This window comes from Gossypium hirsutum, chromosome A04 (assembly GCF_007990345.1).
Source record: "Gossypium hirsutum isolate 1008001.06 chromosome A04, Gossypium_hirsutum_v2.1, whole genome shotgun sequence".
NCBI classification, from domain to species: Eukaryota; Viridiplantae; Streptophyta; class Magnoliopsida; order Malvales; family Malvaceae; genus Gossypium; species Gossypium hirsutum.
Window position 1 is genome coordinate 54,900,837 of NC_053427.1, and position 72,089 is coordinate 54,972,925.

Genomic DNA, 72,089 nt, shown 5'->3' on the forward strand with positions numbered 1-72,089 from the left:
GGTTCATGGGAACGGTATGTACCTTTGATTGAATTCGCTTACAACAATAGTTTTCAATCAAGTATTAAGATGGCACCTTACGAGGCTTTGTACGGTCGTAAATGCCGTACACCATTGTTTTGGACCGAGCTCGGTGAAAGTAAAATTTTCGGAGTTGATTTAATTAAAGATGCCGAACAGAAAGTAAAGGTAATCCGTGAAAGTCTGAAGGTAGCCACGGATCGTCAGAAATCGTATGCGGATCTGAAACGGAAGGACATTGAATATCAGGTGGGAGATAAAGTGTTCCTTAAAGTTTCGTCTTGGAAAAAGGTACTCAGATTTGGCCGTAAAGGCAAGTTGAGCCCGAGATTCATTGGGCCGTACGAAATTTCTGAACGAGTGGGGCCGGTTGCATATAGATTGATTTTGCCTCCTGAACTTGAAAGGATACACGATGTCTTTCATGTTTCGATGCTTCGACGCTATAGGTCTGATCCTTCACACCTAATTAGTCCGTCGGAGGTTGAAATTCGAGCCGATATGAGTTATGAAGAAGAGCCGATGTGTATCCTAGCTCGTGAAGTGAAGGAGTTGCGGAACAAAAGGGTTCCGTTAGTAAAGGTGTTATGGCTCAAACACGGGATCGAGGAAGCTACTTGGGAAACCGAGAGTTCGATGAAAGAACGATACCCAAACCTATTTACCGGTAAGCTTTTCGGGGACGAAAATTTCTTAAGGGGGGGAGAGTTGTGACAGCCCAAAATTGACCCTAGTCGGGAAGTGGTTTCGGGACCACAAGACCGAGTCGTAAAAATAATTACTTGCTATATTCTATGCTTATTATGTGTGAACATGAGTATGTGGAAGTTTCACTCCCTAATTTTTACCAATTGCATGAGAAATTATTAATTGGGATCAATTTGAGACGTTGTAAAAGTATGATAGTCTAATTCAAATGGTCTATTAGTGCATGTATCAAAAAAAGTGGTTTTGCATGTCAAATTGCCCAAAAGATGATGGGTGGCCGGCCAAGGAGTGATAATGCTCCACTCATTCTAATTTAAAATGTTTCTTTGGTGAACAAATGATGGGATTAATAATAGAAAAGGGAACAAAAAAAAATGGGTGTCATACTTGCCATCACCTAGCCGAAAAACCAAGAAAAAGAAGGGGAGAAAAGAACTAGGGAGGGATTCGGCCATTGCTTGCTTAGGGAGAGTGTTTGATGTTGTGGCATGAAAAATGAGGGAGTTTGAATGCTTAATAAGGAGGGAAGAAGGAGTGTTCATATTTTCTTTCTTTTGCAATTGTTCTAACTAGAGGAAGAAGAGGAAGCAAGATTCGGCCAAGGTGGTCCTTTAGACCAAGGTATGTTTAATGTTGTCTTAGAGATGCATGCATGTTTTAAATAGCCCATGTTCAAATCTTGAATCTTGTTGATCACATGAGCAATCGGTCATGAGAAAGTGTTCAAGGAATGGTTGTTGTTCATGTTATTTGGATGAGAAATGGTGAGTTTGGTTGTTTCATGTTAAAGTTAGGTGAATGATGATAGAGGAGTGTTTGAACTATAAAAAAAAAAGGGAGAATCGGCTACCTTGTTATGAGCTAGGGCCGAATGTGAGTTTGGTTCTGTTTGAATATTACATGCTTGGTAGAATGGTGGATGAAGGTGCCGAATGTATGTTGGATTGATAGAGTCTCCAAATTGATTTTTATGTGTGTATGCATGACCGAATATACGTGGTCACATGAGTAAGGAAATGAGTTATTTGATATGTGGTAAAGGTTAAGTACTAAATCGAAGGTTGCTAAAATTGCCATTCCTTTGGCCGAATATATGCTTGACCAATGATGGAATTGTTGAATGATTAGTTGGGTAGCAAAAGAGGCATTCGGCCATCTCTTGAGAGCTTGTGTGATGTTGGGTTTAAAATTAGCAAAGGTAACTTACCTAATGCATGTGCATGTGTGATTAGATTTTTGATGACATGGTAGTTGCATGAGGTTATTAGCCGAATATACTAACATACATATACATGTGAAATTGGATTGTAAATATTTAGTAAAGTGGTTAAACTAGTTAAATTATTGATTTAGCTCAAGGAGCTAAAGGAGGTGAATCGAGCAAAGGCAAAGAAAAGGTTATCGAGTAGCCGAGTTGGAACCATCTTACCCAACACGAGGTAAGTCATTAAGCATGTAGTTGGTATTATTTCAATGGTCATAATGTTTATGTATTGATGCTGAATGGAATGAATAAATATACATATATATATATGTGCATGTACGTATGTGATGATGAAATTGTTGAATGAAAGAAAAGAGGTAAGATGTACTGAGTTGTTGATCTCGGCACTAAACGTGCGGGATAACCATTTATGACCATGAGATTGGCGCTAAGTGCGCGGGATTAAATTGTACAGCACTAAGTGTGCGATTTGACTATGTTGCACTAAGTGTGCGAAATGAATATGATGCACTAAGTGTGCGAATTGACCATGCGGCACTAAGTGTGCGAGTTTAACTATGTAGCACTAAGTGTGCGATTTGATTATGTGGCACTAAGTGTGCGAGTTGATTTTATAGCACTGAGTGTGCGGGCTCGATATACATTCGTGAATCATTATGGACACTATGTGTGCGACACTATTGAGTCGATCGCGGACAGCGGATCGGGTAAGTGTCTTGAGTACATGGCTAATATGTGCTATGCTTATACTTGGTGTTGAGCTCGGTAAGTTGAACCTATGTGACAACTATACTTGAAGTCATGTACATAAAAATTTATCGTATGATGGGTGAAAGGCAGTTTCGTTGTTTGATTGTAACGAAAATAAATTGATTTATGAAAATGCTTCAATGTCCTATTGACGAGCATATAGAATGTGAATGCATGAATTGATATGAAATTGAATTGGTGGGTTGGAGGAACTATGGTATGGTTCGGTATGGATGGAGTAAATTGTCTCGTTCCATTTTGTTTCCTCTTGTGATAATGTTGTTGATAGATGGTAGTGCATTGCTTATGACTTACTGAGTTATAAACTCACTCGATGTTTCCTTGTCACCCATTATAGGTTGCTTGGACTCATCTATTATTACGGGGTCGGGCCGTCATCGAAGTCATCACACCGGATAGCAAGTTTTGGTACTTTCTTCTTAGTGTGTTTAGAAGATCATTTTGGCATGTATAAGCTAGTACGTTGTGTTTGAATTATGGCATGTAAACTTTAAGCCATGTGAAAATGGCACGAATGTTCGATTGAATTGGATCAAGGGTAGGCATGAAATGGACCTAGTTACTTTCGTAACAGATGCTGGCAGCAGCAGTGTCATGAGATTGAAAAATCACTAAAAATAGTAGGAGTGGAATTAATTGATGAATAAATTATGTAATCAAAGCTCGATGAGTCTGCTTTCATGAGGAAGTAACGAAAAGATCATATGGGCAGTATATTAAGAGATAATCAGATTTTAGTGGGACAGGGCCAGAACGGTTTCTGGATTCCCTGCTCCGACTTTGGAAATTCATTATAAATTAACCAGAGATAATTAGGGGTCGTACCATATATGTACAGATTCCTCTCTGAGTCTAGTTTTCATAGAAACAAACGGCAACAGTATTGAAGCCCCGTGCAGAGAGATATCCAAGTCGTAATGGGAAAAGGTCAGTGTAGTCGACCCCTGCAACTTGGGGGACTTTGACTAATAAACTGTACTAATTGGCCCAACCAAAAATTCTAGAAAAAAATACATAGATGGGCACATGAGTCTAGTTTCTGGGAAAAATTACGAAACTGATTTTTGAGTTACGAAACTCAAGATATGATTTTTAAAACGACTAGTACGCAGATTGGGCAGTGTCTGGAAAATAAATTTTGTAAGAGGTTAAAGCCAGTTAACACCTCGTGTTCGACCCCGATGTCGGTTTCGGGTTCGGGGTGTTACAACGAATCTTTAAGAAGATAGGATTCGGCTAGGGAAGTAAACGTAAACACTTACCCAAAAACCTCAGAATTTTGACAGTACCTCAGCAAGAAACGACCAAAAAAGAAAGAAGGGTATTCGGCTAACAAAACAGAGAAACTTAGAAAAAAATGAACCAGAAAAGAGGGAGGAAGAACAAGAATGTTTAAGAAAAGGCTTATGAGTGAGACAAGGGAATGCTCGGTCAAGGAGAGGAACGACTGAGAGGCAAAAGAGAGAAGAAAGGTATTCAGTTAGTGTTCGAAGAAGAAAAGAGAAGAAATTATGCCAAAGGTCAATTCAGTCGAAACTTGAAAATGCAAAGAAAGACTTAGAAAAATTGACGAAAGGAGAGCAAAACCCCAAAACCAATTTCGGCACTTCCCTTCCTATAACCGAATTGGCACCAAAAAGACTCCCACTTTCGGCCACTACTACCTCTCCCCCCTCTCCTTGATCCACTCCCCTTATCTCTCCATAAATCTCTCCTCTTTTCCCTCACTTTACCGATTCAATTTCCCTCAACAACTCCTCTGTCGTCCCACCACTAAAGTCTTAATGCCATCCAACCTCCCACACAGCCATTTGTAAAAAGGAACTCACTTGCGTGCAACTGGACTCGAACTCCAATCCTTTGGCATAGGAACACACCACTTACCACTAGACCAACAGGCCATTTACGACATGATCTCCCCTCAACTATTTAAAAGTCAAGTAATAGGAAACAAGGGCTAATTCAAATAAAACAACAAATTTTTCTCAGGCCGAAGCTTGAACGCACGACTTCCCAGATACCCATAGAGCACTAAATTACTAAGCCAGACATAATTTCACATCACAAACACAAAATAATTTTAACAGGGTTTTTGGGATTTGGGGCGTTACATTAATCTATTTATTTTGGGGATCAATTTGTAAAGATACCAAAGTATATAAATTTTTTCAAGGATGTGAATGCTGAAAATTTGAAATTTATGGTAGAAAATGAAAGGTTGTTGATAGATAAACAACTTTTGTAAAGTGAATTTTCATGAAATTATGATTTACGGACTAAATGTAAAGATGTAAAATTTATGAAAAATTTCTTATTTTTATGAAATATATGTGCTGTAAATGTTATATGTACAAATCAATTAGGCTTCTAATAAGGATTAAATTGTATGAATTTCATTTTTCGAGCCTAGAGACAAAATCGTCATTTATGAAAACATAGGGGTAAAATGGTAATTTTGCCTAGGATGTGAATAGAATTAAATTGAGTATGAAATGGATTAAATTGATGTTAAACTCATTTATATAGATCGAGAAATACCTAATACTGAGTTGGATCGAGGAAAACAAAAAGTATCAGATTAGTAGATCCTTGTATACAAATATTTATCAATGTAATTTCTTGTAACTAAATTATGTATATTTATATGCTTGAATTGAATGTATTTATGTGAATCGTATAAATGTTATAAATATATGAAATGAACATATCCGATAATGCCCGAAAAATGTCAAATTCTGTTTGAATAAATGAAAATCGATGGATACATGATTTCCTGTATTGGTTGTGGTTTTGCATATGTTGCAGACATACCATAGCTCGAAAGAGTATCCTGTTATTAGCCCTCTTGAGCTTCCCATATAAGGTTTTTGCGAGCTTCTTGTTATAACTCTTCGGAGCATCACGATAGGATGTGATCCTACATTTTTTGTGGACACAACTTAGCTCTTATGAGCATCCCAATTATAGGCTCTTCATGAGCTTCCTGTTAAATTGGCTCTTTGTGAGCTTCTCGATAGTGGTCGCTTGAACTTCTTGATATATGGCTATACGAAGCTTCCCATTACATGGCTCTTTGTGAGATTTTCGATAGGCTTTTTTTGAGCTTCCTAATATGGTTCTTTGTGAACTTCCTGATTATGGCTCTTATGAGTTTCCCGTTATATAGTGTGGATAAGCTTCCTGATAGGCTCTTTGTGGGCTTCCTAAAATGGCTCTGTGTGAGCTTCCTGTTACAAGGTTCTAGAGTGTGCTTCCTGATTATGTGCTCTAAAGAGAAGCCCCCGTATATGAATGGACGGATCATTGATAAGTACATCTTGTGTGTACTACCCACGTATCCATTAATATTTCAATGATTTAATGGACAAAACTTCTGATATGAAGAAATATGATAATTAAATGAATTATATCTTTAATATCCCTGAATTACCTGGAATTGGTTTAATGATGAGCTCATCTCTGTTTTCTTGATAATTATATAAAATTTCATAACTAACTTGTTTGGTGAGAGCATGTGTCTAGGTAATTAGCTACATAGTTGGATGTATATATGTATGCTTGCTTTAATTGAATATGATTGGTAAGTTAATTTCTTGTAATACTAACTTACTAAGCATATGAAATGCTTACTCGGTTTTCTTTCTTTTGTTTTGTAGTGCTCGAAATCTCGTAAAGGATAGAATTGGTCAGAGCAAAATCACACTATCCTCAACCTCGTTTTGGTATAAGTAGGAGACTTACTTTTGTATAATGGCATTTATAGGTTAATGGTAACAAGTAAGAGTATATAAATGTTTTGGTTGTAATTAGCCATTGAAATGGCTAGTTATAACATAGTTAATAAATTTATGCATGAAGTTATATTATGTTTGGTATGTGAGTATGCATAAATTAGTAACTTAGATATAATTACACTTGAGTATGTATATGATCGGAAAAGAGAAAGATGAATACTTGAAAGTATGAGCAAACACGTCATGTATAAAACTTAAATAATAGCTTGATTTATATGTCTTGGATTGATTGGTAAACATATATAAATGTTATTGTAGGTTGAAGGCAAATTTGGGTGAGAAATAAGGTTTAGGAAATGGCTTTATTTTGTCCACACGAGTAGACACACGGGCATGCATCTTGACCGTGTATGACACACGGCCATGTGCACGGGTGTGTGGTTTGGCCGTGTGTCTCCTGCATCCTTAAAATTTAGAAATAGAATACTCAAAATTGATCACACTGGTGGAGACATGTGCGTGCGTCTCAGCCATGTATGACACATGGCCTAGCACACGGGTGTGTGTCATGGCCGTGTGAAACCTGCACTTAATTTTCAAAAATTAAATTAACCACACGACCCAACACATGGGCGCATGGCTAACCGTGTGACCTAAGTCAGAGAGTAACACAGGTATGGAAATGGGCTGGGACACAATCGTGTGCTTCATATTAAATGCCAACACAGCCTGAGACACGGTCATATCATTGGCTGTGTGAGCCACACAGGCCTATATCCCCTCTACCTAAGAAAAATTTTGAGATTTCGCGAAATTTTTTTTATGATTCATATTTTGTCCCGACTCGATTCTAATATGTATTTTGGGCCTCGAGGACCTATATGAGGGACATTATGAATAATTGTAATTGTCTTTTGGAAAAGAGTAGTAAATAAAATGAATTATCTGAAATTGAACTGTAAACTTTGGTAATGCTCCGTAACCCTATTTTGGCAACAGATACGGTTAAGGGTGTTACAAACAAAGTAATGACAATGAGAGGATAACATTTACCAATGTCTTAGGCCATGAATTCCACTGTTTTGAATGATACTACATATTGTAGAAGTTTTACACCCAACGCACCAGCTTTCGGGTCCTTATCTATCGGAACTCATGCTTTTACTTACATAAAAGTGTACGAGTCACGCATACATAGCCTGCCATCCACTCAAGATTTAAGTATGATATGTTATGAAGTCACGAAAGAATAAATCCATAAATTGATTTAGGTTCTATTCTGCTTGCGTCCTATCCAATGTACTGTTGTCCAGTTAGTCACATCTATGTCTCTATCTTCTGTGATTCATCCACTCCGATACCTAAGACAAGGCATCTCCCCATTTGGACTTGATAGATGACATACTAATCTTTCAATTGGTTTGCTCATTTCCAGTTAAATTAAGGACATGTTTAGGTTCCTCTACTAATACAAGTTTTCTTTTCGTATTATGATATGACCACGTAATACCGCTTAGTATTAGTTAAACATTACACAACCAATGAACATCATTTGCTTACTTTTTGTTTTGTGTGCAAAAACCATTTGAGAACAATTTATACAAAGTATATTGATTTAATTAATGAATTTATTTTATTAACTAATTTGTTCAAAAAAATAACAAGTGTATATAGACAAAAATACTACACTCAAGGCACTAGATCCAGCAAGTTTAAGCCTATAGAATTAACTTACTAATTTCATTGAGGCAAAATCATGGGAGGCATGGTAATTTGACAATGATTTGGGCAAATTTTTGTTCAAATGTTTGAGCCTTTCAAGCCAACCTTAGGAAATAGTTATACTTGGAAACCCTACTTTAAGCTATATGGCCTGGTTTTCTTTTGAACATTACATTAATGAGCCATCCCTTCATTAATATTTATTTCTACTTGTCCCAAATCTTAGACTCAGTTCATCTAGAATATTTTTGTGATTAAGTTTGGGGAAGTTAGAGGGAAGTACTTGAATGCTCAAGAAAAAAATGTTGTGTTGTATGCTCAAGAAAACATCTTGGTATGCTAAAAAAATTTCAGTTTTTGAAAAAAGATGTACAGATAACATTTGTACTCAAACTCAGAAGATTTGGTGTTCTTAGGGTAATTGTATTTGGAATGTCCAAGGTCAGTTGAGTATAAAGTTTTTGCCTAAAAATTATATATCTTTTTCCTACCTTGAACCAAGCCACGTTACAACCATATTAAAGACTTATTGATTTAGATTTTTGTGCCGACTACATTCGTAGAGAGGAATTACTGAGTTCAACTTATGAAGGCATAATTAAATTTAGGATTGCTATTTAGTTTAATAAAGGGAAATAAAATTTGATTGGGAAAAACTTAGTCCACATTTGTTAAGGGAAGGTATTTAGTACATATTTTTGTTAACATATTGATATTTGAAAATAATCGAGTGTTATATGTCCTTAAGTTGCATGTTTCTAATTTTTTTTATTTTTGAGCATAATTTTGCTAAACTCATGACTATGGCAAGGATTGATTTTGTTTGTAGGGATTTTTGCAAAAGTGACTCCTTAAGTTCTAATGGAAGTTAGCATTACTCGAGATGAGTAATGAATTAAGTTTGGGGGTGTGATAACTCAGAATTATATAGACTTTTCTTGCACGTTTTGACTAATAATTCATGCAAATTATGAATATTTTAACAACAAATTTTTAGTTTTATTACAAATTTGTAAAGTAGGACATAATTAAAGATAAATTTGTAATCTTACTTATTTACATTCTAATTTGACATATTTTTTCCAATTTGACATTGTTTGGTGCAATAGGAGAAAAGTTAGTCTTGAAGCTCACCTATTCAATGTTCGATGTTGTGCAGCAAAGGCCATGCAGACATGGGTTGATTGTTGATCAGCATGGGACATTGTAAAATTATTTATTGGACTTGCAAATTCAATTTGACCCAGCTCGTAATTAGATCACTAAAATGGACAAGCCTACTATTTAATTTGAAGCCCAAATCATCCCCTAAAAGAGGAAAGAACCCAATTTGGCTATGGAATCCCAAACGTCCATAAATAATTAAACTAGACACCCAAGACTAGTTGAAAAATAAAAAATCAGCCACAAAAACTTCCCCATATGACTGTTCATCTACTTCCCATGAATCAAGCTTAGACTAGCTAAATTTAGCAAAGTAATACACCTTCCTTTCTCAACTCAAGGGGACAACCATGAATGAGAGTAAAAGGGAGGATTGACATGTTATTTTTAGTAGACTCAAGGGGATCCTCACATGTATAAATACCCCTAGCCACTCACTCATTTCATTCATCCCTCACTCACTTCTCTTCTCTCTTTTTTGTCTTTTCACTTCCTATTTTCCATTTTCTTCAAAAGAATTTTGCAAGGCTTTGGGAACAACCCTATTCGACCTTATTAAGAGCTTTTCAGCTTGGTTTTCATGGCATGAAGTGAAGAATGCAGGAGGACCAAAGTGAGTTGTGCCTCAGAGAACCACTAGAAATGACTTAGCATTTCTTTACCCTTGAATCTCTTATTTGTGTTCAATTAAGGAAACATGATTACAACTTAGCTTTTTGGTTTTAATATAATCATGGTTGCTTAATTTTTTTAGTGTTAGAATGATTTAAATTTCATAGTTTAGATTATTTAATTTTGTTAATGATGTTATGTGCCTTGGTTGCTTATTCATTCAAATAAAATCATGAACATATTATTCGTTCATTATAAATGTAGGGCTGTAATTGAATTAATTATTAAATCAAAATTATATTGTAATTAACTGACACAATACCTGAATCGTGCATCTTTGATCTATTTATGATGAAATTAGGTCAGGTTAGTAATAAAATTGAAAGAACTTTATTACCTTGCATAATTCTAGGATTAATGTGATTAAACTATTTCAGTATAGAAATATTACTATTACCTAACATAATATGTTTTCTACTTATTAAAACTACTAAGTTGTTTGACATGGACATATGATAGACTTAGTAATGTAATAAATATGAGTCCTTAGACTATGCTTGAAAAGGTAACCTTGAAGTCGAAATAGACATAGAAATATACAGACTAAAGAGTTAAGCAAAACACTCACAATTAAAACAAGGTTAATAAATAGCCGAGTTTCCATGGATTTTTTATTACATCATTACCATTACTTAAATATTTCTCAGTTAGGAAGGAAAATTATTCTAACACATGCATGCTATTGTAATTACTCTTAAAACTTGCGTACTTATGTCCCTATTTGTTTAATTTAAATTTAAGCATACTTAAGTTAGTTTAATATAATTAAAAATCCATCACTTTAATTTATTTTCATCACTAACTAATTTGCTTAGTAATTAATTTTGCAATATTTGATTTGCACAAACAATCCCTATGGAGACAATAACTCTTACTCACTACTTTATTACTTGTCAATGATTGTGTATACTTGCACATCAATCAAAATATTTTTTGAGATAATTGTGATATAGGTTTATCCTAGACGGTTAACCTGATAAATGTACATACTCAGCTCGAACGAGCAACTGGTGTGGTGTAGTTTTGTGTATCTGAGTCCATTTACTAGGGTTCTTCAGGCAAAATGGCATAAATGAAATCTAAAATTTGAATTGTGGTGGAACAAACTTGAAATCAAAATTGAAAAGTCATTGAATGGATTGAATTTTGAATGATATATCTTTTTGATTGCTAATAGCAAAGGTGATCAAATTGAACCATGTATACTTGTTGAAATCTTATGCTTGTTGATTGAATACACAATATTGATAAGTTATATGAAAGTAACATGAATTGGTATGTTAAGTTACTTGTAGCATCTAACGGTCTTGGTTATAAATAGTTGCTCACCTTGTTGATGTTTTGAGTATCATGTTCTAGCCAAAGTTACGTCAAACTAAACTAGCTTTAAATGTTTAGGTAAAAACAAGGCAAACATAGTATTTTTGTAACACCCCTAACCCGTATTCGTCGCTGGAATAGGGTTACAAGGCATTACCGATCAATTACAGCCTACAACATACATTTCTCATACATGAATCCATTATCACATAAACATTAATCATATTGTCCCTTATAAGGCTCTATGAGATCTTAAAACATGCTTAAAAGAGATTCAGGACTAAACCGATATCATTTGAAAACTTTGGGAAACTCATAAAATTTTCATGCATATAGGAATCACACGCCCGTGTGAACAGGCTGTGTGTGCAACACCCAAAATCCGGCCTAGACATTATGGCCAAATCTGGCGTGTCACATTAGAGTGTTCTTCAAAAATTGATCCTTTCGGTAAAAATTCGTTATTGAATTCAAATCATTTTATTATTAATTAACGAAAGTTCTCGTCAAAACGTTTACCTTACTAACCATCAATGTTATAATAAATTGATTTAAAAACGCAGAAGCTTTTTAAATCGATGAAGTTTAAAACGCGTGTCTTAGAAAATAGTAATTGTTTTAAAAAACTCATCTTTACCTAGACTAGCAATTTAAAAATATATAATCTAAAGCCCAATTAAAAATTAAAACCCACGAACGACCTAATTACAAAATTAAAAATCCAAAACTGAAATATAAATTAAACAAAGTCAAATGCAAGACTCAGCAGTCGTGTGGCCACCTCTAAGTCCCTCGCAGTACGAAATCGTCTAAAGCTGGGGATTACCTGTACAGTTGAAAAGAAATGGTGAGTTTATGAAAACTCAGTGTGTAATCCCAATAACAAACAAACAGTGAATAACACAATATGGGCCTAAGCCCAGATTGGTAATAGTCTAGCCCTTAGCCGTATATAGTAACAATGTGGGCCTAAGCCCAATGCAGTATCAGTACAGTGTAATGCAATTATGCATCCCACCCAAATCCAGCCAGCACACCACCCGTACCAACCAACATATCATGTGGGGATATAAATCGACCCACCCAGCCAGCACACCGATATCGCAGCAAAGTTGCCAGTAATAATAATGCAACATAGCTGCCAAAAACAGTAAATGTAACAAAGCCACCAGTATCAGTAATTGTAGCATAACCACCTGTAACAGTGAATGTGACAGTCACTAGAACAGTACTTCCTCCATGTCAAAATCCCAACCCCATGAAGTATGTCATGTCATAAATATTACGTGTATACAAAGTCATACTCAGTATAATCATATATGTAAATCATAAGCACATCAGTCATACGGAACATAAGGACATAATTGTCATTTTACCATACAAGGGTATTACATTCATTTTACCCTACAGGGGCATTATGATCATTTTACCCTTCAGCGGTATTACGGTCATTTTACCCTACAGGGGCATTACGGTCATTTTACCCTTCAAATAACGACCTCACCGAAGGTCTACAATCGCGTCGAATGACACAGATAACCTAAATGATCATAACGGTGAAAATGGGCCCAAGGCCCATTGCTCGGCCCAAGTAGGCCCACACACTCGTGTGGCCCATTTAGCCCAGAAACATCTACAGCTATGCAAGCGTCACAGTCCAAACAACACTTACCACATCACATACATTTTATCCATGTGGGCCCACAAGCCTATTGAGCCCACACGGCCCATTTTGGCCCGAGGCCCAGAACAGCCCAAGACCAGTAGAACGCTCGTGGTGGCCTTTACAGTCTAACGCTCATTTTCGTGGGCTCAGTTCACCACATGTGCGATCGCTTGCTCGTGTGGCATCATACGCCATATTTTTGGCTTTTAAACGATTATCGAAAATCGCACACAAATACACACTTTCGGCTTTTCTGCCGATAATCAAACACAACATACGGTTACACACGTGATTATGAAAGCGAACTGTGCTCAAAGTAACCTTGTACCTAAATTAATCCAAAAATATCCGGTTAGAAACTTAACTCATAGCACTAACGAAATCTAACGGAATTCTAAATCAAATACAATACCCTTACCAACAACAGAAGCGATCACCTCTTCAGTTCACAAGCAAAGCACCAATCACCCTTGGCCACAACCTACACAAGAACCCCCTTCTTTAGATTCACATAAGCCATAGATATCATTACAACAAGAATTTTATACCTTATTCTCCACCACTTACCAGAACGCAGAACCAAATACCAATAAAAAAAAGTAGCATACACGAGTCGAGAGTCTGTTTAATCCGAAGAGTATACCAAAATAATATAGTTGGTGTGAAAAGGAGAAAGAATAGATAGAGATGAGAACAAGAGAGGTTCGACTAAGGAAAACCGAAAGAGGGAATAAGGAGAGAAAAGAGATCAAATCAGCAAAAGATGAGGAAGGATGAGAAGATAGTAGAGGGAATAGAGAAATGGTCACAGTTGAAAAGGGAGAGAAGCAATGTTTAGTAGAAAAGAATAAGACCCATTGAAAAGAATACCTGTTCGGCCAAAAAAACCAAGAAAGGCAAACAACAAAAAAAGAATTAATAGCACGAGAGAACGCAACCTCGAAAAAATAGAGTACCTAAATTGAATTGGGAGAATTCGGCCACCTGCACACTACACAAAACGTCCCAACCTTTTTCCCAACCAAAACCAAGAGAGCCTTAGTGTTCCATTCAGCCATAACCTCCTACCATCATCGCATCCCTTGATTTTCTCCAAAAATCTCTCCCCTTATCCCTCCACTATTTACTCCAGAAATCGCTCCAAAACCACATTCAAATTCCTCATAACAAATTCAAACTTAGAGTCTCAATCCAACTCCACCACCCACATAGCCAAGGAATAAAATAAATACTCCTTCTGCATAAAGTGACTCAAACTCAAGCTCCCTTTCCACCTTAATGACGCCACAACCACTAGAATACGAGCTTACTTGTGACATAAATCTACCACAACTATTTATAAGGCCTACAAGCTAAAGCCAAGGTTCACATAAGGGAAAAAACTAAATTTTTTGCAAAAGCCCATACTTGAACCTAGGCTTCTCAAACACTTCCAAACACACCCAAATCACTTAGCCAATAAAGCAAACATGAAATTTGTGTCACTTTCTTGCTTAACTAAAATATTTATGAGTAGTCTCCTAACCGCTCCCATGCTTAAAGCCCAATACTTCTAGGCCTAATTTTGGGGCGTTACAGTGTGCCTCACACGGCCGCTAGACATGCCAGTGTCACAGAGCATATGGAAACAGGGCATACATACTGACTTGCATCACACGGAAAAAGACATGCCCGTGTGCCAAGACCATGTGAAATTTAGAGGGTATATTGACTTGGGTCACACAACCGACCACACGCCCATGTGCCAGCCTGTGCACCATACACGACCAATAGACACGCCCGTGTGTTTAATCTGAGTAACTTTCTAACTTGTTTTAACTAGTATTTAGGGGTCATACAGTCGAGTCACACGCCAGTGTGCTCATCCGTGTGGCATGAAAATAGGCTTGATTTAAGCCACTATTCCCACCTATCATTCATGTACCTAAAAGCATTCATTTGGCATCATTTTCATATAAAATAGACAACCAAAAATGACCATTTCATGCACATTTCATGCCATTTACATTCTATTCATTTCACTACTCAAACCCACAACCAAAATCATGCCAAATCAATATGCCATAACCTTAGCTTCTATATGCATTTCCTCATAATCTTTTTGACTATTTCATGTCATAAAACATACCAAATTATCATCTTAAAACCATGCCACAACATGCCATGTTTCAAGAAACAATATACAAATTGATAATTTGCTAAATCAATGATCCATCTAACCAACACATTAACCATATTAAACTTACCAAAACATAAAGCATTATATGCATCATATATCACTTATCAGACTTATGAATTAAGCCAACTTATATAGCCAAATACACACTAAAATTACATCATTTCACAAGCCAATACACATGGCTAATATCATAACTCAAAACATATTATCATATCATTACCCTCTACATGTCATATACCATATTTACAAAGCATCCAAAAATACCAACAAGTAGTCGATAGTGTGATAAAGGTTCCTAATGATTTCGATAATTTATAAAACAGGGAAAACACAGAAAGTAAGCCTTAAAAGCTTAGTAAGCCATATACAAATAAAATTACCACATGAATCAACACTATTTCCATCAAATAGGAAAACTATGAATAAGGACAAATAAGTTCACAAGCCTTTCCTAATGTATACATATTCAATGTCACATGTGAATTCATCAAATACTTCCTTTTTCAATACTCGTATGAATCCCGTACATACCTGAATCACTACTTGAATTTGCTTATTGAACCTATCGAAATCGTTAAGCATACTTGAAAATCACATATAGCTCATACAATGCCATATCCCAAATATGGCCTTACATGTTTTCACATATTGTTGCCAATGTCCTAGACATGGTCTTACACGAAATCATAAAACAATGCCAATGTCACTACAAGAAAATAGACTTTTAGCGGCATTTTTTTAGCCTTTAGCGGCGCTTCCACAAGCGCCGCAAAAAACACCTCTATCTTAGCGGCGTTTTTTTAAAAAACGCCGCTAAAGGTCAAGACCTTTGCTAAAGGTCATAAACTTTAGCGGCGCTTTTTCCCAAAAACGCCGCTAAAAGTCATTAAATTTAAAAATAATAATAATTAATATAAAATATTATGAAGGTCATGAAAAATTAAAATTTATTATCAAAATATTGAGAAGAATAATATCCATGATATAAATATTCTATTAAAATTCATTATCAAATTAAATTTTCTATTAAAATTTTAACTAAAAATATTAAAATAAAAATAAAAATTTAGAATCAAAACTAAAATAAATAATAAAAATTAGATTAAAATATAAAGATATCAATGAAATAATGACTTAAATCATAACCATGTAAAATATAAGATATTATCATCAAGATTTACATCCTCATCTTGCTCAAATTTTGGTGGCTTGTACCCTTTCTTGAACCGTTCATCTTGTAGAATTTTAGGAATAGTTAAACGCTGCCAAAAAGAACATGCAGAATTTCAACCAAAATGCACGTGCTAAAGCTTATATTGTGATCAAAGATTGCATGTAATCATAAATTTTTTGAAACTTACGGTAAGAGGGTTTGGATCAAGAATACGCTAATCAAATTCCTAGCACCAGATGAAAACCATGATGGATAGCTGAAAGAAGCCTCCCAGATCTGAAATTTATCAAGGTACAAACAATTTTAATGAAGTTCTCATCTAAAAAGACTGGCCAAATCTGGAGGGTCCTTACTTTCTTATACAAGCCTATAAGGCTTGGCTCATCAAAAGGCAAATAACCAGCCATGAGAACAAAGAGAATAACTCCGCAAGACCAAATCTCAGATGATGTACCATCATAACCTTTATCTTTGAGCACCTGAAAATAAAAATATCAGATGCCAAAAAGAAAAGGCAAAAAAAAAAAGAAAAGTTGCAGCAATACAGCTAATTATTTTCTGAGTTCATGAGTGAAAACCTCCAGAGCAACATAATTTGGAGTCCCGCAAGCAGTGTAAAAAATGAAAAAAGAAATGCAGTCAACTGGCTCACTGTAAACTTAACAGCAGACTTTGAAGAGAAAACAAAAGTGAAAATCATGTGATTAGCAATCAAACATTGTTACATTAGCAATCAATCATTATTGACGGGGTTGGCTTAGGGAAATCATGTGATTAGAGAGTATAACGGCACAAAAACAGAAGGATAAGAAAAACTATGGAATATATTTGTCTCATATAGCATGATATAAGGCATAACATCTGTTAAAATAAAGTTGACACCTAAATGAAAGTAATAGCAGCAACAATGGTGAAAAAACCCAGCAGAGAGGGTTGTTTTCATGCTAAAATTAGAGGTTATCTAAAAGGCATAGAAAAACAAATGTAAAATTTCTTTGTATTAAGTTACTTGGTCCCATATTCCAATAAATACATCCATCCATGACAAAGAAATAGGAAACTGACCTGTAAAGGAAGCATTGCTCAGTCCTGCATTAATTAAAGATAGAATCATAAAATTAGCTTAATTCTACTGGGCAAAATTGCCAAAGATCACATGTAATTCCTGTTTTAAGTAAATTCGAAGCCTTAAGGGCTGGTACAAGTTACTAATATCACATGTAATTCCAGTTCATGGCTGTTATAATGGTATTGTACAAGTAAAAAATAACTTTGCTCATGTAATGATGAAAATGCCCCATCCAAGTTCAATTAGTTGCTGACAAACTCAAAAGAGCTCATATGACTATTACAATACAGATATACAGAGAAAGAGCAAGTTCTACCTTCTAAAACAGGACTAGCCTATTAAGTTATTGGTCATTCTTTAGATAAAAAAATTCAATCATCATTATTTAGTTAGTTGACAAAAGGCTACAACTTACATGCTGCAATTGATTCTAAAAGCCATGTGTGACCAATGACTTGTCCACCTAATTTTGTGGCTATATCCTGTGCTTCACTAACCCACTGCCAAATAATCAAAGAGCTTTGGTGCCTGCAAGAGAAAGAAGTTAATTATTTGCAAAAGTAACATTACCAACTTGAAAAACTAGCACACTTGAGCTCAAAAGAGTAAGACTCACATTATCCAATACCCTGAGTCTGCCAGTTTTAGGACCATCACAACACCCATGGTTGTCAAGACTAATTTCATCAATCATGAAACTTTTAACACCAAAAAGAATCAATTAATGAGAAATTTCAGTACTTGCAAAAATATCATCAGTATACGAGTTTACCTTTCAGCACAATAAAACACATACGCAAGTCAAAGATATAATTATTAAAAAAGATAACTACTCAACAGAAAAATGAGTTTCATCTAATCTAACCTTTTCCTCAGGAGACAAAGCAGATCCACAGAAAAAGAGACAATCTTTTTTTTTTTAATTTAAGTTTAATTAAATATTAAAATTCTTAACAATTTAAATAGTAACTCCTACTTTTAGAAACCATTGAAGTTTAATATTTGGAACTTGTATTAATAGCAATAATGCTTCTAGAAAAGCACAGCAGAAATAGCATCTACCTCTCACGAGTTTCATCAATACACTAAAATGGGAGCTATTTAAATCTAATTACCAAAGGACAATTTTTTAACTTATGAATCTACCAAGTTGGGGGGTTTGCCTTTACAAACAAAGGCTGAACTTGGGGGAACTTTATCATGTGTGATGTTCATCTGCAAAATCAAAGTTAGTAAAAATATAAACCATCCTCTTTGTTTTGATCATGTATTTGAACTATCTGAATTACAAACTAACAAATAAGTCTGTCGATGACTACGATTGTTCAACGTGATTAGTAATCGCATCAGGGCAAGATTGTGCTTGTAGAAGCTCCAATTGGTTGAATGGTGGTGCGAATTGTAGTATGTAGTCCTCATCTGAATCCAAAAAAAGAAAAAGAACAATCACATAGTCATTAAAAAAATAAAGAGTGAATAAAATTCTCAACAAGAATGATGTTGTCTTCAATGAAGATTTTGTTGCTCAACTCTTTCACAATTCAAAAAGTAATGAATTTGCAGAGTAAATCAATAAGTCGAAAAAAGAAATTGACTTCAATATTTTAATTAAAATAATTAAATATATTAGTTAAATAATATTATGTAAAAGAATTAAATTATATTAATTTTAAATATAAATTTTAAATTTTAAATTTAAATATTATAGATAAACTATAACCTAAAATAATTTATGTATAACATAATCATCTTTTGTTTGATTTGATAAAAAGTTTGAATTAAGAAACATTTTAAATTAAATAAAATATAATTGATACAATCAATTATCTGTTGACACGAGGTGAAACAAACTAGTTAAAATAATCAACAACGGGTACTTAATCAATTAATCGGTGTTCATTTATCCATTTAAGGGGTAAAGATTGAGAAATATTCAGGAATATGGTTCCCATATTCCCATTTTCTCCTCTCAACCACCGCTATATATATATATATATCAAATAACAATCTCATCAAACTTGTCAATACAGATAATGGAATCCCCTAAATAGAGGAGTAATAATAATAAATGAGACGAAGTAAAACATTTTCTTTAATATTAATTTCCCTGTCAACTTGACGTGATCCATAGACTGATTTTGTACCTATTCATAGCCTAACAGTTCATCAAGTCAAATTTGCTATTTTTTATATATAGAGAGAGTAGTGTACATCAATAGATCATTAACAGATTTTTGGCCAGCTATATACAGTATATATTTTTTATTCAATCATATAAACTACTATATATTTCTACCAAAAAACAACCAAAGTGGCGAAGTTGAAGCCACAGAGTAGCGAAGTTGTTGTATTGGCATTGCAGACCAAAGGGGTGCTGATGATACTTGATTTTATTCAATCTTATAAACAATTATACATTTCTATCAAAAACAAACAAAGGGGTTCAAGCACATGTTGAAATGGAAGTGGAAATTATAATCTTACTCTCTTTGATTGTTCCGTAAAGCCAGCACAGTACCTCATCAGCAAATGCCAGGCAGACTCTTCCCTAACAGCCAAGTGCAGCACCTTTTAGTCCACATCTGAACAATTTGAACAAATGGTGCATGGAACATTTTGAACTTAATACCTCCCTCATAAAGAAAAACATACCCGAAAAAAAAAAACAGCAAATAAAGGACAATTAAAGCAACAAAAAGCATGGCCATTCACCTTAGCCCAAGCCCTAAAGAGCCATCTCCGATTCTCCAGTCTCCACTCTCCATACCAAGCTACCAACAATAGTTTGGAGAGACAAGTAGACGAGACGGCCAAATGCTTCTGTAATGTATTGAAGAAAGAACATAGAAAAATCAAAACCGAAATTAAGAACAGAATAATGAATATAAGAATTGAATAAATAAAAAGAAATTATTGGTTTGGTGCACTTATGGATAAATCTTCCAGTTACTTGAAGGTTTTGATATGATTAGAATATGAAAAACAAGTGAGAATATTTGAAATTAATCAACAAACCTTAAAACACAATAATATTATATTTAGTGTAAACAAATGATTTAGTGGCAACCAATAGTAAAAATTGCGGATGCAAATATAGTTTATATGAATTACATAGTATTAAGCAATTAAAAGCAAATACTTAGATCACATTCCGATGAAAAACAAGTGAGAATATTTGAAATTAATCAACAAACCTTAAAACACAATAATATTATATTTAGTGGCAACCAATAGTAAAAATTGCGGATGCAAATATAGTTTATATGAATTACATAGGAAAAAACTATCGGAATGTGATCTAAGTATTTCCATAGTTTTTTCCTTCAAATAGGCTGCACAATCGAGTTGGAGCAACATGCAAAGCTTTGTTACAGTTCCAACCTCCAACATTTCATGAACAACCCAACTGGTGGCTGAGAACTTGCTTATCAACGAAAGTATCATTACTGCTCGATCATCGGCCGCCGGTGAAACTCTCATGATCCTCTTTGTGACAACGGCGATGCCGCCTTTATGGCGGAGAAACTCTACTCTGCCATCAGCACAAGAACACAAATGGAAGAGTATACCCAGAATAAGCTCGGTGGTTCTCTTTTCGGGTGATCCTAATTCAAGCTCGATAAGCGCGGAAACTGCTCCTGATTCAACCATCATTAGCCGATTTCTTCCCTAAGGGCAAGCGTCTAAAAGAACATGCAAAGCTGAATTTATTCCCCGTTGAGTGATCCTGGTTGTGCATTGTTTCAAAACTCCGACAATCATCTCGAAGAACTTGGGTTCTAATCTTTCGAGTACAACCGAACTTGCTATTTCAATGATGGATTTCAATGCTGAAACCGCATGGGATTTAACCATAACCTGGGTGTTGAATTCACATCCTAATACCCAGATCAATGATTTGATAATCTAATCATTTTGTTTGGGTAACAACTTTGCTTCAGCCGATGGAATTCGAATTAAGAAAAGGGCACTTAGGGCTTCCTCTAGGCCACTAACACAGTCTTCCTTGAAACAATTTACAATAAACGACAGCATAGCTTTAGGCACCCCAGCTTTCACCATGTATTTCCTATTTCTTTCATTCTTGACCGCAAACAAATCCAATTCCTTCAAAGCTTTCATCTTGGAATCAGGATGCTGAAGCTGTTTGATAAGTTTAAGGAAATGGAACATGGGTTTTTCAAAACCAAAGGGAAAGGGAAAAGGAAAGGGGAAGGGGAAGGGATCGTATGGGTTTCAAGGTAAACCGATGAAAACGGCGTGTGTGAAAATGAAGTTTTGAGGATACCAATTTTAGGGGGAAATTTAGGGTTTCGAAGGGAGGGGAAATTTGGGAATAAAAAGGGGCCATTTTTTTTTAAGTAAAATGATTGTTTGCGGCGTTTTTATAAAAAACGCTTTTATTGTTTATTTTTTATAGTGTTTTTGCACTAATTTCTATTTTATACATTTTTATTTTTATATTTTATTTTTATTTATTATCAATGTTTTTATTTATTTATCAATGTTTTTTTTAAATCTACTATTTAAATATATCAAATGGTTTAGATTAAATCTTTTTGAAAATAAAAGTATTAATTTAAACCCTTAACCCTAAATTATAAAACATAAACCCTAAAATTTTACCCTTTAACGATTAAAGTTTAGCATATATTTTTATAATTTTGAAACGATTAAATCAAAAATTTTCCATTATTCAAAGGGATGAAGTGCAATTTTACCTTTAAAATTTTTAAAAATTTTAAAAAATCGAAATGGAAAATTTTTCATTTTAGAAGGGCAAAGACCTTTTCAACCCCCTACTTATGGCCGTAAATATATATTAATTATAGGGTTTAGGATTTAATTGAATATGATTCACTTGAGATTAATGCAAACTACCCATGGCCATTAAACCTTAAACTATAAAACCATAAAACCCTAAATCATAGACCTTAAATCTTAAATATTGAACCCTAAATCCAAAAATAAATTTAATCAATATTAAGCATTGCTTCCTTAATTTATTATGAACATAAGCTTTTACATTAATATCTATGTATATACACATCAACATCCATATGATGTTTTTTGGGATTTAAGGTTTAGGGGTTATAGATTAGTGTTTAGGGTTTTTTTTGGGTTTAGGGGTTATATAGACTAGTGTCTATGATTTCTTATGGGTTTAAGGTTTTAGGGGTTAATATTAACCCTGAACCCATAACCCATAACCCATAACCCCTAGCTCCTAAACTTTAAACCTCAACCCTTAAACCATAATTCATAAACCTTAAAATAGTAACTCATAAACCTTAAACCTTTAACCATATACCCTAAGTTGTAAATCCTAAACTATAATGATTAATTGATTCAATATTTTTAAATTAACATTATCTCTTTTACAATTATATAAGAAAATATTTATCATATAAATTAAAAATACTAATTAACTAAACCCTAAACTCTTAATCCTTAATCCTTAAACCATAAACCCTAAATCCTAAAACATAAACTCTTAATCATAGACCCTTAACCCCTAACCCCTAAACCTTAAACCCCAACACTTAAACCATAATTCCTAAACCCATAATCCATAAAACTTAAAATAGTAACTCATAAACCTTAAACCCTTAACTATATGCCCTAAATCGTAAACCCAAAACTATAATGATAATTAATTCAATATTTTAAAATTAATACTATCTCTTTTACAATTATATAAGAAAATATTTAACATATGATGTGCATCGACATCCATGTGATATTTTTTAGGGTTTAGGGTTTTATGGGTTATAGTTTAATGTTTAGGGGTTTTTAGGGTTTATGGGTTTAGTGTTTTAGGGGTTATATATTAGTGTTTATTATTTTTTTTGGGGTTTAAAGTTTTAGGGGTTATATGACTTTTAGCAGCGTTTTACAGAAAGCGCCGCTAATGCTTTGGTTTTTATCTGCGTTTTACGGAAAGCACCGCTAATGCTATGGTTTTTAGCGGCATTTTATCGAAAGCGCCGCTAATGCTCTGGTTTTTAGCGGCGTTTTATCGAAAGCGCCGCTAATGCTCTAGTTTTTAGCGGCGTTTTACCAAAAGCGCCGCTATTGCTCTGTTTTTAGTGGCGTTTTTTTGTAAAACGCCGCTATTGCTCCGTGTTTTACAATTTTTGCGGCGTTTTTTCCAGACATGGTCTTACACGTAATCACAATACAATGCCAATGTAACACTCCAAACCCGGCCAAGACGTTATGACCAGATCTGACGTGTCACATGGACTTACGACTTAGTATGCATTCGTTGGTTTAAGTGATTGGGGTGGTCTTTGTAAAAACAGCGGTTGAATGAAAAGCCGGTTTATCAATCTTTAAGCTATTCATTTGTTGTGCTTGTTGAGTCTTGGAAAACGTTCATTAATTTTGAAAACCCACGCAGCCTCACACTAGCAGTTTCGACATAGTATAAATATAATCAGAAAATAAAACTATAGCGGAAAAAGAAATTTAAATAGCAGCCTTATTACAACTTAAAACCCAAAATTAAATCAGAATATACAATAATAAAAATAAACTAACTTAGAAAAACCAACTTTGCAGATGATGTGGCCACTCCGAATCCCTCACAGCTCCAAGCCCACTATGGTTGGGGATTTCCTGCAGAGATGAAAATAAAGGGTGAGTTCGGTAAACTCAGTGTGTAACATAACCTAACCATAGCCCAAAATAGATCAAATCTCAGAGTCAGACTTATCTAGGCCTTGGCCCAGTACAGAAATCAGAATGAAACCCATAGGCCCATAGCAGATACAGAACAAATATATCATGAATGCAGAAATCCCAACCCAGAGCCATCCATAACACGTCCGTACCAGCCTTACACCATGTGGGGAGACTACTCGACCCACCCAACCGCTACACACCACAGAAATTGTAGCTAGGCTGCCAGATATTGTGACGAAGCCACCAGATACAGATATTGTGGCTAGGCCACCAGAACAGATATATATATGTGGCGAAGCCACCAAATTGCAGCGAGGCTGCCATATATTGTGACGAAGTCACCAAAACAGATATATGTGGCGAGGCCACCAGATTGCAGCGAGGCTGCCAGAACGCTTCCTCCATCAATATAAACCGATGTCCCATACAATAGAAATAATATGTCATGGCATACGTATTCAGAAATAGAACATCATGATTTTCAGAAAAAATATAACCTTAGGGGTAAAATCGTAATTTTGCATGCATAAGGGTATTTCAGTAATTATTACCTATTTGCTACGGTTTCATGCTCATTCTAACATTTACCAAGTAATCAGAAGTACTTACCTCGTCTTTTTACCAAAGTGGGCCCGTTGGCCCATTGGCCCATTAAGCCCAAAAATACCGTTGTGCACGAAAATGCACACTCTGCACTCTAATCATCCAAATGCACCATATTCATTAACAACTACCTCACGAGCGCTCGCACGCTCGCGAGTTCACAAAATACCAACGTTTTGGTATTTCGGCTTTTACCGATTCAGTCTAAGGGAGGGTGTCATTTACACACCTGGTTGATGACGATTGATGACGATATCTCCCACGCGATAATCCTACAATCGATCACTAACACATTAGACTTACGAATTAACGATAACTAACATAAATCAACGTCAACTAACCCAATCATCCCATAAGTTAGTCATTTACGCACGAGGGGCAAAATAGTCATTTTACCCTCCAGGGATAAATTGGTAGTCCTACCCTACAGGGGTATTTTAGTAATTCTACAACTTATCCACTTGGGGCTACGGACCCATTGGGACGACATGGCCCATTTCAACATATCGCAGCCCAAAATAGCCGTCCTACTACTAGAGTAATGAGAAATACACACATGTTAGGATACTGCAGTTAATCCGTGCTCCAAACACTCTTAGCTGACGCCCAACCCAAACGAGCACGTCACAAAGTGAAAGGGATCAGCCAAGAAGGGTATGCCTACTCTCCTAATGGTTTGCTCTATTTAAAGCCAGCTCTCCATCTACTATTATGTCAGCTTCCCGATGTGGGATCCCTCCATCACCAGAGTTTAAAACCAACACCAACTCTTGCTGCCCCAACATAGCAAAATAATCAACCTTTGTGTACCAAGGGATTCGAACCAAAGTCCTCTCACATGCCAACTCACGCCACCACCACTAGGCCATCAACTATTTGTGTCATAAATCCAACATATTAAACTTTAAAGCGCACCTACTTACTTCCAAATTTATTGAAAAGAAAAACCAAAATATATTGCAAGAGCCAATATTTGAACCTTGGACCCTTTGTTTCCTCTATGGCGTCAGTTCCTTGTCCCCTACGTGGTGCCACCTTGCCACTACACCACACTCCTTTTTGTGTCATCTTTTACCCCTTTACTCTTAAAAGCCCAAACACCAATTGCATCACCTATTCATAAAATTAAAATTTCGAAGACTACCACGAATTTAACTTAAGTTTGGGCCTTCTAAAGGCTCACTAACCTACTAAAATATATATTTTAACCAACCAGAATGCACACAAATTTTAAAAATCACAGAAACACAGAAAACCTAAAAAATTGGGGCGTTACAACTCTACCCTCCTTAAAGTAATTTCGTTATCGAAATTTTACCTGAATCAAACAAATGAGGATATTGTTGACGCATTGCCACTTCTGGCTTCCAAGTAGATTCTTCTCTGCCATGATTACGCCACAGCACCTTTACTAGCGGAACTGATTTCTTCCTCAAAATCTTAACATCTTGATCCAAAATCTGCACAGGCTCTTCCTCAAAAGTCAAGTCTTTTTAGACCTCGACCTCTGCAACCGACACAACATGAGTAGGTCAGAATGATACCGCCTTAACATGGAGACGTGAAAGACATCATGAATCCTATCCAACTCTGGAGGTAGCTACAACTGATAAGCCACTGGACCCACTCGCTTAAGAATCCGATAAGGCCCAACGAACCGCGGACTTAACTTGCCTTTCCTCCCAAACCTTAATATTTTCTTCCAAGGCGAAACCTTCAAGAAGACCATATCACCCACAGAGTACTCAATTTCCTTGAGCTTCAAATCTGCATATGACTTCTATCTATCAGATGCTTCCTTCAACCGGTCTCTAATCAACTTGACCTTATCCTTAGTATCTGCCACCAACTCAGGTCCAAGAACCTGTCGTTCACCCAACTCGGTCCAACAACTAGGTGTACGACATCTTCGTCCATACAGTGCCTCATAAGGAGCCATTCAAATACTTGCCTGATAACTGTTGTTGTATGCAAACTCTACCAACGGTAAGTAATCTTCCCAACTGCCTCGAAAGTCGATAACACATCCTCTCAACATGTCTTCCAGAATCTGAATAACCCTTTCCGACTGGCCATCAGTCTGAGGATGAAAAGCTATACGCCTCATACAACTTTTGCCAAAATCGGGATGTGAATCTAGGATCTCGATAAAAAATAATCGCCACTGGCACTCCGTGAAGTCACACTATATCTGCCACATACAATTTGGCTAACTTCTGAAGTGAATAATCAGTGTAGACAGGTATGAAATGAGCAGATTTGGTCAACCTATCCACAATTACCCAAATCGAGTCCTTCTTCGACGGTGTGAAGGGTAACTCACTCACAAAATCCATGGTTACCCTCTCCCACTTCCAAAGTGGTACTTCCACTAGCTGCCAAATTCTGGAAGGTAATTGTGTTCAGCTTTCACTTGTTGACAAGTCAGACATTTTCCCACAACTTCCGTTACCTCTCGCTTCAATCCAGGCCACCAATACAACTCCTTTAAATCGCGATACATTTTACTCCCTCCAGGATGCATAGCATACAGACCTCCATGACCTTCTCTCAGAATTGCTTGCCTCAAGTCAGAGTCCTTTGGAATACAAACTCTACCTCGATAACACAGAACTCCCTCACTGTTCAGTCTGAACTCAGAAGTATCCCCATTCTTAACCTGCCAAAATCGAGAAACTAGGGACTCATCCCTCGACTATTTTTCCTTAATCTCATCCACCTAGGTCGGCCTAACTTGCAGTTCTGCTAACAGACTACCATCGTCATACAGACTCAAACAAGCAAACATGGCTCTCAGATCAGATACAGTTCTACGACTTAAGGCATCAGCCACCACATTAGCTTTTCTTAGGTGATACTCAATCACACAGTCATAATCCTTAAGCAACTGTATCCATCTCCACTGCCTAAGGTTCAACTCCTTCTGAGTCAGCAAGTACTTAAGACTCTTATGATCTGTGTATATAATACACCTTTCTCCGTACAGGTAATGTCTTCAAATCTTAAGCACAAAGTTTACTGCTGCCAACTCCAGATCATGAGTAGGATAGTTAACTTCATGTGGTTTAAGCTGTTGCGATGCATAAGCAACCACTTTACCTTCTTGCATCAGCATACAGCCTAACCCTACATGTGATGCATCACTGCATACGGTAAAATCTTTTCCAGACTTCGGCTGAATCAGTACAGTTGCCTCGGTCAGAACTTTCTTCAGCTTTTCAAAAGATTCCTATTGTTTCTCAGTCCAAACAAACGGTACTCCCTTCCTTATAAGCTTTGTCAAAGGCACTGCCATCACAGAAAATCCTTCCACAAACCTTCTATAGTACCCAGCTAAACCAAGAAAACTTCGAATTTCCGACACTGACCTTGGTGGCTTCCATTCCAGAATCGCTTCAATCTTTCGAGGGTCCACCTTGATCCCTTTAGCAGAGACAACATGCCTCAAGAAAGTTACCTCTCTCAACCAGAACTCACACTTACTGAATTTCGCATAAAGCTCCTTCTCCCTCAGCACTTGCAGCACAATACGAAGGTGCTCATCATGCTTCTCCTCAGTTTCAGAATAAACCAGAATATCGTCGATAAAGACGACCACGAATCGATCTAAGTATGGCTGGAACACTCGATTCATCAGATACATAAATTTTGCAGGTGCGTTCGTCAACCCAAATGGCATAACCAAGAACTCATAGTGACCATACCGAGTTCTGAATGTCGTCTTGTGAATATCCACCTCCTTAACCCTCAACTAATGATACCCAGATTGAAGGTCAATCTTGAAAAATACTAAAGCTCCTCTAAGTTGGTCGAATAAATCATCGATTCTCGGCAGTGGGTACTTGTTCTTAATCGTCAGTTTGTTCAACTGCCGATAATCGATGCACATCCACATTGACCCATCTTTCTTCTTTACGAACAACACTGGTGCTCCCCACGGAGACACACTTGGTCTAATGAAGCCTCTATTCAATAACTCTTGAATTTGGGCTTTCAGCTCCACCAACTCCTTCGGTGCCATCCTATAAGGTGCAATGGACACTGGTGCCATTCCCGGCAACAAGTCGATTCCAAACTCAACCTCTCGATTCGGGGACAAACTCGGAAGCTCCTCTGGAAAAACATCTTGAAAATCCTTGACGGTTCTAATTTTATCCACTGTCAGATCCTCAGTTTTCGATTGGCATACAAATGCCAAATAAGCGTCACATCTCTTTCGAATCCACTTATCGGCTCTCAATGCCGACACCACGTTAGACAGATAATCCTTATGCTCGCCTATCACCAAAACCTCCTCATCCTTTGTGGTCTTTAACATTATTCGTGTAGCAGCACAATCCAGAGTAGCCCTATGCTTAACAAGCCAATCCATTCCCAAAATGAGATCGAATTCTCCGAAAGGTAGCTCCATCAGATCTCCAGAGAAAACTTTTCCTTGAGTTTCTATAAGCACATCTCTATACAGTTTATCTACCCTAACCAAGTGACCCAAAGGACTTAGTACAGATACCACACTCACGGTCTCCTCAGAGCGCACACCTAGCGACCCAGATAGTGCACATGCAACATATGAATGGGTATATCCAACATCTATCAACGCAATGTATGGCACACTGGAAATCAAAAACGTACCAGTTATGACGTCAGGTGCATCACCCTCCTTTCGGCGACGAGCTACATACACCAACGCCGGCTGGCGAGCCTCAGCAAATCCAGCACCCCTGCCAGGCGCTCCTCTTCCTTGACCATTTCCATTACCACCACTGCCTTGCCCACGTCCTCTAAAAAACTATGGTCCACCCCTCACTGGTTGAGCGACCCTCTGCTCTAAAACTTGAACCTGATCTGGTTCCTGGGGAATCCTTAACCCTATGCTCCATAGATCCGCATCAGAAACAAGCACCAGAACATTTCTGACACTCGCCAATATGCATCTTCCCACAATTCCTACAACCCTGCGGTCTAACAGCAATCATCGGTACTGCTCGAACTGGCTCCATTACCCTTGCTCTTTTAACATTCCTACTCATACCACCTGAAAGTCCTGAATCTCTCCTAAAACGGTTCCGATCTTTCTCACGATTTTGTCTTTCTGTATGCTTCACTTCCTCAGCTATCCTAGCTTTCTCCACTAAAGCAGCGAAGTTACACTCCCTCTGCGGAGAAATCAGCACCCTAAGTTCATCTCTCAGACCACCCTCGAAGCGTACGCTACGCTCATACTCTGTAGCGACAATCCCAGAAGCATACCGGCTCAGTCTCAGAAACTTAGACTCATACTCAGCCACTGACTTACTCCTTTGGACCAAGTTCAAAAATTCTTTCCAGCTAGCGTCCACGTAACTAGCCCCAACATACTTTCCTTTGAAGGCTGTCCTAAACAGCTCTCAAGTCACACTGTCAGCAGGAGTTCCATCTCCCACCATGAGCCACCAATGATAAGCCTCATCCCTGAGTAACGATATGGCTCCCCTCAGCTTCTACTCTACAGAGCAGTCCAGATCATCCATAATCCGCTCTGTGGCTTCTAACCAATACTCAGCCACATTCGGAGCTACACCAAATACGCCCCTAAATATCTCTGCTCCATTGGCCCGGAGCAGCTCAGAAATAGACCCTCGAATTCCATTTCCCATACTTGCCCCAGAAACCCTTTCCAAAACTCAGAGCATTGCCTGGGACAGAGCATCGTCCCCGTCACCTTGATCATGAGACTCTACCTCCGTTGTCGATGGTACCGGTGTATCTGCTACCGGTACATGTCCTGAAGACGAAGATTCAGCCTGAGCATTACCTCGGCCACGTCCATGGCCTCTTCCACGAGCTGTTCGTGTACTCATTTCGTATTATCTGATTAAGAATTTTATGAATCAGTTTAATATTTCAGTGTTTATTACAGATGTCTTATGAATAACAGTAATTCAGAGTTTGAGTTTGTTTCCTTTTACGGTAGCCTGGCTACAGTCTCAGTCTACTTATTAGAGTTTCTATAGTTCCAGTGTTACCCTAACTAAAGTACCATGATAAGGTTTTGTACAAGCATATTACAGATATTTCAGAAACAATCAGAAATGCTCAGAAAACTTACAGACTTGGGCCGGAGATTCGGTGTGCCACATTCTAAAAAAAAACCTAATTTTAGAAAATCGATTTTAATCTTTAAAATCATCTATTTGTAAAGAGAAAATATTGGAAACATTCTCAAAAAAAATTTATAATCAAGTTCCAAAAAAATAATTTTTGAAAACCTTTATTCAGTTTTTCTTTACAAACTCCCGTTTTTAGACCCGTTCCACAGCCGAGTTGTTGCAACTTGGCTCTGATACCACTAAATGTAACACCGCAAACCCGGCCCAGACGTTATGGCCAGATCTGACGTGTCACATGGACTTACAACTTAGTATACATTCGTTGGTTTAAGTGATTGGGGTGGTCTTTGTAAAAACAGCGGTTGAATGAAAAGCCGGTTTATCAATCTTTAAGCTATTCATTTGTTGTGCTAGTTGAGTCTTGGAAAACGTTCATTAATTTTGAAAACTCGTGCAGCCTAACAATACCAGTTTCGACATAGTATAAATATAATCAGAAAATAAAACCATAGCGGAAAAAGAAATTTAAATAGCAGCCTTATTACAACTTAAAACCCAAAATTAAATCAGAATATAAAATAATAAAAATAAACTAACTTAGAAAAACCAACTTTGCAGATGATGTGGCCACTCCGAATCCCTCACAGCTCCAAGCCCACTATGGTTGGGGATTTCCTGCAGAGATGAAAATAAAGGGTGAGTTCGGTAAACTCAGTGTGTAACATAACCTAACCATAGCCCAAAATAGATCAAATCTCAGAGTCAGACTTATCTAGGCCTTGGCCCAGTACAGAAATCAGAATGAAACCCATAGGCCCATAGCAGATACAGAACAAATATATCATGAATGCAGAAATCCCAACCCAGAGCCATCCATAACACCCCCGTACCAGCCTTACACCATGTGGGGAGACTACTCGACCCACCCAACTGCTACACACCACAGAAATTGCAGCGAGGCTGCCAGATATTGTGACGAAGTCACCAGATACAGATATTGTGGCTAGGCCACCAGAACAGATATATATATGTGGCGAAGCCACCAGATTCCAGCGAGACTGCCAGATATTGTGACGAAGTCACCAGAACAAATATATGTGGCAAGGCCACCAGATTGCAGCGAGGCTGCCAGAATGCTTCCTCCATCAATATAAACCCATGTCCCATGCAACGGAAATAATATGTCATGGCATACGTATATAGAAACAGAACATCATGCTTTTCAGAAAAAATATAACCCTAGGGGTAAAATCGTAATTTTGCATAGATAAGGGTATTTCAGTAATTATTACCTATTTGCTAAGGTTTCATGCTCATTCTAATGTTTACCAAGTAGTCAGAAGTACTTACCTCGTCTTTTTACCAAAGTGGGCCTGTTGGCCCATTGGCCCATTTTCAGCCCATTAAGCCCAAAAATACCGTTGTGCACAAAAATGCACACTCTGCACTCTAATCATCCAAATGCACCATATTCATTAACAATTGTCTCACGAGAGCTCGCACGCTCGCGAGTTCACAAAATACCAACGATTCAGTCTAAGGGAGGGTGTCGTTTACACACCTAGTTGATGACGATTGGTGACATAATCTCCCACGCGATAATCCTACAATCGATCACTAACACATTAGACTTGCGAATTAACGACAACTAACATAAATCCACGTCAACTAACCCAATCATCCCACAAGTTAGTCATTTACGCACGAGGGGCAAAATAGTCATTTTCTGCAGTTAATCCGCGCTCCAAACACTCTTAGCTGACGCCCAACCCAAACGAGCACGTCACAAAGCGAAAGGGATCAGCCAAGAAGGGTATGCCTACTCTCCTAATGGTTTGCTCTATTTAAAGCCAGCTCTCCATCTACTCTTATGTTAGCTTCCCGATGTGGGATCCCTCCATCACTAGAGTTTAAAACCAACACCAACTCTTGCCGCCCCAACATAGCAAAATAATCAACCTTTGCGTGCCAAGGGATTCGAAGCAAAGTCCTCTCACATGCCAGCTCACGCCACCACCACTAGGCCATCAACTATTTGTGTCATAAATCCAACACATTAAACTTTAAAGCGCACCTACTTGTTTCTAGATTTATTGGAAAGAAAAACCAAAATATATTGCAAGAGCCAATACTTGAACCTTGGACCCTTTGCTTCCTCTATGGCGTCACTTCCTTGTCCCCTAAGTGGCGCCACCTTGCCACTACAGCACACTCCTTTTTGTGTCATCTTTTACCCCTTCACTCTTAAAAGCCCAAACGTCAATTGCATCACCTGTTCATAAAATTAAAATTTCGAAGACTACCACGGATTTAACTTAAGCTTGGGCCTTCCAAAAGCCCACTAACCTACTAAAATATATATTTTAAACAACCAGAACACACACAAATTTTAAAAATCACAGAAACACAGAAAACGTGAAAATTAGGGCGTTACAGCCAATGTCCCAGACATGGTCTTACATGTAATCACATCTCGGTAATCCTAATGTCATGACATTCGTATCTTATACTATTCCTAAGGTTCGTATGGGACTTTCAAATATCATAACTTTGTCGCTACTTGCTCATATTTGCTCATTTATAAATCAATTTAAAGGTATTTATATGCATATGAACTTACCTCGTAGTCAAAATAGAGGGACTGGATCGACTATTAGATAACCTTTGTTTTTCCCCGATCTAAATCCGATTTCTTTCGTTCTTGATCTATATACATTCAAAATTTACTCATTTATTCATCAAATCACTCAATTCAGTCCACAAACACATATTTGGGCATTTTTACACTTTAGCCCTTAAAGTCTCACATTTTTACAATTTAGTCCCTATTTCATAAAAACACAAATTACATTAAATTTGACAAAACTCATGTTTGGCCAAATTACCATAGTGCCCCTAACAACCCGTTTTTCACATTTATTTCACATTTCAGCCCCTCAATTTACACTTTTCACAAATTTATCCCTAGTAGGCAGTTTTACTCGAAATCACTTAATAGAACTTGTATAACTATAAAAATATTCATTTTTCATCATCAACTATCACAAAACTCATGGATTCATCAATTTCATTTTATAAAATCACCAACAAACTCAAAAATTAGGGAATGGGCTAGCTAGTACTCAAAGCAACGATCACAAAAACATAGAAATCATAAAAAACCGAACAAATTTCATACCTCAATCAAGATGAACAAGGGACGAATGGATGAAAGCTCAAAATCCTATTCTTTCTATAATATTTGGTGGTGGAAGAACACAAAATGATGAATCAAATTTTGTTTATTTGTTTTAATTAACATTAATTTTACATTTACTAAAATACCCTTAATGCTTAATATTAAATTTCCACTAACCAAAGGCATATTTGTCCATCCATAAATCAAATGGTTTAATTTCATCACAAGGGCCCCACATTTAATGGATTATAGCAATTTAAGACTTTAGCAATTAAAATGTAACATTCACATTTTACATGATTTAGTCCGTTTTCTCAAATTGAGCTATTAAACGATAAAACTAGCTCACGAAATTTTCATACATATATATTCACATAGTGTAAACACATAAAATAATATTAAAATATTTTTTTGACCTCGAATTTGTGATCCCCAAACCACTGTTCCGATTTAAGCTAAAATCGGGCTGTTACAATTTTTTTCCATTAGAACTTACTAATATTTCTAAATGCTTACTCTAGTTGTTTCCTTTCCTTGTAGATCGACACCTTGTGTGTAACACCCCTAACCTGTATCCATAGTCAGAATAGGGCTATGAGGCATTACCAATTATATACAACATACAATATACATTTCTCATACATGAACCCATTATCATACATATATAAACAACCAAAACATGCTATTTCATACACATTTTATGCCATTTAGAGGCCATTCTCTTAACTACTCAATTCCATAGCCAAAACGTGCCAAAACAATATGCCAAAATCATTAAACTTACATATCATCTAAATGCATTTTCTTATCATCTTATCATCTATTTCATGCCTCAAAACATACCATTTCATCATCTCAAAATCAAGCCGTAACATACCATCTTCCAAGCAATAATAAACATCTAGCTATTAGAGCAATCATGAAACCATACCAAACATGCCCAAAACATAAGACAACTTATACATCACATAATAATTATCAAACACATAATTCAACCCAACTTAAATGGCCAAATTCACACCAATATTTTACATCATTTGCAAGCCACTCATGGCTAAATTATTAACTTAAAACTTATCATCTTAACACTAGCCTATACATGCCATATACCTTATATACAAAGCTTCTAAAGTACCAACAAGATGATCGATAGCGTGATGACGTTTTCCCAATGATCCCCGAGTCTGAGCTAGCTTCGATAATCTATAAAACAGGGAAAGAACACACAAAGTAAGCTTTAAAAGCTTAGTAAGCCATATACAAATAAAATTACCAAATGATTCAACTCTATTTCCATCAAATAGGCAAACTATGAATAAGCACATATAAATTTACAAACCTTCCCAAATGTATACATATTCAATTTCATAAGTGAATTCATCAAATACTTCCCTTTTCAATATTTTTTATGAATCTCATACGTACCTGAGTCGCTTAACTCATTTACACATTCTTTCTCGACTTGACTTTGCCCGTTGAACTGTTTAGAATCGTTCAGGATACTGGAAAATCACATATAGGTCGTATAATGCCATATCCCGGATATGGTCTTACATGTTATCACATATCGATACCACTGTCCCAAATAGGGCCTTATACGAAATGATATAACGATGCCAATGTCCCAGACATGAACTTACACCTAATCATAACACAATGCCAATGTCCCAAACATAGTCTTATAGGTAATCACATCTCGGTAATCCTAATGTCATGACATTCATATCCTATACTATTCTTAGGGTTCGTACGAGACTTTTGGATAACATATCTTCGTCGATACTAGCTCGTATTTGGTCATTTAACATTCATAGCAATTCAATGACAAATGAACATTTATAAATCAGTTTAAAGGTATTTATTTGCATATGAACTTACCTCGTATATATGATGAACAGATCGGATCGACTACTCGGCAACTTTTGATTTCCCTTGATCTAAATCTGATTTCTTTCTTCCTTCATATATATAAATTCAAATTTAGCACATTTAATTACCTATTCATTCAATTTCATCCAAAAATACCTATTTGGGAATTTTGTACTTTAGCCCTTAAAGTTTCACATTTATGCAATTTAGTCTCTATTTAACAAATACACAAAATTCACAAAATTGAATGAGACCCATGCTTAGATGAATTACCATAGTGCCCCTAGCAGCCCATACTTCACATTTATTTCACATTTCAACCCCTCAATTTACAAATTTCACAATTTAATTTTATCTAAGCATTTTTGTCAAAAATTAGTTTACAAAGCATGAAAATCTATCAACAATTACTCATTTTCCATCATCAACATTCAAAACATCAAGCTATCATTAATGGCACTTCATGTGATCATCAACAATATCAAAAATTAGGACATAGGCTAGCTAGAACATGAAGCAACGATCACAAAAACATAGAAATCATCAAAAACCGAGCTCAAAACATACCTTAATCAAGAAAAACAATGACCAAACCTTAAAAACACATTTTCCTCTTCTTTTTCTCTTAATAATCGATTATGGATGATGATAATTAGGCTTATTTTAACTTTTTTATTTATTTATCATTAATACATAGTTTACCATTTTACCCTTGGTTATTAAACCATCTAACCATCAAATATAAGACCATTTATGTTCATTCCCACTATCAAGGGTCTATTTACAACATAAGGACTTCACATTTAATCAACCATAGTAATTAAACACATTTAACATAAAGAATGCCACTTTTGCATTTTACGTGATTTAGTCCTTTTCTCAAATTAAGCATTCAAATGCTGAAATTATTTCACAAAACTTTCACACATATATAATCACATGCTATAAACACCAAAAATAATATTAAAATAAATTTTCAATGTAATAGCCCAAAATTGAGGCTAGTTGGAACAGAGATTTCGAGACCACAAAATTCGAGATAGAAATAATTATTTTATGATTATTTTGAGGTCTATGATATGATTGCATGATTGTGTGAAAAATTCGTGGAGAAATTCTATGCATAAAGTGCTCAATTTGAAGTTAGGGACTAAATTGAATAAGTTGCAAAACTTGCATTCTAGAAGTTTCAAGTATGAAATTGCTTTGAAATATTAATTAGGAGGCCTTAAATAGCAATTTGACCAATTTCTAAGTGATGGACAAAAATTGGACATGGATGGAATTTTTGAAAGTTTAGTAAGGAAGGGCATTTTGGTCATTTGGTAATTAAAAGAAATAAAAAGGGAAAATAAAGCCAAAATTGGCTCATCTTTTTCATGGAGGCCGAAATTAGCATGGGGGAAGCCATGGATAGGGCTTTCAAGCTTTCCAAGCTCAATAGTAAGTCCATTCTAACCCCGTTTTTCAAGTTCTTTACATTTTTGGAATCCCGGTAATTTGATTAAGCTTATTCTAGCAATAATTTAAGCTAGGGTTCATATTTGGAAAAATACCCATAGGTGAAATGTGTTTATTTTGTTGTTTTATGATAGAATATTAGGTTTTAAATTATGTTAGACAACTTGTGCTACTTGGTTTTGAGTAAAAACGAGTAAAATGGCTTAATCGGTAAAAATACCTAATAGTCATAAGTATATGTTAGAGTGAGAATTTGATGTTGCCATAGAAGGGAAAAGTGATCGGCGTGTCATAAAACATAAGAATAAGGGATGAAGTTTAATTCCCTAGCCTAGGGGCAAAAGTGTAAATATGCAAAAGTTTAAGGGCAAAATTGTAATTTTTCTAAAGTTTGAGTTAAGGACTGTTTTGAATAGTAAATTAATTAAATAAGTAAAATATGATGTTTTAGATCCCGAAAAACGAGATTTGAACCTAGAATGAGAGAAAAATCAAAAATTGGGAAAGTTGGTAAAATGACCGTTTTAGTATCGAGGTAAGTTCATATGTATAATAAGCATTAATTTATGCATGTTTCAATGTAAAATTGATATATTTATTATAATTTCTGAGGTGTTGAAAGTATGTAAGTTGGTATGATAATAATACAACAATAATGCTGTAATTTATATTTGAAAGTTAAATTTAGTGAATTAATTGAATTATGTTAAATTAAATGATTATGGTGCCAAGTTTATGAATTGATTTAAAAATATGTCTATGGTACATGAAGTGCATTGAATTATCATACATAAATGTGATTTCTATGATTATGGATATTATGGGAAATTGTAAGTTCATATGATTTTTAATAAGGCAATGTGTAATTTAATGTTATTGCCTTGATATTAAATGAGATGTAAGTTTATATGTAAGTAATACATCAATATTACTTGTATTATGGTATTTTATAATAATATTGGAAATACGTTTGTGGATAATTACTTGATTGGTGAAATTGTTGGAAAAGAGAGAGAAATCTCGGTTGAACCTTCGGAAAGATTGGATGATACAGGTAGTATGTAGCTAGGTCACATGTATATTGCTGAGTGCACATCATTTGTACAAGAGAGCTACAAGACATTATGATGTACCTAGGTCGCATGGGTGATACTATGTGTACACCATGTAGACAAGAGAGCTACGAAATAAATTGGCTAGGTCACATGGGTGGTATTGAGTGTTCACCATGTGTACAAGAGAGCCGAACTATATGATGGGTGGAGCTATGTGCTGAAACCACCAAGTATCGAGGATTGATCCGAAGTATTCAACGGTGTACACACTTTCACTTTTCCTTCTATTTCTCTAATCAAATCAACCCCGTGAATCTTATTATCGCTTAGCTCAGTGTAGTACACCGGTGTTCGACAATTACAACCGTATAAAGCCTTATATGGTGTCATTTTAATACTCGATTGAAAACTATTATTATAAGCAAATTCAATCAGCAGTATATATTTTTTCCAGCTACCTTCAAACTCAAGAATGCAACAACGTAACATATCCTCAAGTATCTGAATAACTCGCTCGGACTGACCATCTATCTGCGGGTGAAATACAGTACTGAAATGTAGCTTTATACCTAGTGCATCTTGTAGTTTCTTCCAAAACCGCGATATGAACCTCGGATCTTGATCCGAAACAATAGAAATAGGTACCCCATGCAATCTCACAACCTCGGAGATATATAAATCAGCTAACTTATCAAGTGAGAAATCTGTACGTACAGGGTTAAAATGAGTTGATTTTGTCAATCTATCTACAACGACCCACTTCGTTCTCAGAGATAAGGGCAAACCTGATACAAAATCCATAGCCACTCTATCCCATTTTCACTCAGGAATCATGACATGCTGTAATAAACCTGACGGTACTTGATGCTCAGCTTTGGTTTGCTGACAAAATAAACATTTCGAAACAAATTCTGAGATGTCCTGTTTCATGCCATGCCACCAACAAAACTATTTCAAATCATTATACATTTTTGTGCTTCTCGGATGAACAGATAAACGACTACTAAGTGCTTCATTCAAAATTATCTGAATCAAATCTGAATTTCTCGAAACACATACTCGGCCTTTGAATCTTAAATAATCATCAGAATTAACTTGAAATTCTGAATTAGGGTTTGAATCACATTGATCTCGTTTTAACAAATCATCAGAATTAACTTGAAATTCTGAATTAGGGTTTGAATCACATTGATCTCGTTTTAACAACATTTCATTATTGACATTCTGAGCTTCGCAAATCTTCTGTAAAAATAATGGTCTTGCTTTCATCTCGGCTACTAACAAACCATCGTTAGACAAGGCCAAATGTGTATTTAAAGTACGTAAAGCAAACAAGGACTTTCGGCTCAAAGCATCAGCAACTATGTTTGCTTTCCCCAGATGATAGTCAGTTGTCAAGTCATAGTATTATAACAATTCTATCCATCTTCGTTGTCGCAAATTCAAATCTTTCTGAGTCATCAAATATTTCAAACTCTTGTGATAAGTAAAGATGTGGCATTTCTCACCAAACAAATAGTGATAGAAAATTTTCAACACAAACACAATAGCTACTAACTCTAAGCCGTGCGTCAGGTAATTCTTTTCGTGCAGTTTTAACTATCTCAAGGCATAAGCTACAACTTTCCCTTCCTGCATCAAAACACAACCCAGGCCATTTAACAATGCATCACTAAAAATTATGAATTCTTTACTCGACTCAGACTGAACTAACACTGGAGCTTCAGTCAATAAAGCTTTTAACTGCTCAAAACTTTTCTGGCATTTATCTAACCACTCAAACTTAACATCTTTTTGAAGAAATTTCATCATCGGAGTCGCAATCATCGAAAATCCTTTCAGAAATCATATATAATAATCGGCAAGTCCCAAAAAACTACGAACTTCAGATACATTTCTCGGAGGCTTCCAATCTATTATTGCAGAAATCTTACTTGGATCGACTCAGATACCCCTGGCTGACACTATATGACCTAGAAAACCAACTTCTCTTAACCAGAATTCACATTTGCTGAACTTTGCAAATAATTGCTTATATCGTAGAGTTTGTAGTACAATTCTTATATGTTCAGCATTCTCGGATTCATCATGAGAGTAAATCAAAATGTCATCAATGAGTACAATGACAAATCGATCTAGGTACGGTTTGAAAATCCAATTCATTAAGTCCATAAAGATAGCAGGTGGATTCTTTAGTCCAAAAGGCATAACTAAAATTTCATAATGTTCGTACGTCGTTCTAAAAGCAATCTTTGGTACATTAGTATCTTTAACTTGCAACTGGTAATAACCAGATCCCAAATCTATTTTCAAAAACACTGTAGCCCCTTTCAATTGATCAAACAAATCGTCAATCCACGGTAGAGGGTACTTGTTATTGATTGTCACTTTGTTGAGCTGTTGGTAGTCTATACACATTCTCATCGTGCCATCTTTCTTTTTCACAAACAATACAGGAGCACCCTCAGGCGAAAAACTCAGTCTAGCAAAACCTCTACCCGTTAACTCTTGTAATTGAGCTTTTAATTCTTTTAACTCTGTCGGTGCCATTCTGTACGGAGCTATCGATATCGGTGTAGTACCCGGTACTAACTTAATGCCAAACTCAACCTCTCGGATTAGTGGTAAACACGGTAACTCTTCAGGAAACACATTTGAATACTTACACACAACTGACACTATTTCGATCTTCTTTTTAGCCACTTTTGTATCAAGCACATAAGCAAAATAAGCTTCACAACCTTTTCTCACATATTTCTGAGCTAACATCATGAAATCACTGCTGGTAAACCTTTCAAATCATCTGACTCAATCCAGATAATCTCATTATTTTGACATCTCAAATCAATCGTCTTTCGTTTACAATTTACTATATCATCAGGTAGTGTTAGCCAATCCATACCCAAAATTATATCAAATTCATCAAATGGTAACAACATCATATCAGCCAGAAAGCAAAAATTCCAAATCATCAATGGACAGTTTTTGCATACTTTATCAACCAATACATACTTGCCTAAAGGGTTCGAGACTCTAATCACAAATTCGGTAGACTCTATAGGCAAATTCTTACTGGATACTAAATTGTACGAATGAGTTGATCCTGGATCTATCAATGTAATCACATTAGTATCATAAAGAGTAAAAGTACCGGTAATAACATCTGGAGATGACGCTTCTTCACGAGCGCGAATAGCATAGGCTCGTGCAGGTGCTCTGGCCTCTAACTTCATAGCAGAATCTTTAGTCGCTCTCTGGCTATCACTCATATTTCCCGTGTTTCTAGATGGTTTACTTCTAAATGCAGTGTTACTCGGCCTTGTGTTTTGTATTGTATCTTGCTCAGCCAACTCAAGACAGTTACGAAAGAAATGATTTAATGATCCACATTTAAAATAGGCCCGATCATTCAATCTACAATCACCGATATGCTGTTTTTCACACTGTCTACATTCAGGTCAATTTGGTTTCACACTCTTGACACTAGCTATCGAGATAGCCGGAGCTTTAAAGCTCAAATGTTGTCTTTCACAATTCCTATTTGAATATCCAACTGATGCATTAGAATGATTAAACGAGTCTCAAAATTTCTTCGATGTCGACTGATAAGATTTACTAGTTGATCTCTTTCTCGAATCTATTGTTTCAAAATCTGCTTTTCTTTTTTCTTTACTGAGATCCTCGGCTTTACAAGCACTTTCAATCAAAATGAAAAATTCTTTCGATTCAAGAATCCTAACTAGTAGTTTTATATCCTTGTTCAGTCCATCAACAAACCGTTTACACATGATATCCTCAGTAGACAGATACTCTCGAGCATAATTGCTTAAACGTATGAATTCTCTTTCGTACTCAGTGATAGTCGTTCGGCCTTGTTTCAATTCTAGAAACTCTTTATGCTTCTAATCGAGAAATCGCTAACCTATGTACTTCTTTTGGAATTCAAAATGAAAGAACTCCCAGGTAACCCGTTCTCTAGAAACCACAGATATCAATGTTTTTCACCAATGGTACACATTATCCCTCAGCAAAGATACAACACATTTAATACACTCATCAGAAGTACAAGACAATTCATTGAATACTCGAATTGTGTTCTTGAGCCAAAACTCAGCTCTCTCAGCATCATCATCAATGGTAGCCAGAACTCCTCAGCCCCATGTTTCCTAATCTTTTCCACTGGTGGCTTGTTCAACTGTATCAAGTATATAACTTAAGGAATAGTAAGGTCTTGTTGAGGAACATATGGGGGTAGGGGTTGTTGACCTGCTGGATTCATTCGAAAGAATTCCATAAACCACTCACTCATCATCTGAAAAAAGGCTTGTTTAGCCTCCCCCTCGTGGCTACTCGAAATTGGCTTAAAATCAGTCCGCGCTGCCCCTTAACCGGGAGCGGGTACATTACTATCCACATCATCAGCTAAAGCTCATTCCGGATCCATTTACTATATCAAAACACACTTTAAGCTATTAGGAATCATCACACTATCGCAGTTTATATATATATGGCATGTATAGCTAGACTCTCACATGCTATGTTAGTCCTAGAATCTACTAAACTGTAGCTCTGATACCAATAAATGTAACACCCGTAACCCATAACTGTCACCAGAATAGGGCTACCAGGTATTACCGATCAAATACATCATATGATATACATTTCTCATACATATATAAACAACCAAAACATGCTATTTCATACACATTTTATGCCATTTAGAGACCATTCTCTTAACTACTCAATTCCATAGCCAAAACATGCTAAAACAATATGCCAAAATCATCAAACTTACATAACTTCTAAATGCATTTTCTCATCATCTTATCATCTATTTCATGCCTCAAAACATACCATTTCATCATCTCAAAATCAAGCCATAACATACCATCTTCCAAGCAATAATAAACATCTAGCTAGTAGAGCAATCATGAAACCATACCAAACATGCCCAGAACATAAGACAACTTATACATCACATAATAATTATCAAACATATAATTCAAGCCAACATAAATGGCCAAATTCACACCAACATTTACATCATTTGCAAGCCAAATCTCATGGCTAAAATCATAACTCAAAACTTATCATCTTAACACTAGCCTATACATGCCATATACCATATATACAAAGCTTCTAAAGTACCAACAAGATGATCCATAGTGTGATGGTGTTTTCCCGACGATCCCCGAGTCCGATCTAGCTTCGATAATCTATAAAATAGGGAAAGAACACACAAAGTAAGCTTTAAAAGCTTAGTAAGCCATATACAAATAAAATTACCAAATGATTCAACACCATTTCTATCAAATAGGCAAACTATGAATAAGCACATATTAATTTACAAACCTTCCCAAATATATACATATTCAATTTCATAAGTGAATTCATCAAATACTTTCCTTTTTAATATTTGTCTGAATCTCATGCGTACCTGAGTCGCTTAACTCATTTACACATTCTTTCTTGAGTTGAACTGTTCAAAATTGTTAAGGATATTCAGAAATCACATATAGCTCATATAATGCCATATCTCGGATATGATCTTACATGTTATCACATATCGATGCAACTATCCTAGACAGGGTCTAATACGAAATCAAATAATGATGCCAATGTCCCAGACATGGTCTTACACGTAATAACAATACAATGCCAATGTCCCAGACATGGTCTTATGTGTAATCACATCTCGGTAATCCTAATGTCATGACTTTCATATCCTATACTATACCTAGGGTTTGTACGATACTTTTGGATAACATATCTTTATCGATACTTGCTCGTATTTGGTCATTCAACATTCATAACAATTCAATGACAAATGAACATTTATAAATTAGTTTAAAGGTATTTGTTTGCATATGAACTTACCTCGTATATACGATGAACAGATTGGATCGACTACTCAACAATTTTCGATTTCCCTCGATCTAAATCTGATTTCTTTCTTTTTTGATCTATATAAATTCAAATTTAGCTCATTTAATCACTAATCATTAAATTTCATCCAAAAATACCTATTTGGGAATTTTTTCACTTTAGCCCTTAAAGTTTCACATTTATTCAATTTAGTCCCTATTTCACAAATACACAAAATTCACAAAATTAAATAAGATCCATGTTTAGATGAATTACCATAGTGCCCCTAGCAGCCCATATTTCACATTTTTTTCACATTTCAACCCCTAAATTTACAAATTTGACAATTTAATCCTATTTATGTATTTTCATCAAAAATCACTTTATAAAACATGAAAATTTATCAACAATTATTCATTTTCCATCACCAACATTCAAAACATCAAGCTATCATCGATGCCACTTCATGAAATCATCAATAATTTCAAAAATTAGGACATGGGCTGACTAGAACACGAAGCAACCATCACAAAAACATAGAAATCATCAAAAATCGAGCTCAAAGCTTACCTTAATTCGGAACAACAATGGCCGAACCCTAAGATCACATTTTCCTCTTATTTTTCTCTTAATAATCGGTTATGGATGATGATAATTAGACTTATTTTGACTTTATTTTTATTTATTTATCATTAATACTTAGTTTACCATTTTACCCTTGGTTATTAAACCATTTAACCATCAAATATAAGGCCATTTATGTCCATTACCACTATAAATGGTCTATTTACAACATAAGACTTCACATTTAATCAACCATAGCAATTAAATACATTTAACATATAGAATGCCACTTTTGCATTTTATGTGATTTAGTCCTTTTCTCAAATTAAGCATTCAAATGCTAAAATTATTTCACGAAACTTTCACACATATATAATCACATGTTGTAAACCCCATAAATAATATTAAAATAATTTTTTGAACTCAAATTTGTGGTCCCAAAACCACTAATCCAATTTAGCTAAAATTGAGCTGTTATATTGTAGAACTTCCCAAATTGGATCATCGTGAAGCTCACACTATCACCGTATTGGTAGTAATGTGTTTATTTTGGTTATCAAATTTGTGGCATGTAAATAGGGATAAGGTGTATGAAATGGTCACCTTGGATAATTGTGTAATTAAGTATAACATGATTTCTTTATGACTTTATATATATGTGGAAAGGAATGTGTTCATGCAAATATGAATGATATTATAATCTTGATTTTTTTGGTATAATTGAATGTTATGCTTGAAACATAATTGAAGTATGAAAGCATATGGTTAAGCACGTAGTGAACTTAGATGCCATGGTTAATAAACTTAAGTGACTGGCTAGAAATGGTAAGATTGAAGAATTATGCATCATTCATGGCTTAGTATATATTTTGACAAGAGCATGCCAATTTATTTAGTTGCTTTGCTAAAAAATGGGCATAGTGAAACATGTTTGGTTTGGTATCAAAAGTATGTTTGGGGTGATTGATCGCTTACTCCCATGCACAGAAAACAAAAAAAAATATAAAACAATTTAAAAACATGGTTTTAACTGCAAGCGTACAATGTCAAGTTGTAATATTTGTAGTGTTACAATGGAACACCTAAGTATTCCAAGGATCGAACCTAAGGGACTGCCAAATTGGTAAATGTGTTTCTCAAGTTAATTATAAGTTAAGAAATTACTTGTAACGCTCTAAACCCGACCTAGACGTTATGGCCAAATCTAGAAGGTTACATCAGTAAGTAGAGATTTTGCCTTTCCAAAGCATGTTTGTTACAAAATTGAAAACCAAAGTTTATATAAGTCTGTCACAATTCGTCGATAGGAAAATTTATAAATTCTCTAAAACATTAATGTGAACATATTAATTACAACTTTAAAAGCCCAACCTTATACAATCATAATGCTTAAATCACTTGCTTCGTAAGACTTGTAATTTTGGCTAAAACTTTGCAGCAAAAATTCTAGAGCTAATATTTGTAAATCATGATTTTGTCAAGTGAAAAAATTTTATTTAGCCGAGTGAGCATATTTTAAAACTTATGTTATTATCTTTAGTAAAATCCCAATTCGTATTTTTGCGGCGAAAAAATCTTGATTTGTATAAATTCGAAAACCCAACATTGGTTGTTGATTAACACAAATAATGCAGAAAAAAAACTTTAACTATGTAAAAGAAACCAAAGGCAAAATTAAATCTGAGAAATTAAACAAAAAGCCAAATGTTTAGAAAATCCATTTATTAACGAGAGCAAACCATTTTATGAGAGAATTAATCCGAGCTCCTGCACACCGTCCAATTCTAAACTTACTAATTACTTGAAAATTAGAAATAAAACAAAGGGGTCAACTATGAAGCTTAATGTATAACCAAAATAAAATAGAGAACACATATATCACAATGTACAAATCAGAGTATCATAAAGAATCTCATCACAAAAAATGGAGCAGAACTAAGAATGCATGATTATGCCAATGCAGTATTTTTCAGAAATCAAAATGCAGATTTCTCATAAAACTTCCTACCCAACTCCACTACACATCAAAATAAAGTTCCCCAGAGCTCGTCCAACCAAATCACACCAATAGATAATTGTAGACATAACCACCAGAGTTGCAGTTAAACTGCCATATTAAATGTATGTGATCAAACCACTATATTACAACAAAGCTACCAAAATAGATATGAGTGGTCAAGCCACAATAATTCCAGACCAACTATCGTCAGAAATGTGGACAAACCACAAGATAATGCAAATCATTAAACTTTAAGAAATCTTTCCTTTCCATATTATCCCAAACCCCAAGCAATGTAACACGGAATGCATGTACTGAATTAGAATGAAAAGCATGTAAAACATGCAATTGTACAATATCAGATATCAGAAGGCATGGCATTCCATGCTTTAGCAAAAAAGACGTATCACAAATACAACAAAAACAAATTAATTTTTTCATAATGTCACAAGCATGGTCACATAATAGATTTAGAAATACAAATTAACATAATTGCACAACATACACACATATACTGACATAGTAAATCAGAACATACCATCAAAACAATCAATATCAGATCATGCAAATATATTTCACGTACCCTAAAAACATCATTGACATAAGCATATTAACAGACACCTTGTCTCCAAGTCTTATTTAAGCAGTATGGACAATGTGGAAGGTCTAATTACAAATCACATATCAAATGACCCTAGGTGGAAATTTTCAAAAAATGGGCCCACACGGGCTGACCCACGGCCTAATACACGCCCTTGTTGCCCACACAACCCAAATAACGCATCCTGAATGACCCACGAACTGTGGCTCACATAGCCTGAAACACGACCGTGTGGCGTTGACAGTGCATTTTTTAACTTTTTGTCAAATGTTATTTTTACGAGTTTAAGTCATACACCTATTCGTCTTTCAATGTCACAATAGTAGCAATTATTTAGTCCTTAAATGTAAGCAAATTAGCCTAAACATACCAAAATAGTTCTTTACCTTTAATGGAAATCAATGACAACCTTATTTGTCGAGAGGATATTATGCTACTTGATTTGCACCTAACAAAATCAGAATTTAGACAAGTCTGAAACTGCTAACCATCACTCAAATAATCCTCTCACTCTCGCAAGAACAAGAAAAACAAACCGCATCATAAAAAGAGGAGCAACCATAACTTACTCGAAGAAAAAATAATCATTTGGTAGAACAGAAAGATAAAAACTGAGAAAGAAAAGAAAATAATAAAATAGAAGGAGAAACGACAATAGCAGGATCAAAAGGCTAGTTATGAGTATGTAAAACAAATCACAAAGAAGAAAACTTTAGGAATAGAGAAAAAAAATGATGAAAAAGAGATATTCCAGTAGCAAAATACACAAAACTAAAAAATGGCAAAGTGGAGGAAGGAGTGGGACATGCGTTAGGGAAAATTTTTAGGTATAATTATTTTATATTTTAAATAAAAAATATCTAATAAAATTCTACCCAAACAGATTAGGTAACAACTTATCAGATATTCCAGAATTTGAATTTGACCAAACTACTAATCACATGGGCGGCATTGTAAGAGAGAAAGAATTTTTTTTCTATATGCACACGTAAGAATTCAAACATAGGACCAAAGGGTAAGCTGAACCTTACCACTGAACCAACAAGCTCATTCTGTTATTAATTGCGTGAAAATATTACTTAAGCCAGAAGGTCCAAGATAGGAATTAGACAAAATTTTAACAAAATTCAAGAGGGGAAGATTCGAACCCAAAACCTCTTACACTCTTCTCACAACACTTATCTACTAAACCAGATCAAACTACTTGACAAATTTTCCACAACTTTAATTTAAAAATAGGATATGACCACTCTTGTTTCACTAACCAAATTTCTTCTAACCTAGTTTTTGGGATGTGACATTACTAATCTAATCGAGTTAAAAATTATTAGTGCAAGTTCAAAGAAAATAAGATTGAAGCTATATCTAAATTTACAAATAATAATATCGAACTAACTTTTTTTCCTTTTTACTAGAAACAATGCAAATGGATTTAAATGATGATTATATCGTTTGCTACTCCTAGCTAAGAATCTCCTCTCGGTCTCACTTTGGTATATAGATCTCCTTTTGGTCTCACTATTCGACACAAGTGTATCAATGTCTTACACAATAGAGTCTCCTCTTGGTTTCATATATCTAAATCTTCCACTAGAGACGCCAATTCTAGTTCAAGATGAAATTTAATACACTTGAAAAACCAACCAATCAAGGAATAGATAATAACTTATCTAAGTAACCACTCATCAATCAACCAATAAAATAATTTAGCACATGATTAAACTTAAATTCCACACATGCATTTTAACAAACACCTGGTAGGCATTAAATATAAAAGATAAGGGTTGACAAAATACTCATTAATAGATAAACATATGATGAAGCGCAAATGTTTAATACATATCCATCCAAAATGTTCCATAAAAAAACGTAAAAACAAAAATACAACAACAAAAACAAAAAGGAAAGAAAAAAATGAAAATCTAAACTACAAAATATGAAAAGTAAAGAACAAATGTTCAAAAAACAAAACCTATCTTCAAAAGATTATAAAGTAGTATTTATAGTCTACTAAAATTTGACCTAGCATTGACCATTATGCCCTTAGATGAAAAAAACTTGAGCTTGTTTGGACACAAAATTGCCTCTATAATTTTTCCCCCATCGAGTAGTGGTGTTGCTATAACAACCCGTTTTTTAGTCAAATCAAAACTGTGATTTTGGGACTACAAATCCAAAATTGAAATACTTATTTATTATATTATTAAAGTTTATAGAATGACAGAATTATTATGTGGAAGTTTTGTAAAGAAATTTTACCATTTGAATGCTCAATTTGTGAAATGGACTAAATCGCGTAAAGAGTAAAAGTGGACTTCTATTAGCTAAAAGTATCTAATAGCTATAAAACCTTAAATTTAAGGTCCTTAAGTGGTAATTATACCATTATTATGATAGTGGATGATAATGGCATAGCATAATTGAAATTTTGAATTACTAATAAGGTTAAATAGGTAATTAAGTAAATAAGGTTAATAAATAAAATAAAATACAATTTCCTTTCATTATCATCTTCTTCCTAGCCGAATTTAACAAACAAGAAAGCCATTTTAGGGCTTTAAGTATTTGGTCATCTCCTAGCTCAATTGTATATCCATTTTTGTTTGGTTTTTAGTGATTTCTATATTTTTGAGATCGTTACTTCGTATTCTAGCAAGCCTATACCTTAAAATTTGAAATTATTAAAGATTTTTAGAGTTTCCATTGTTGAATCTGTGTGTTCTTTGATGTTTAATATTGAAATATGAAAGCTTGATGATAGTTTTACATGTTTTATTAAGTGATTTTTGATGAAAATGCATAATAGGGATTAAATTGTGAAATGTACAAATTACGTGGTTAAAATGTGAAATAAATGGAAGTTTTGGGTTGCTAGGTACCTATATATAATTCTACCAAGCTTGGGTTTGTTGAATTTATGTGAATTTTGTGTTTTATGAAACAAAGATTAAATTGTTAAAAGTGTGAAAGTTTAGGGGCTAATGTGCAAATAGGCCTAAATGTATGCTTTGGACTAAATTGAATGAATGGTTGAATAAATAAGTTAATTTTGAATTCATATAGATCAAGATAGAAAGAATTCAATTTTAGATCGGGGGAAAAGTAAGATTATCGAGTAGTCGACCCAATCCGTCAATTTCGAATATGAGGTAAGTTCGTATGTGATGATTACATTATAAATGTATGTTAAAATGCTTTAATATCACATAAATGGTTAAAACAAGATTATGAATAATGTATGAAGTGTGAAAATGACTCTACGAGTGCATTCAATGATGAAACAAAAAATGTGAAAGCTCGGTTGAACCGTACGAATAGTTTTGGATACTAGTGACATGTCAGTAAGTGATACGTTGAGTTGACTTCAGGCCATGATATTAGCACTTCAGGTGCGTATTTTACCAATTTGGCTTCAGGCCATGCATATCGGAAGATTTGGCTTCAGGCCATGATAATAGTTCTTCTGATAAGTTACCTTGATTTGGATACGAGCTATGGTATAGTTACTTATCGTACAATATTCCTAAGTATCCGATTTCTTTTCCAAATGGTTCAACAGGTAAATAAACGATGTGGTTGAGGAAGAGGTTAGTACAAGGCGATACAGGTATGTACAAAATCTATTCGAGTATTAAATAGTGAAAGTTCGATGAGATGGTATTTGGTCATGTTTTGGAGACATGAGAATAGTCTGTAGTTAATACGTATATGGTTTTGTCATGTGTAATTGGTTGATTTACATTGATTCGATGAATTAAGTTATTCACCTACGAGCTTACTAAGCTGTAAAGCTTGCTTCGTGTTATTTTTCTATGTTTTATACTGAATCAAAGCTAGGTTCAGATTCGTCAGGAACATCATCGCACTGTCAAATATCTAAGTTACTTTTGAATTATACATTTATGGTATATGACATGTATAGGCTAGATGTGGTATTTTGGTTTGTATAAATATAACCATGACCGATGGCTTATTTTGGTTTGTTTTGGCATGGTTTTAACCAAGACTTTATGAAAGTTAAAATGGTTATGTGAATTACGATAAATGAACCATATTGTTTGATATTGATTTGGTATGTATTTGGCTAAGTAAATGGTAGTGATTTGAGAATTGGAATAGATGAACTTATATTGGTATTAATTGTGTATTTGGTTGATGATTTTGGCTGTCTAATTGTATAATGAAATGGTACCATTTTCTCTTTTATAGGTATACTTGGTTGGATGGCAAAATGGCTTGGCAAATAGCCTATTTTTGTCCACACGGGCAGAGACACAAGCGTGTGTCTCAGCCTTGTGTGACACACGGTCATGTTACACGGCTGTGTGTCCCCTAGTGTTGAAATTTAATTGAAGTCAGTATGCTCCACACGGTCTCACACACGGGCGTGTGGCTGGCCGTGTGGTACAAGTCAGTATACCCCCTTAATTGGCACACGACCTAGCACACGATCGTATGGCTTGGCTTTGTTGGATAAGTCAGTATAACCTACAAGTTTGGCATAGCCTAGTACTCGGGCGTGTGTGGCCACTTCTAAGGGCACACAGGCTAGGCACACAGGTGTGTGGTTGGCCATGTGACCCAAGTTAGTTTGTATACCCTGTTTCCACACGGCCTGAGACATGGGCGTGTCTGGAGTCGGATGAGGCACACAGCATGTTCACATGGGCGTGTGACCCTTGTATGGTTGAGGTTTTTCTAAGTTTCCAAAATTTTCATATGTTATCGATTTAGACCCAAACTATTTCTAAAGCATGTTTAACGCCTTGTAGGCCTTTATAAGGGACAATTTGATTGTGACGAATGGTTTATGAGAATGAATATTTTATGTTTGATAAATGTATGCTATATGTTGTGAATTGATCGGTAATAATTCGTAACCCTACTTCGACGATGAATACGGGTTAGGGGTGTTACATTTATTGGTATCAGAGCTATGGTTTAGTCGATTTTAGGACTAACATAGTGTATGTGAGTCTAGCTATACATACCATATATATAAACTAAGATAGTGTGATGGCTCCTGACTTTTTAAACTGTGCTTTCATGTAGTAATGGATCCCAATCGAGCTATAACCAATGAGGTTGAGAGTAATGTGCTTGCTTCTGTGCAAGGGATAGATCCATTTGGCTCTAGACCTATGACGGGCAGTCAGGGAGAAGAGGCTAAAAAAGCCTTCTTCCAAATGATGAACGAATGGTTCACTCAATACATTCGTATGAACCCGGCTGCTCAACAACTTCCACCCTTCCTAATCCACAATCGATTCCAATAGATCCTCAAGGAATCGAGCTTTTAAGATTGAATAAGCCTATTGTGACAGCCTTAATTTGACCTTAGTTGGAAAGTGATTTCGGGACCACAAAACTGAGTCATAAAAATAATTAACCGTTGTATTCTATGTTTATTATATGTGTAAATGCATGTGTGAAAGTTTCATGCTTTGATTTTGTCATTTGTATGTGAAATTTATAAGATAGGACTCATGTGATAAGACTTGAAAATGTGATAGGTAAATTTTAAAGTGCCAAATAATGTATGAACTATTGACATGGGGGACTTGCATGTCAAATAGACCACTTTTAATATAGTGGCCGGCCATAATGATGGTTGATGGATAATATATGTTTTATTTAAGTATTATAATAAGTAATGGCATTATTTTGAAATAAAAATAATTAGTAAAATAAGAAAAAGATGATAAAATAATGGTTGTTCATCTTTATTTATTCATTGCCGAAATTGAGAAAGAAAAATATTGAAGAAGAAGCCAAGGCATTCGGCCATGGTTATCTCAATTTAAAGGTATGTAATGCGATTTTTTTGTAATTGATTGTATCACCCCTTACCCGTAACCGAGGCCGGGATAAGGTACGAGGCGTTACCGGACAAACATACAAACACTAAACTAAAATATGGGCCATAAAATTTCATTCATATTTCAAAACGTTCATTCACTTACACATAGTCCTTTATTTGAGTCTACGAAGCCCAAAACATACTTTAGAAAGGGTTCGGGACTAAACCGAGAACTTACGAAAATCTTGGAAATTTCATGCTTTAAGGCTCCACACGCCCGTGTTCCAAAGTCGTGTTCCATACATGGCTGTGACACATGGTCGTGTCTCTGCCTGTGTGGAATATACCTAGGCTATTTTCCAAGCTTTGGTCAACCTTAATCTCTTACACACTTATACAAAATCAAAAGCATATAACATGGTATTTATTTAATGATTAAATATTCTCAATTAAACCACAAACATAGCATTTGTATGCCATCATACATGTGTCTCTCATACTCATTTTACCTTGTTTATTATAGTACCAATTATACATTTATACCAAGATTATCATCTTACCAAATATCTTCAGCTTAATCATCAAGCATTCATATTTAAAACTAGATCATATCTTTATAAATATCACAATTCAGATGCACAAAATAACATGTTTGCCTGAAACATTTCAATTCAACTCTATACCCAACAAGCATTACATTGAGACTAGTCATATATATACATGTCATGATACATATCATTCTCTTTCTGTTTTCTTATAAACACATATCATTTATTTCATTATATCAATATTTCATATACCATAGTTTCCATGTATTCCACATATATTTATTTTCCTCCTCCTCCTTTCCATTCCACATCCTTAATGTATATAGCAATCTTGTAAGTACGATTTCACAATTTACTAATAAATGCTCACATCAAACTATCCACACGAGTCATAGTCACTTACTTATTTATAATTCGAGCTACAGAGCTTCAAATTGAGATCCGTAAATTTCCCCTGAAACTAGACTCATATATCTTTCCACCATAAAAGTTTCATAATTTTTGGTTTAGCCAATTAGCACAGTTTATTCATTAAAATTTCCCCTATTTCATTTTCTGACAGTTCTGACCTCTCTTCACTAAAAATTAATTATCTAACAGTACAGAACTCGGATAATGTTCTTGTTGATTTATCTTGAAAATAGACTCATTATAGCTTTTAAAAATATAAGTTTAAGCCTCTAATTTTTTTATCCAAATTTTTGTGATTTTCCGAAGTCAGAACAGGGTATCACGTAATCTTCTGAACTAGTCTCACAAAAACATAAAGTATCTCAAAATATAGAACTCCTTTTCTTGCTCTGTTTCTTTTATATAAAGACAGACTCATTAAGATTTAATTTGATATCTTATTCAGTCTCTGATTAAATTTCTACTATTTTTGGTGATTTTTCAAAATCACGTCACTGCTACTGTCCAAAACAGTTTTATTGCTAATTCACTCTTTCACACTTTCTTTGTATTAATCTCATTTTAACATACATATCACAAATCATTTTCACCACATTTCATACATCACAAGTATAGGCCCATGATCACAAGGTCACCATAAAATCATCCTCATGTATAACTTACTTGTTTATAACCTTACCACATCCTGGTCACTTAATGAACACATCATTCACATAACCAAGTTCCTGCACTTATTCATCACAAAACTCACAAAGCAATACATAGAGAGTCTCCCGTTGAACACTTCGGACCAATCCTCGATACTTGGTAGTTGCAGCACATAACTCCACCCATCATATAGTTCGGCTCTCTTGTACACATGGTGAACACTCAGTACCACCCATGTGACCTAGCCAATTTATCTCATAACTCTCTTGTCTACATGGTGTCCTTCACCTGGAACCACGCATGGGACCTAGCTACATATATCCTGTAGCTCTCTTGTCTACATGGTGTACACATAGTATCACCCATGCGACTTAGCTACATCATAATGTCTTGTAGCTCTCTTGTACACATGATGTGCACTCAGCACCATACATGTGACCTAGCTACATACTATCCGTATCATCCAATCTTTCCGAAGGTTCAACCGGGATTTCTTTCTCTTTTCCAACAATTTCACCAATCAAGTAATTATCCACAAACATATTTCCAATATTATTATAAAATATCATAATACAAGTAATATTGATGTATTACTTACATATAAACTTACATCTCATTTAATATCAAGGCAATAACATTAAATTACACATTGCCTTATTAAAAATCATATGAACTTACAATTTCCCATAATATCCATAATCATAGAAATCACATTTATGTATGATAATTCAATGCACTTCATGTACCATAGACATATTTTTAAATCAATTCATAAACTTGGCACCATAATCATTTAATTTAACATAATTCAATTAATTCACTACATTTAACTTTCAAATATAAATTACAGCATTATTGCTGTATTATTATCATACCAACTTACATACTTTCAACACCTCAGAAATCATAATAAATATATCAATTTTACATTGAAACATGCATAAATTAATGCTTATTATACATATGAACTTACCTCGATACTAAAACGGCCATTTTACCAACTTTCCCAATTTTTAATTTTTCTCTCATTCTAGGTTCAAATCTCATTTTCCGGGATCTAAAACATCATATTTTACTTATTTAATTAATGTACTATTCAAAACAGTCCTTAACTCAAACTTTGGAAAAATTACAATTTTGCCCCTAAACTTTTGCATATTTACACTTTTGCCCCTAGGCTCAGGAATTAAACTTCATCCCTTATTCTTATGTTTTATGACATCCTGGTCACTTTTCCCTTCTATGGCAATATCAAATTCTCACTCTAACATATACTTATGACTATTAGGTATTTTTACCGATTAAGCCCTTTTACTCATTTTCACTCAAAACCGAGTAGCACAAGTTGTCTAACATAATTTAAAACCTCATATTCTATCATAAAACAGCAAAATAAACACATTTCACCTATGGGTACTTTTCCAAATATGAACCCTAACTTAAATTATTGTTAGAATAAGCTTAATCAAATTACCGGGATTCCAAAAACATAAAGAACTTGAAAAACTGGGTTAGAACGGACATACTATTGAGCTTGGAAAGCTTGAAAACCCTAGCCATTGCTTCCCCCATGCTAATTTCGGCCTCCATGAAAAAGATGAGTCAATTTTGGCTTTATTTTCCCTTTTTATTTCTTTTAATTACCAAATGACCAAAATGCCCTTCCTTACTAAACTTTCAAAAATTCCATCCATGTCCAATTTTTTTCCATCACTTAGAAATTGGTAAAATTGCTATTTAAGATCTCCTAATTAATATTTCAAAGCAATTTCATACTAGAAACTTCTAGAATACAAGTTTTGCAACTTATTCAATTTAGTCCCTATCTTCAAATTGAGCACTTTATGCATAGAATTTCTTCACAAAATTTTCACACAATCATGCAATCATATCATAGACCTCAAAATAATCATAAAATAATTATTTCTATCTCGGATTTTGTGGTCCCGAAACCTCTGTTCCAACTAGACCCAATTTTGGGCTATTACATTGATTATGAAATTAAATTGATAAGTACATAGTATAGTTAACCCATGGTTTAAATTCATGAATCATTAAACATATATCCATTCGGCAAGTTGCTAAATTTGTGTTATTTTGATAAGTTTTTGGGAAGATGTTATTTATATGTTAAAGTAGCTTAAATGATGGTTGAATAAGTTGAATTCATTGTTGAGAGGTATGAATTAAAGTTGTCGTATGTATATATATATGCATTTTGGAAAGAAAATTTTGTTGTTATTTGAGTTTTTATATATATATATGCACATTCGGTCATGGGGGGATAAGATGAATTTAAAATGTTATAGACTGTTTTTAAGATTTGTTAAATTGTTGTGGTCATTGCCGAATATATGTTTAGTTAAAGAAAAATTTTTAAAGTGTTTAGTTAATTAGTAGGTTAATGGTGTATGCACAAATTATTTGAAATATAAACTTTGTATGAGTATTAAAAGATGTATATGAATTTGGCCTTGGGAGAATTTTTAGTATAAAATGCTTAAATTCTAGATAGGTTATTACTTAAATGACCGAATGTGAAAAAGGTAAATGCATATCAAATTGATCCATATGTGTTAAGGGAATAGGAATAAATATCGGTTTGATGAACTATATATATATATATTCGGCTACATAGTTAAGATATGTACATGAAAATATGATAAGCCATATGAATTTTGTGTTTGTATATGTGAACTAGATATTTAATGGATATTCGACTAAAAGGGGTTAAAGGTTAAGTCACAGGAATTTTGGTGATATACATATTCGGTCATTAGGGTTATATGTACTTTGGCTATGTGAGTTATGTATTAAGTAAGCTATTTATTTGATATGTATATTTGGTCATAAAGGTATACTTGGAGAAATGTTTAATTAAATTTATTAGAATGTTTAAAGTGATTAAAATAGGTATGACCATTTCGAATTTGAGCTAAAGGTAGCTATATGACCTAGTAAATCTCTTGTCATATTTGACCATAATCTAGCATGATGGGACTTTAATAAGCTAAATTTGTTTGAATTAGCTCAAGAGCATAAAGGGGCAAACTCAGATAAGGGAAAAGAGAAAGTAATCGAATAGCCGTTGTAATCGTTCGACGATATCTGAGGTAAGTTTTGAGTAGTCGCCTTTAGTATAAAAATTTATGATGCCTTGATATGTGTATATTAGATGAATTGTGACCTTTTGATTCTACTTGAATTAAGTTGTGTGATAAATAATCAAAGTATATGAACTATAGTCGAATGGTCAATACGGGTTAAGCTTAATTAATGAAATGTATATGGAACTTATATTCGCATGTAGCAAATGACTACTAATGTGAAATGTTCAACAAGATGTGTTAATATATGATTAAATATGCATGATACTTGAGGAATTGTATCCGGGCTTAAAGACTCGCAGGCTATATGCTGGAATGTTATCCGGGCTTAAAGACCCGCAGGCTATATGCTGGAATGTTATTCGGGCTTAAAGACCCGCAGGTTTCGTGCTAGAATGCTATCCGGGCTAGAGACCTGCAGGCTACGAGCTGGTATTATACCGGGTTTAAATTCCTGCAGGCTGGTGCTAGAAATTTGTTCCAAGTTCTAAGACTTGACAAGTTTGATGCCAGTAAATTAAGTAAGATTACGACATTGAATATCCACGGAAAACCACCGTCGAGTAAGTACTATATATTTAACATGTTAAGGTATGTATTATGTACTCATATGTGAAATGATTTTAAAGTGAATTATTAGTATTGAAGAACGATATATATATACGTGTGGGTGAATACGGTATTTAAGAATAAGAGAATGACCTATTCGGTCAATGTATGTCATTATATGAAAGTATGTGACTTAAAGTAATTGTATGAGCCATATACTATAGTTAAATATGTGTTGAAAATTTCTTGTGTATTCATATATATATATTCGACCAATAGGCTTTATAATTAGTGTACTTGTGTATATTCGGCCAAGTAATATATAATTAGAATACGAGTTCTGTGATACTTAAAGTTTGATTTAAATGACAAGTTTTAATTGTTTGAAATGCTTAAAACTTACTAAGCCTCGAAAGCTTACTCTGTTCCTTATTTCTCTATTTTATAGATTGTTGATTTTGGCCACCGACTCGGGGATCGTCAGCAATTCATCCTACTATCGATCTTTTTGGTACAGTTTTATTTTGGTCCTGATATGGCATGTATAGGTTAGGCTGAAGATAACTATGTTTTGTAATTGTAAATATTTTAGCCATATGAAAATGACATATATATAACACAAAGATCAATATGTATTCAGCTCGATCTCTGTTTATGTTAGTTAATGTGAATGAGAAATTTAATGTTTAGCTCGGTAATACCTTTTTAGCCTAAATCTGGCAATCAGATTCGGGTTAGGGGTGTTATATTTTATTGGTATCAGAGCTACGGTTTAGTCGATTCTAGGACTAACGTAGAGTGTTTGAGTCTAGCTATACATGCCATATAGTATTAATATGATAGTATGATGAATTCTGACAGTTAAAAAAATGTGTTTTCGTTTAGTAATGGATCTCGATCCCAATCGAGCGGTAGCTAATGATGTAGAGAGTGTAGCGCCTACTCCTGCGCAATGGACAGCGCCGATGGACTCTCAACCTATCGCAAGCAATCAGAACGATGAGGCCAGACAGGCTTTTTATAATGTGATGAATGATTAGTTCAACCAATACATTCGAACTAATACGGTTGTTCCGCAACCCCCACTCCCGAATAATACACCCCTTGCACCTACAATACGTCCGATAATTGATCAGATGAGGTTGAACAAGCCCCCAGTTGACAGAATCCGAAAGCACGGGGCTACTGAATTTAAGGCTACAGATAGTGATGATGCTGAGCAAGCCAAATTTTGGTTGGATAATACTATCCGAGTGTTCGACGAACTGTCTTGCACACCCGATGAATGCCTAAAATGTGCTATGTCTTTGCTACGTGATTCTGCCTACTATTGGTGGCATACACTGATTTCTGTTGTTCCTAGAGAGAGTGTGACTTGGGAGTTCTTCCAAACTGAGTTTCGAAAAAAGTATATCAGCCAGAGATTCATCGATCAGAAACGGAAGGAATTTCTTGAACTTAAACAGGGTTCCATGTCAGTTACTGATTATGAACGAAAATTTGTGAGACTTCGCCGGTATGCCCGAGAATGTGTTTCTTCAAAAGCTATAATGTGTAAACGTTTCGAAGATGGATTGAACGAAGATATAAAACTATTTGTTGGTATTCTTGAAATCAGAGAGTTTGTAGTACTTGTCGAGCGAGCTTGCAAAGCCGAAAAGCTCAGTAAAGAGAAAAGAAAAGCTGAAGATGGAGCTAGAGATTTCATAAAAGATCTTTGGGAAAGCCTTTTCAGCAGTCACCGAAGAAATTTCGAGATGATTCGGACCGATCTAAGAACACTTCGGGCTTTTCTAGACAAGACTGTAATCGACCCCCTGTGAGTACGCGAGCCACTTCAGTTGCCAGTGTTGGAAACGATCGTCAGGACAGGACCGAGTGCAAGTATTGTGGGAAATGGCATTCGGGGAGTTGTAGATTTCATGACCGCTCCTGTTATAAGTGTGGATCAGCCGACCACTTTATCAAGGACTGCCTGAGATTGTCTGAACAGAATGTAAATCAGAGTGGTAAACCAGGTACTACTATAGCAAAAGGTAGACCCTCTAGGAATACGGGGAATGCTAGTGGCAGTCAGAGAGGGTCTTGAGATGCTACGACTAGATTTGAGGCTCGTGCTCCTGCTAGAGCTTATGCGATACACGCACGCGAGGATGCTTCTTCGCCTGATGTTATTACCGGTACTTTCACTCTCTTTGATACGATTGTGATTGCATTGATTGATCCTAGTTCTACTCATTCATATGTATGTGAGACTTTAGCATCCTGTAAGACTCTACCTATTGAGTCTACCGAGTTTGTGATTCGAGTATCGAATCCCTTGGGTCGATATGTGCTAGTTGACAAAGTGTGCAGGAAATGTCCCGTAATAATCCGAGGTTCCTATTTTTTGGCTGATTTGATGCTTTTACCGTTTGATGAATTTGATGTTATTCTCGGTATGGATTGGTTGACTATGCACGATGCAGTTGTGAATTGCAAAAGAAAGACTATTGATTTGAGATGTGCAAATGATGAGATAATACGAGTTGAGTCTGCTGGCGTGAACAGGTTACCCGCAATGATATCCTCGATGTTGGCTCAGAAATATATATAAAAAAGGGGGTGTGAAGCATATCTTGCATACATACTTGATAGTAAAGAATCAGAAAAGAAGCTTGAATCAGTACCAGTGGTTTGTGAGTATCCGGATGTTTTTCCCGAGGAATTACCGGGGTTACCACCTGTTCGGGAGGTAGATTTGGCATTGAACTTGTACCTGGGACTACACCAATTTTGATAGCTCTGTACCGTATGGCACCAACGAAATTGAAGGAATTAAAAACTCAGTTGCAAGATTTGACGGATAGGGGTTTCACTGGACCAAGTTTCTCCCCTTGGGGTGCACCAGTATTGTTTGTGAAAAAGAAAGACGGAACCATGAGAATGTGCATCGACTATCGTCAATTAAATAAAGTGACAATAAAGAACAAATATCCGTTACCTCGTATTGACAATTTGTTTGATTAGCTGAAGGGAGCCTCAGTGTTTCCAAAGATAGATTTGAGATCGGGTTATTATCAGTTGCGAGTTCGAGACTCAGATATACCTAAAACTACTTTCAGAATGAGATACGGTCACTACAAGTTCTTAGTGATGCCGTTTGGGCTCACTAATGGCCTTGCGGTGTTTACGGATTTGATGAATCGAATTTTCAGACAGTATTTGGACTGGTTTGTAGTTATGTTTATAGATGACATCTTGATTTATTCACGCGATGAAACTGAACATACCGAGCACCTGAGATTGGTATTACAGATTTTACGAGACAAGCAGTTATACGCGAAATTCAATAAATGTGAATTCTGGTTAAGAGAAGTTAGTTTTTTGGGGCATGTGGTATCTTCATCCTGTATTCGAGTTGATCCGAGCAAAATTTTAGCCATACTTGATTGGAAGCCTCCGAGAAATGTTACTGAAGTTCGAAGCTTTTTGGGACTTGCCGGTTACTACAGACGGTTTGTAAAGGGTTTCTCGATGATAGCCACACCAATGACGAAACTACTTCAGAAAGATGTTAAGTTTGATTGGTCAGAAAAATGTCAGAAAAGTTTCGATCAATTGAAAACTTATTTGACTGAAGCTCCTGTGTTAGTGCAGCCCGAATCCGGTAGAGAGTTTGTCATTTATAGTGATGCGTCCTTACTTGGGCTGGGTTGTGTATTAATGCAAGAGGGTCGAGTTGTAGCTTACGCATCGAGGCAATTGAAGCCACATGAGAAAAACTATTTGACCCATGATCTCGAATTAGCTGCCATCGTATTCGCTTTGAAAATATGGCGACATTACTTGTTTGGAGAGAGGTGTCATGTATATTGGGATAAAAAAAGCCTCAAATATTTGATGACTCAAAGAGATTTGAATCTGTAACAAAGACGTTGGCTTGAGTTGTTGAAAGTTTATGAGCTTGTCATTGACTATCACCCGGGAAAGGCTAACGTGGTTGTTGATGCTTTAAGTCTCAAGTCACTGTTTACTTTGCGAGCGATGAATGTACACCTATCCGTTTCATCCGATAATGTGTTAGTAGCAGAATTAATAGCCAAACCATTATTGATTCATCAAATACGTGAATCTCAGAAAGTCGACGATGAATTGGTGGCTAAACGAGCTGGTTGTGTCTCAAATGTGGAATCAGAGTTTTAAATTGACGACAACGATTGTTTGAAGTTTAGAAATCGATTGTGTGTTCCAAGAAATTAAGAACTTATTTCGGTGATTTTGAACGAGGCTCATAGTAGCCGAATGTTAGTCCACCCGGGTAGTACGAAAATGTACAACTATCTGAAACGTCAGTTTTGGTGGCCTGGTATGAAACGAGACATTTCTGACTTTGTTTCGAAGTGTTTGATATGTCAAAAAGTGAAAGCGGAACATCAAGTGCCTTCAGGATTACTTCAGCCGATCATGATACCCGAATGGAAATGGGATCGAGTCACGATGGATTTTGTATTCGGGTTGCCATTGTCGTCAAGCAAGAAAGATGCGATCTGGGTTGTTATTGATAGATTGACAAAGTCGGCTCATTTTATTCCCATACATACGGATTATTCACTTGACAAGCTAGCCGAGTTGTATGTTTCTCAGATTGTAAGGTTACACGGGGTACCTATTTCTATTGTGTCAGATAGAGATCCGAGATTCACATCGTGATTTTGGAAGAAATTGCAAGAAGCATTGGGTACCAAGTTGCATTTTAGCACCGCTTTTCATCCCCAGACTGAGGGTCAATCCGAGCGGATAATTCAGATACTCAAGGATATGTTGAGATGTTGCATCCTTGAGTTTAGTGGTTCATGGGAACGGTATTTTCCTTTGATTGAATTCGCTTACAATGATGGTTTTCAATCAAGCATTAAGATGGCACCTTACGAGGCTTTGTACGGTCATAAATGCCGTACACCATTCTTTTGGACCGAGCTTAGTGAAAGTAAAATCTTCGGGGTTGATTTGATTAAAGATGTTGAGCAGAAAGTAAAAGTGATCCGTGAAAGTTTGAAAGCAGCTTCAGATCGTCAGAAGTCGTATGCGGATTTAAAACGAAAATACATTGAATATCAGGTCGAAGACAAAGTGTTTCTTAAAGTTTCACCTTGGAAAAAGGTGCTCAGATTTGCCCGTAAGGGCAAATTGAGTCCGAGGTTTATCGGGCCATATGAAATATTCGAACGAGTTGGGCCGGTCGTATACAGATTGATTTTATCCCCTGAACTTGAAAAGATTCACAACGTTTTTCATGTTTCGATGCTTCAACATTATAGATCAGATCCATCGCATATAATTAATCCATCTGAGGTTGAGATTCAATCTGATTTGAGCTATGAAGAAGAACCGGTTCGTATTTTGGCTCGTGAAGTAAAAGAACTATGAAATAAGAAAATCTCATTAGTGAAGGTACTGTGGCTTAAGCATGGGGTTGAAGAAGCTACATGGGAACCTAAAGACTCTATGAAAGATTGATATCCTAACTTATTCACTGGTAAGATTTTCAGGGACGAAAATTCTTTATGTGGGGGAGAGTTGTGACAGCCCTAATTTGACCCTAGTCAGAAAGTGGTTTCGGGACCACAAAATCGAGTCATAAAAATAATTAACCGTTATATTCTATGTTTATCATATATGTAAATGCATGTGTGAAAGTTTCATGCTTTGATTTTGTCATTTGTATGTGAAATTTATAAGATAGGACTCATGTGATAAGACTTGAAAATGTGATAGGTAAATTTTAAAGTGCCAAATAATGCATGAACTATTGACATGGGGGACTTGCATGTCAAATAGACCACTTTTAATATAGTGGCCGGCCATAATGATGGTTGATGGATAATATATGTTTTATTTAAGTATTATAATAAGTAATGGCATTATTTTGAAATAAAAATAATTAGTAAAATAAGAAAAAGATGATAAAATAATGGGTGTTCATCTTTCTTTCTTCATTGCCGAAATTGAGAAAGAAAAATATTGAAGAAGAAGCCAAGGCATTCGGCCATGGTTATCTCAATTTAAAGGTATGTAATGTGATTTTTTTTTGTAATTGATTATGAAATTAAATTGATAAGTACATAGTATAATTAACCCATGGTTTAAATTCATGAATCATTGAACATATATCCATTCAGCAAGTTGCTAAATTTGTGTTATTTTGATAAGTTTTTGGGAAGATGTTATTTATATGTTAAAGTAGCTTAAATTGTAACACCCTGAATTTGGGCCTAGAAGTTTTGGGCCTTGAGCATGGGAGCTGTTGAAGGCAGCTTATAATATTTTGTTGTACGTGTAAATTTCGTTAATGAAGGCTTGTTTTAGTGGTTAAGTGTGCTGAGAAGTGTTGGAGAAGTTCTGGGTTCAAACTTGGACTCTAGCAAAAATTTTGGTTTAAGGTGAATCAAACCTTGGGTGTAGTAGGTACGCCTTAAGAATATTGTTGAAGGAATTGTGCCACATAAAGGAGTGTGGTGTAGTGGCAAGGTGGCGCCACTTAGGGGACAAGGAAGTGACGCCATACAGGAAGCAAGGGGTCCAAGGTTCAAGTCTTGGCTCTTGCAATATATTTTGGTTTTTCTTTTCAATAAATCTGGAAGCAAGTAGGTGCGCTTTAAAGTTTAATGTGTTGGATTTATGACACAAATGAGTTGATGGCCTAGTGGTGGTGGTGTGAGTTGGCATGTGAGAGGACTTTGGTTCGAATCCCTTTGTAACACCCCAAACCTGGCCCAGACGTTATGGCCGAATCTGACGTGCCACATTGGAGTTGAAAACTAACGTTCCGTTTTAGTGTTTTAAAACCATATATTTTGTTGAGTTAACAAAGTGTATGGAAGCTGGGCACCAGGTAGGTATCCGAGACAGAGGAGGTGAGCCATAAAGGCTACTTAAGTACCAAGCTCTTTGATTGGATCCAATCCTAGACATGCCCACAACCATAGCCACACTTTGTTATATCGAGTTTAAATTTGTTTAAGTGGACGACTTTGATAAATCGATTAATCGTAGTGTTAAGATATTTTGAAAACAAGTATCGTTTTGCAAACACGTCCTAAGTCTAGCCCATTTGAATAATTATCAACAACGTTTAAAGTTATTAAAAATAAACTAATCCCGAAAAGAAATAAAAGAAAAGTTAAAATGGCCTTATTACAACCCAAAAATAAATAATAATTAAAGGAAATTTAATTAAAACCAACGCTTGTTTAAAAGCCCAAAGACGATCACCGTGGCCACTCTGAATCCCCTCCAGCCCAAGTCCCCACATCTAAGCTCACCTGCAAGGTTAAGGAAAGGGGCGTGAGTTTGGAAACTCAGTGTGCAACAAGCCCCTTTTAGAGCCCAAAATAATGACAACATGTTGGGTCTAAGCCCAAATCCAATCCCAAACATGTACTGGGCCATAGCCCATTTCATATTTCATATTTTATAACACTGGGCCGAAGCCTTTTCAAATTTCATATTACTGGGCCGAAGCCTTTACTGTAAACGGTATGGCCCATAGGCCCATTTCAATATCACATATAATGTCAATGAAAGAATGCAAGCCTAATTGGGGAGACTACTGAACCCACCATCTGCTACTCTCCACCCGTACAAACCAGCACACCATGTGGGGATTAACTCGACCCACCCTGCCATAACTCTCCACTGGCAGCATAGCTGCTTTATCATATATCTGGAGGCCTAGCCTCTTTTAATAACTGGGGCAAAAGCCCTTTTAATAACTGGGGCATAAGCCCTTTAATAACTGGGGCATAAGCCCTTTAATGACTGGGGCATAAGCCCTTTAATGACTGGGGCATAAGCCCTTTAATAACTGGGGCATAAGCCCTTTAATAACTAGGGCATAAACCCTTTAATAACTGGGGCATAAGCCCTTTCGCACTTCCTCCATCCATATAAAAACCCAACCCAATGCATTTATGAACATCTCATGTGCATATCATACATATCATGTGCATATCATACATGTCATGTGCATATCATACATATCATGTTTATCAAAATCCCATGCATTAAGTTCATATATAAACCCTAGGGGTATAATGGTCATTTTTACCTAGGGGCAAAACGGTCATTTTCATATTATAAGGGTAATATCGTAATTTTACCGAAAATTAGGGTTTCCATGTTCATTAACGGTTACTAACAATTCATAGGTGCAAACAGTGATTCTGGCCCATTTTTAGCAAATCGAGTTATTGGGCCTAAAACCCCTAATGGGCCCTACTTAGCCGATTTTGTCATCTAGGCCCATTTAGCCTATATCCATAACAGCATTAACAGTCTTAACACGCAATTTAACAGATTTTCATTTTCTACCAATTTTACCCAAATGGGCCCGAAAGCCTATTGGGCCCTATTTCAGCCCCTCGAGGCCCAACTTACCGTGAACGCCAAAAACACGTCCTTACTGTTTCCATTGTTCCCGATCATCATCTTATCGATTCTAACCAACTAGTGAGCGTTCGCTTGCTCACAACTCCTCGAAATGCTAGAATTTCAGTATTTCGGCTTTTCGGCATTTATCGCTTTAAACTATGAAAAAGGGTTCGTTACACACCTGATTTCCGATATTCTTTGACGAGATCTCCTATGCGATTTCTCCTATAATCAACCACTTATAGATTAGACCATGTTAATATTAAACCAAATCGAAAACTACCTATTATCATCACTTACACATTCGGCCACTATCCACAATGGCCCTTGGGTTCATACCTTTACCGAAGTTGATGACTAGATTTAGTCACTCCGATGATCCAAGCTTTTCACACACTCCTCGATCGGTAGCCTTTAATCCTCACTAGCACCAACAAACCAAATAACACCAAAAACCCTTTTAGCCTTAGTCGACAGAGGGGTTTTCAGCTTTTCTTAAACCACAAGATACAAATGGAAAGAAGGTTCAAATACTTACCAAGAGATCTACTCGTTGAAGAACGTTCCAAATATCTTCCTACCCCATATCCGTTGTGAATCCAACTTAAACGTGCGTAGAAAATATATCTAAATATTAATTCCTGAATCACTAAAATATGAAGCTTTCGGCTTTTCAGCAAATATTAATCTAAGCTATTACGAGGGTTAGTACACACCTGTTACGGGTTGAAGTTGAAACGTTTCCAAAATCAGTCGCCTACGATAACCACCACCTGCCACTCAAATTTAACTATTCCAATATCAATATATGTAAATCCTAAGCACATCAGTCATACAGAACATAAGGGCATATTCGTCATTTTACCATACAGGGGTATTACGGTCACTTTACCCTACAGGGGCTTTACGGTCTTTTTACCTATTAGGGGTATTTTAGTCATTTCATCCTACAAGGGTGCTTTGGTAAATCTACAAACCAAGGGTATTTCAGTAATTTTGTAAACCAATGGTATTTCCATAGTTTTTAGAAAGTCAAGGGTATTTATGTAATTTTGCAAATCAGGGGTATTTTGGTAATTTTACAAATTGAGGGTATTTCGATAATTTCACAAACCAGTGGTATTTTGGTAATTTTACAAACTAGTGGTATTTTGGTAATTTTACTGATTGAGGGTATTTTAGTAATTTGGTAAATCGAGGGTAAAATAGTAATTCTGTAAATCGAGGGTAAAACAGTAATTCTATAAATCGAGGGTAAAACGGTAATTCTATAAATCGAGGGTAAAACGGTAATTCTATAAATTGAGGGTACTTTGGTAATTTTACAATTTGAGGGTATTTCAGTAATTTGGTAAACTAAAGTATTCTAAACAAGGATAACAATACGAATGGACCTAAAGTCTATTCTCGGCCCAAATGGGCCCACACGCTCGTGTGGCCCTTTTAGCCCAAATCTAGCCACAGATATGAGATTCACCTAGCCTAGTCTAATATTTACTACACAATCAAACAACTTATCCAATTGGGCCCGTAGGCCCATTAGGCCCACATGACCCCTTTCGACCCATCGCGGCCCGAAGTAGCCATCCTACAGCTAGAGTAGTAAGAAATACACACCTGATAGGAGACTGGAGTTAATCCACACTCCGAGCACTCTTAGTCGACCCCCAACCCAAACGAGCACGCCATATAGCGAAAGGGATCAGCCAAGAAAGGTACCTTTACTTTCCTGATGGTTCTCTCTATTTAAAGCCAGCTTCACAACCACTCTTATATTAGCTTCCTGATGTGGGATCCCTCCAACATTAGAGTTTAAATTCAACACCAACTCTTGCCGCCCCCTGTTAGCAAAATAAATGCTCTTTGTTTGCCATGGGATTCGAACCCATGCCTCCCCTTAAATGCTCCACACGCTACTTGCCACTAAGCCACAAGGCTTTTTGTGTCATATTTTATCCCCAATTAATTATAAGGTCTAAAGGCCAAAGTCCAGGTTCCCTTTAAAAACCCAAAATAAATTGCAAGAGCCAAGGCTTGAACCTAGGCTCCCATACAACCTTAATGACGCCACAACCACTAGACTACAAGCTTCCTTGTGTCATTTATTTAACACAATAATTTAAAAACCCTCATCCAAGCATCCAGGTTTTTTTCACTTAATACCAAAATTTTTGCTAAAGCCCAAGTTTGAATGTGACAGCCCTAAAATGACCCTAGTCGGAAAGCGATTTCGGGACCGCTAAACCGAGTCACCAAATTATTTGAATATGATATTTATTGTCTAAAACATGTGAATATGAATGTGTGAAAGTTTTGAGCTTCGATTTAGTAAATTGCATGTGAATTTAGTCAATAGGACTTATGTGTGACACTTTTGAAATGTGATAGGTCAAAACATAAGGATCTATTAGTGCATGAAATAAAAAGGGTGGACTTGCATGTCAATTTCCCCCCTAATTAGTTGTGGCCGGCCATGAGCATGAGAGTGGACAAAATGTTATGGGGTGAAACATGTTGGAAACATGTTGTGTTAGTGTGTTATGGGAGAAAGAATATAATAAAAGTTAATGAAATAAATGAAAAAACATGTTTGAGGTGAAAATAACAAGGCCATTTTCTTCTTCTTCTTGCCGTGAGTTGAGAAAGAAAATAGAAACCTTTGAGCTTAGGGCATTCGGCGAAAGAAGGCTTCAAATAAGGTAAGGTGTTCATATTAGTTCTTGAAATTTTAGTTGATCTTGAGTGAGATATCAAGTTATTTTTTTGTAACCCATGATGAAATTTTGATTTTTGGATTGAGTAAGGTTTTCGACTATGGTAGCTAATAATGGTGAGTTTTGTTGTTTCATGTTAAAGTTAGGTGAATGATGATAGATGAGTGTTTGAACCATAAAAAAGAATTCGACTACCTTGTTATGAACTAGGGCCGATTGTGAGTTGGTTGTGGTTGAATATTACATGCTTGGTAGAATGGTGGATGAAAGTGCCGAATGTGGTCTTTGGTTTGGCATGAGGTGATAAATAAAGGTTTAAAGGTAGCCTAAGTTAATTGATACTCACTAATGATTTCGAATGGAAGCTTTGTTAAGTGTGAAATGAGTGGCCGAGAGAGAGAACTATAGACTATTGCCGAATGTATGTTGGGTTGATAGAGTCTCCAAATTGATTTTATGTGAGTATGCATGACCGAATATAATCGGCCACATGAGTAAAGAAATGGGTTATTTGATATGTGGTAAAAGTTAAGTGTTAAACGAAATGGAAATGATATCATATTGGAATATGTATACTCGACCACATGAATGAACACATAGATTGGTGTTGCATGTATTCGGTTATAAGTAAGCATATTGGTGGCTTAATCTTGGCTTAGACAATCGGCTAAAAGAGAGTGTGGGTTAATATGTTGAGTTGATTCATGATTTCATATGTATGTGACTTTAATGTCTAATGTATATATATATGGGTTAAGTACCTTGATTTTCTCTTTTCGATGTTCAAATGATTAAATCAATTTATTTGTTAAATTAAGCTCAAGAGCAAAGGGGAACTAAATCCGATAAAAGGAAGGAAAAAGTGATCGAATAGCCGCCGAAATCGTTCGACCACATCCGAGGTAAGTTTTAAGTGATTAAACGTTGAGTAAATTCAATCATAATAGGACATAATGAGTTGATTTAATAAGATATGATGTGGCCATGATATGTCTTAAACTCAAATGGTAAGTTCATATGTGTTTGGACTTGGAAAGTTAAGAGCAAATTGTAATAATTTGCTTTGGACAGCAGCAGTAACGTGATTTTAGAAAATCACTATAAATTTTTGGTGTGGAATTATAGGCTGAATAAAATATGTAGTCAAAGCTTAATTAGTCTAGTTTCTTATAAAAGAGACCTTGTGAGCAAACAAATTTCCTATAAAGAGATATTTAAAGTTGTGTGAGACGGTGTCAGAATGACTCCGAAATCCCCTGTTCTGTTTTTAGAAAATCATTATATATTTGTACAAAAATGGTTATAAGATAAAATTTATATTCTTAGACTCCTTAATGAGTCTAGTTTCAAATGAAATCAAATACAACACATTTTGAATTCTGTAAAATGAGAAATTTGATTCGTAGTGAGGAGTGGTCAGATTAGTCAAACAGTGAAACAGGGGAAACTTTAAGAAAAATCTGGTATTGATTGGCCAAACCTAAAATTCTGGAAATTTTATGGATGGAAGATATACAAGTCTATATTCAGGAAAAATTAACGGTAAGTGATTTGGAGTTTTGTAGCTCCGGTTATAAATAATTTAGTGACCACTGCTCAGGAAAACAGCTCGTAGTGAATATGTGCTTTTGTTGTAAACATGGATAAAACTTGTTTTAGTTGCTCATAAGCTATTGATTAAACCCATACTTGAATTCTAAATCGTGATATTGTAAGCTTATGAGTATTCGAACATGAAATGATAGTATGGCGTAAAATTGAATTATTCATTGGAATGTGATGAATGTGAAAGTGTATATATATGTGATAAGGCCTAATGGCCGATGTGATGAATGTGAAAGTGTATATATGTGATAAGGCCTAATGGCCGATGTGATGAATGTGAAAGTGTATATATGAGATAAGGCCGAATGGCCAATGTGATGAATGTGAAAGTGTATATATATGTGATAAGGCCTAATGGCCGATGTGATGAATGTGAAAGTGTATATATGTGATAAGGCCTAATGGCCGATGTGATGAATGTGAAAGTGTATATATGTGATAAGGCTGAATGGCCGATGTGATGAATGTGAAAGTGTATATATGTGATAAGGCCGAATGGCCAATGTGATGAATGTGAAAGTGTATATATATGTGATAAGGCCGAATGGCCAATGTGATGAATGTGAAAGTGTATATATATGTGATAAGGCCTAATGGCCGATGTGATGAAAGTGAAAGTGTATATATGTGAGAAGGCCTAATGGCCGATGTGATGAATGTGAAAGTGTATATATGTGATAAGGCCTAATGGCCCATGTGATGAATGTGAAAGTGTATATATGTGACAGGGCCGAGTGGCCAACGTGATGGATGTGAAAGTGTATAAATGTGATAAGTCCCGAAGGGCAATTGTGTCAGTACTATATCCGGGTTAGAACCCCGCAGGCTTTATGCGAGAGTATTATCCTGATTAATGTCCGTAGGCTTCGTGCTCGTACTATATCCGAGCTTTATAGACC

General features: G+C 35.6%; 2 long non-coding RNA genes and 1 pseudogene across 2 annotated transcripts; all 3 read right to left on the reverse strand.

The window, feature by feature from the left end:
* Positions 1 to 11,683: 11,683 nt before the first annotated feature.
* Positions 11,684 to 16,112, reverse strand: LOC107948307 (uncharacterized). The gene is made up of 4 exons (XR_001697326.2): positions 13,571 to 16,112; positions 13,422 to 13,484; positions 13,010 to 13,331; positions 11,684 to 12,163 (listed from the first exon to the last, which is right to left on the reverse strand). It is a non-coding gene; the product is annotated as an uncharacterized lncRNA (long non-coding RNA).
* Positions 16,113 to 16,261: 149 nt separating this feature from the next.
* Positions 16,262 to 21,768, reverse strand: LOC107948306 (E3 ubiquitin-protein ligase PUB24-like; annotated as a pseudogene).
* A 43,814-nt stretch (positions 21,769 to 65,582) lies between these two features.
* LOC121228002 (uncharacterized) lies at positions 65,583 to 67,106 on the reverse strand. The gene is made up of 2 exons (XR_005925509.1): positions 67,053 to 67,106; positions 65,583 to 65,763 (listed from the first exon to the last, which is right to left on the reverse strand). It is a non-coding gene; the product is annotated as an uncharacterized lncRNA (long non-coding RNA).
* Positions 67,107 to 72,089: the final 4,983 nt, after the last annotated feature.